Consider the following 61,762-nt stretch of genomic DNA (forward strand, 5'->3'; position numbering starts at 1 on the left):
AACTCAAATTTCATACAGACAAGGACTTGTTTATACTGTTCTATAAACTATACACTGAAATGTAAGTACAATATTAATATTCCAATTGATTTATTTTATAATTAGATGGTCAAAAATAAGAAAGTAAGCATTGTTCAGTAAGAGAGTGCTATGACACTTTTGCAAGCAAGTCGCTTTTAAATGAGGTGAAAGTTAGGGGTACACAAGACAGATCAGACTCCTGAAAGGGGTACAGTAGATTGGGAAGGTTGAGAACCCCTTGTCTAACACAATCCAATAGCTGGAAGTTGAAGCTAGACAAATTCAGACCAGAAATAAGGGTTACATTTTTAACAGTGAGTTTAATTAACCACTGGAACAATTTACCAAGGCTAGTGGTGGATTCTCCATCACTGACCATTTTTAAATCAGGATGGGATGTTTTTCTAAAAGCTCGGCTCTAGGAGTTATTTCGGGGGAGTTTTATGGCTTGTGCTATACAGGAGGTCAGACTAGATGATCACGGTGGCCCTCCTGGCCTTGGAATGTCTGAACTCCGATCTCATCTACATAGGGATGTAGGGCCCAGCAGGCCAGGGGGTGAATCTACAGAGCACTGGCTTGCCGTGCACTAACTGGCCAGGTGGACCTGTGACACCACACGGAAAGGTCCTTCGTGCACTTTGACCCAGTCCCATTTGAAGGACGCTGTGGAACTTTAGGCTATGTCTACGCTGCACACCACTGGCGGCGGCAGCTACACGCCGCAGTGAAAAGCAGCTGTGTCTACACTGCAGTGTGTAGCTAGAGAGGTCAATGAAAGGCTCTGCCAGTGGGGAGTCAGCGGGGAAAGGCTCCAGTAGCGAGGAGACAGCAGGATACTGCACTACTAAAATTAGCAGTGTAGAGGTGGGAGGCACTGCTTGGCCATGTAGGGTACATACTCCAAGGTTCTGGCATGTCTGTCCTCTACTCACCTAAGCAGTAACTCACTGTCTACACCACTATTTATACTGTGCTAGGCGGGCGGGCAATGTCTGTACTCTACATGGTGACGTAAGGCGTGTGCAGTGCAGGCGTCCCCTAAGTGTGCAAGGGCAGGATCCACACAGCCGGTTATTGCGCTGCAAGCTAGTGCACTGGAAATTCACACGTTGGCTTGCCAAGCACTAACTCTCCACGTAGACCAGTCCTCTGTGAGGGGGGTGGGGTGGACCCTCTGCAAGAGTTGTGCCGTGGTACATTGGTGTGTACTGATGGGGCGTATTCTGTCTGAGTCAGATTCTGCCTGACACTGTTCCACCTGCTCACTCAGTCATCCAGAATTTTTCCCAGGGACTCCATCCTCTATGCAGACCCTTATCTTCTTTAGCAAGCCTGGTTCTACCTAAAACAGAATCCAACCATAGATAGACGACATCTCTGTTAACAAGATTCAGCAGCGTGGAGACCCCTAATGGCTACTAGCTTTGCATGCAGGCCGAGTTCTTAGAAACGGAGTGGAGCGCTACACAGAAACCAGAACATCACCGTTTCAGAGGGTTCCCTGTCCCAAATGTCCTGCTCCCTGCTGGGCTGGGAATACTTCATAAAATCTCATGGTGTTACAGCCCTTTCAAATACAGCAAGGATGGCCCCACGCTCCGAGGAGACCTGTACAAAGGACCGGAATCTGTCCTCGCCAGAGTAGTTCTCACACACAAGCCCCTTAATTCTGTGGGGCTGCTGACAGGAGTAAGAACTGTTTGCCTGAGGGAGACCAGCAGGACCTTTATCAAAGTAACATGACTCCTCTCCTTCACCCACCTCTGGCTTCCTGTGGTGCCCTCAAGTGCCAAACCCATCACTTCTGGAAAAGTTCTACGGCCTCTGGAAATTCCCCATCTGGAGTTGAGGCAAAGGTGGTGGAGCAGAAACATACCTTTCCAAGCAGGGAAATGCAGTACATAGGCAGGGTGTTGAGTCGGTGGGCATCAGAGTCACAAGAGACCACGGATGTGGAATCAGATCTAGCTAGCAGGTTGTGTATATATACACACAGGGCTCTAGAATAGCAGGGCCCTCTATGAATGTGATGGCCATTAGTACCTAAGGATACCACTGGGTACCAGTCAGTCCCTGCTTAATCCAGTACAGAGGTGTGAGAAAAATAAAATGAATGGGGAGAAAAAGGTTCACCAAATTTGGTTAAACCTCCTATCAAGACTGGTTGTCCCATCGCCATAATGTGTTTGAGCAGCACTGCCCTCTACTGGATGGAACTGAAACTGCTGCAGTGTGTGTCATAGGCCTTCTGCATCGAATAACTGCATCTTCTCTTTCAGCTCATGTGATACATCGTGTGATTTCAGAACTAGCAAATCTGAGTTCTGAATGGCCAACCTATAAAGTCCCAGGCATACATACACTGTTTAGACATATATAGGAGATGGTGCAATGGTTGAATATGGTTTGGAGATGTGTGGAAAAGTCCAGCAGAATTTGATTAACTCAGAAGTGGGGTGGCTGAACCAGTTGGGAAAAAGCAACGAGCCAGCCCAGTCACTGAGCCTTTATGAAGGTTTAGATTTGATCCCTCCCACTCCTGATCCAAGACCTGTTCTGCCTGGAGTGAGAGATTTCTCATCTGGCATGTTTCAGAGTAGCAGCCGTGTTAGTCTGTATCCACAAAAAGAAGAACAGGAGTACTTGTGGCACCTTAGAGACTAACAAATTTATTAGAGCATAAGCTTTCGTGGGCTACAGCCCACTTCTTCGGATGCATATAGAATGGAACATATATTGAGGAGATATATATACACAATTCTTCTCAAGGTGAGCATGGGTAGCTTGGCATTGCTATAGTCACTGCCCTATGTGTGTTGATGAATAATACTGTTATCTGTTTTTGACCTGAGCGGTTGGCTAAAACTCGGAGTACTGCAGATCATTCTAGATAATAGTCCTGCCTTGAGTGCAGGGGACTGGACTAGATGACCTCTCGAGGTCCCTTCCAGTTCTATGATTCTATGATTTCCATTAGGAGGAAAAACTGATGCTGGAGTAAGATGTTTTCCCTGATGCAATCCTGTTGATTTACAAAGAGTGGACAAAGTTCTGTTTCCCTAAACCCGGGAGGAATCAAACAGTAGGCGGTAGTTTCTTTGCCCAGGTGCCACTTTTGAAAATGGGATTTAGGGTCCTAAGTCACTTGGAGCAAGATATTTAAAGGAATGGGTGTTAGGTGCCTAAATACTTTTAAAAATCTGGCCCTCGGGCATTTTGAAAACATTCCCCACTAGCAGGAGTAAATGAACTCTTACATTGTAGAATAGGGACAACGGTGCCTGCAGCACTCCACAAGTCATTTCAACCGACTCTACCAGCTGCAGCACTCAAGCCAAATTCCCCTTTTATCTCTCGGTGTTAAAATTAGCCATCCAGTGATTTAAGAAATAAAGGTGCTAACTAGCGAGAGCCGCAATCCTATTGTTTATGCAAAAAATAATTATAGCGCAGGAGCTAATTGCCTTTGATCACACGACGGAGTGAAGGAAGAACAGAAATCCTGTGACGGGGGGAAAAGTGCAGCGAAAAGAGAAGCGCAAAAAGAAGAGGTAGGGGAATCAGGAAATGAAAGTGCACATTTCCTAGGGCTGAGTCGACTATCAGTCACATATCAGATTCCAGTCGTGCAGTTAAATATGATGGGTCAGATTCTTGCCTCTGCTCCACTCTCACCCAATAAAAGACTTTTAAGGGGAAATGGCACTGGTGCAGAATCAGCATAGGGATGATGTATACAACTCTGTGCTGCCCTTTCGTGCAGCCCCAGGCGAAGGGGCGTGCCGGGAGCCAGGCTCGGGGATGATAGGGTGAGTGGCCAGTGTTCTCTGCTCTGGCAGTTCTGGGCTGCTGAGAAGCCTATGACAGCTGAGGAAGGCTGCTGCTGGTTTGAGAAGCCGCTAGGATTATGCTAAACTGTGATCCAGAATCCACAGGGACCAAAGGTAGCATAGAGCCACCTGTGTGCTTCTACCTCCAGCCTGTGCTTTGCCTCTCAGGAGGCACAGATAGGTAGATACTGTCTACTGATCCCCACACATGGGTAGATACTGTCTACTGATCCCCACAGATAGGTAGATACTGTCTACTGATCCCCACACAGGCACTGTCTCATAACAGGAACTGGTGCTTCCAAAAGGAAACCACAGCCTGCCTTGGGGAGGCACGGGGCAGCACCCACTAGCTCATCAATGGATGGTCTGGAGCAGGGCGCTGGGGCGGAGCCAACAAAGCCACCACATTGGTGCTGGGAAAGCCAATTTCACTTGGCCTATTGGAAAAGGGAGGCTTCACATCACCAGCCTGTACGATTTCCACTGTATGGTGCGTTCCCCCTGGGTGGAGGGGAAGAGAGCTAGTTTAGACACTAGTCATGTGACCACAATTAACCAATGGAGTTTTAAAGAGATTTGGTCTGAACATTTTCACCATCATGTCATTCAAATCCCCAAAAGGCTGTTTTGTCAAAGCCAAAACGTTTCACAGAGACACGTTGGTTTTGTTGGAGTCACACACACACACAGAGGAAGGGCCGCATCACCAGTGCCAATGCTACTCCTGTCTCCACCACCTGCGCCTGTATCCAGACAGACAACCTAGCCACGGATGCCTCTACCCAGATCCTGGTGTGGATTTGCCGAGACTGTGGCCTGCATTTCCCACTCACAGAAAGCCAGGTGGTGGAACCATACAATGTGTGAGGTGCCTGCTGGTGGAATCTCTCAGGAAGCAGGTGGGAGAGCTACAGGAGGAGGTGGCAAGGCTGAGGAACATCCATCCCATGAGGAATTCCTCGAGCGTATTTTACATGGAGACATCCATGGCTGAGGAGGCTATCGAGCTACAGAGGACTGCTGTCACGCCACCGGGAGAGGAGGATATGGCTCTGTCACAAGGACTGGCAGCTGGTTACTTCTGGCAGCAGGTCGTGCTCCACCCCTCCTCCCAACCCACCCACCACGGTGATGGAAAACCGATATGCTACCCTGGCAACGAGTGATGAGGAGTCACCCCCAGAGGAGGAGGAGAAGCCATGTACCCCCAAGGCTGGGAAGATCGCAGCCACCACTGCCAGAAAGAAATATAGGGTAGTGGTGATTGGTGACTCTCTTCTGAGGGGTGTCGTGGAAAAAGTCACCCACGCATTGATTTTAGTTCCCAGACTCAAGCCTGAGGCCAGTTTATTGCAATACATACCAACGCGTTGGGGTAGCAGTCCGGAAACTACTACACTTTTTCCATCAACCAGCGGTTATCATGTTGCTAAGACCTTTTGCATAGCTTCCTTCCCCTCCCTCCTCTGGTCATGGCCCATGACCGTATTTGGCAGGGGATTGCACATTCCAGTTTAGTTCAGGTTCTGGCCTGTACTGTTTTATGTAAAGGCCGTCTGTGTAGTCAGCTTCTGTCAGAGGGCCTGAATTTGGGCCTTCGGTGTTACTTTGGTTGTCATTAAGAAGGCTACCTAGTTCTTTTTCCCCACAGGGGGATGGAGGCACCCATCTGTCACCCTGACATGGCATCACGGGAGGTATGGTGCCTGCCAGGGGCCCATCTGCCACACATTATGAAGGGATTGTTGAGGATCATCCGGCCCTCTGACTACTACCCCATGCTACTCATCCATGTGGCACTAATGATACTGCGAGGTATGACCCTCAGCAGATCAGAAGTGATCCAGGGATCTGGGAGTAAGGATGAGGGAGTTGGGAGCACAGGTGGTGTTCTCTTCGATTCTTCTAGTCAAGGGTAGGGGCCCAGGCAGAGACAGATACATCCTGGAGGTGAATGCCTGGCTGCGAAAATGGTGTCTCCAGGAGGGCTTTGGCTTGACCACAGGATGCTGTTCCAGGAAGAAGGACTGCTATGGAGAGATGGGGTCCACCTATCGAGGAAGGGGAAGAGCATATTTGAATACAGACTGGCTAACCTCGTGAGGAGGGCTTTAAACTAAGTTTGAAGGGTGCAGGTGACCAAAGCCCACAGGTAAGTCAAAAACATGGAGACCTGGGAGAAGGGTCGGAATGTGGGGGGAGCATGGGCTGTTATAGCAGGGACAAGAGAGAGACAAGACAGAACTGCGGGGGTGGGAATCGAATCAGTATCTTAGATATCTGTTTATTAATGCGAGAAGTATGTGGAATCAGCAGGAAGAACTCGAAATGCTAGTAAACAAACACAACTATGGCATAGTTGGCATCACGCGTTACTGGAATATTGGAATAGAAGGTACAGTTTACTCAAGAAGGACAGGCAGGGAAAAAAGGGAGGAGGTATTGCTTTATATATTAAAAATGTATACACTTAGACTGAGGTTGAGATGGAAATAGGAGACAGACTTGTTGAACGTCTCTGGGTAAGGATAAAAGGGGTAAAAAACAAGGGTGATGTCATGGTAGGGGTCTACTACAGACCACCTAACTGGGAAGAAGAGGTGGATGAGGCTTTTTGTAAGCAGCTAACAAAATCATTCAAAGCACAGGACTTGGTGGTGATGGCGGACTTCAACTATTCAGACATCTGCTGGGAAAATAACATAGCAGGGCACAGATTATCTAACAAGTTCTTGGAATGTATTGGAGACAATTTTTTATTTCAGAAGATGGAGAAAGCTACTAGGGGAGAAGCTGTTCTAGATTTGATTTTGACAAATAGGGAGGAACTGGTTGAGAATTTGAAAGTGGAAGACAGCGTGGGTGAAAGTGGTCATGAAATGGTAGAGTCCATGATTCTAAGGAATGGTAGGAAGAAGAACAGCACAATAAAGACAATGGATTTCAAGAAGGCAACTTTAGCAAACTCAGGGAGTTGGTAGGTAAGATCTCATGGAAGAAAGTCTAAGGGGAAAAACAATTGAAGACAGTTGGCAGTTTTTCAAAGAGACATTATTACGGGCACAAGAGCAAACTATCCCATGACATAAGAAAGATAGGACATATGGCAAGAGACCACCCTGGCTTAACCAGGAGATCTTCAATGATCTAACAATAAAAAAAAAAGTCCTACAAAAAGTGGAAACTAGCTGGAGACATAAAGGGTAACAAGAAAACTTTCTACAAATATATTAAAAGCAAGAGGAAGACCAAGAACAGAGTAGGCCCATTACTCAATAAAAGGGGAAAAAACAATAACAGAAAATGTGGAAATGGCCAGAGGTGCTTAATGACTTCTTTGTTTCGGTTTTCATCAAGAAGGTTGGTGGTGATTGGACGTCTAACATAGTGAATGCCCCTACTTCCCTAAGTAGTCTCTACCTGTGCTGATATATTTAGTTCCAGTATAATTTTTAATTACTCGATGTCACTCTTTGCTGTATGGAGACCCAAGCTGGGTGGGGTCCATGGTAAACAAAAGAGACAAAGCTGGGACTCAAATACTGTGAAAGCCTGTTTGATTGGCTACAATTGTAGCTGTTTTCTACAATAAATGACTCCTCTTTAAGACAGTCTGTAGTACTATATAGAATACTACCCAAGCAAGTAGCCCCGCCGAAAGCAATGAATAGGGATTACTCATGTCATTAAGGGGGCTACAGGATTATTAGGGCTGGGTTACATGGGTATGATGCTGAAGTATGAAATCAGTGGAGTTACATCTGATTTACACCTGTATATCTGAGAGCAGAATTAGCCCTTTAGGTTGCAAGCATCTCAGGACAGGAACCTGACGTACTCTATAGACTTTCCCACACTGGAGCCTTTCCTGGGAGCCTTTCCCCTGACTCCCATTGGTGCTGGATTGACACCAAAGTCCAAGATGTCGATATAAATCTGAGCGGAGAATCTGTCTATATGATTGAACTGCACATTTTTTGGCATTGAACAAATACATAATAGTATAAATAACCCAATAATTACAACCCGTAACACAAAACAGCCAGCCTTTCAAATTTTTGAGCAAACTTTTAATTTTTTCCTCTATCCAAAAACATCTTCTATGGTGACGTTCCTGAACAGGCTTGTGTTATCTGAAAAGCTTTTTACATATTCTCAAGTATAAATATTCTGATAGGAAAAAAAAATAATTCCCAAACCCAACCACTCATGCTCACATTTGGAGGGATGTGTAACGTGGCATGCGTCGCTGAGACTCGATACTCCCTGCTTAACATCATCTGCCACGGAGACTGCGCCTGGGTATGGCACGCAACGTCAGACACCTCTGGACTGTGCTGGTTGTTTGTATGGCCTTGGTCACCACCAGCCGGGAAGGGAAATGGGTCTAAACGTCTGGCACATTGTGATGAGATGCTCAGTATAAGAAAAGCAGAGATGCCTCCAGACATGGGGCTGAAGAGGGAGCTGGTGGCCTGCAGGCAGACAGGGCACCATAACTGCATTTTTTGTGAACGCAGATGGAAGGAACCACAGAGCCAAGCAGTTGGGTAGCGGCTTATCCCATGGGATTGGTGCTGGTAGCACTACCTTGGGTGACATAAAGCCATGTATGGGCGGGTTCATTGTGCAGTTCAGGACTTCACCGTGGAAGGCCAAACATGGGACAGGTGCTGGCTAGCCAAAACACTGCAGGGGTATTAGTTGACTAGAACTGAGCTTACTTTCATCTACTGTACAATAGCTGTGGGTCGTACCTGGCTGCAGGAGTGTCCCATCCTAGCACATCTTCAATGCCACACTCAGCAATCACTGCTTAGTTTCACCTACTTACTGATGAATGCTTTGTGCTTATAATAATACATTGGTTGTCTGTGAGGGCGGGTTTTCACACTCAGGATCTGAGTTGCTTTTAAACAACTTGATTCTTAAATAAAATTACAGTACGCACAGAAACAAAAGATGCAGAAGAACACAGCGAGGATTCACAGAACTCATAATCAAGTACTTAGTAACAACATATATATATATTAAGCTTTAGATTAAAAAATATATTTCTGGGTTTTTATATATGTATACTATAGGATGCAAGGGACATTAACACATTTTGGCACGCAGTGATTCACAGTGCTTTGCCCTTTAATATGATGTCTGCTCTAACATTATAATGTTTCCTTTTTAGAAGAATGCAGCTAGACTAGACTTTTCTTTTTTTTACGTAGAAAGCTGGATGGAGTGCTGCGGTTGAGTTGCTCCTGTGTATGCATGAAGGTCTTCTGGTACAATTCTGTTACGTTAGGAAGGAGAAATATAATAGTGCTCCGGGTGTTTAGATGATCTTGTTTTCCAGGGCTGCGATCCTTTTTGTCACAGCTTCCAGTGAGCAAGAGTTAAGGGAAAAAATGGCAGTGCATTTCAGTGATTCACATGCCAGATCCTCAACTAGCACAACTCAAAGTCAATGGCGATACCCCAATGTATGTCCGCTGAGGATTTGGCCAATTCTGGTAATCTAGTCCATGGTTTCGCCACCTTTTCAGGTTGCTGACCCGGCATTTGAAGTCAAACATTTTTACAACTGCTTTACATTTACTATCAAAAGCAAGAATAAAAACGTTACAATGATCTGTGTGTGTCTTTTGAGATGATGACCTTGAAGGATAAGGTGTTGTGGGGAGCACAAAGGGAGATTTTCTTTATTTTAGATTCTCATAAAATTTTCAATGCCTCGCAACCCTCTGATTGCTTTTTGTGTCCCTTCTTGGGGTTGTGAGCCAGTGATTGAGAAACACTGATATAGTCCAGGGGTAACCAACCTATGGCACGTGTGCCAAAGGTGGCACGTGAGCTGATTTTCAGTGGCATTCACACTGCCCGGGTCCTGGACACTGGTCCGGGGGGCTCTGCATTTTAATTTAATTTTAAATGAAGCTTCTTAAACATTTAAAAAACCTTATTTACTTTACATACAACAATAGTTTAGTTCTATATTATAAACTTATAGAAAGAGACCTTCTAAAAACGTTGAAATGTATTACTGGCACATGAAACCTTAAATTACAGTGAATAAATGAAGACTCGGCACACCACTTCTGAAAGGTTGCCGACCCCGGATATAGTCTGACCTCCTGCATGACATGAGCCCTTGAATTTCACCCAATGATACCTACAGAGGGGGGAATTTATTCTGTAAGTGACACTGTGGGGTCTGGTAACTTGGAGCTGACCTATAACATCGGACTTAGAAAGACATCCAGGCTCAGTGGACAGACACCAAGTGGGGGAGAATCTACCTTATCCCTCCGTGAATTCTCCCAGTGATTTATCAGTTACACTTACTGTTAAAAAGTTGTCACTTATTTCCAGCTGGAATTTCTCCAACTTCTACATCTAGCCACTGGCTCTTGTTCTGCCCTTGTCTGCTAAGTTGAAGGTCTCCCTATGATGCAGTGCAATGCTCCTGTTCTCACTGAAGTGAACTGGAATTCTGCCATTAACTCAGTAGGAACAGGCATCAATTGCTTACTTAAAGCAGTGTCTCCTTGTGATGAAGTGCTGGTAGACTTGTATTTAGCATGCACCTTGCAGCAGGGCCTCTTGTGAGCTCTCTGTTCTGCCCACTCCCCGCCTCTTGCTTTCTTCTGTCTCTTTCCCCCATTCTTGTGTGCTTCTTTACTTACCCACTCTTAGAGAGCCTCTCTTCTCTGACATGGCAGGAGAGGCTAAGGGAACTGGGATTGTTTAGTCTGCAGAAGAGAAGAATGAGGGGGGATTGATAGCTGCTTTCAACTACCTGAAAGGGGGTTCCAAAGAGGATGGATCTAGACTGTTCTCAGTGGTGGCAGATGACAGAACAAGGAGTAATGGTCTCAAGTTGCAGTGGGGAAGGTTTAGGTTGGATATTAGGAAAAACTTTTTCACTAGGAGGGTGGTGAAGCACTGGAATGGGTTACCTAGGGAGGTGGTGGAATCTCCGTCCTTAAAGGTTTTTAAGGTTAGGCTTGACAAAGCCCTGGCTGGGATGACTTAGTTGGGAATTGGTCCTGCTTTGAGCATGGGTTAGACTAGATGACCTTCTGAGGTCCCTTCTACCCTTGAGATTCTATGATTCCTTAGTCCTGCTTCAAGTCCCTCCTCAAACTCCCTTTGACTGTCTAGCTTTCCAGGCTAACTCCCACTCCACTGCCTCCTGTTCCTGTTCTCGGGCTGATGTGAGGCATCAACAAAACATGCCTCTCATGAATGGGAAAAATTCCTCATCAGTATCCCTAAAGGTGCCACCATAACCTCTTTCAAATCCCTCCTTAAAACCTATCTCCGCTATGGTGCTTCCACATCATTATTGGCTGGCATTGGTTCGGCAAGTGTCAATCTATTTGTCTGTCTTGTCCTCCTGTCGTGTCCTGCCTGTCTCAGAGAAGGTGAGCTCTCTGTGGCAGGGACTGCTTTCTTTGTTAATGTATGCACAGAATCTAGGTACAGAATGTGGTGTTTTTGAAAACACTTTTGGAATTGTGTCTCTTTAATTTGTAAAGGGTTTCTTGGTGCAGTTTCCAGTCTAGGGGGCTCTGCAGGAAAGCATGAGATCAGAGTCAGTCTGCAGAAAGCCTAGAGCAAGGTGGGTTAAATTGTGCCACACCCTTTTTAGGGAGCAGCCTGCTTTGTCTCTCTCTGTTTTGCCGTTCTTGTGCTGAATTCTAAGTATTAAAACAGTGTTATGTTGCTGCCTTCCGGCAAGAGTATTTAATGTTTTTATCTAACTTCTCTGTGTGCATGCCATGAATCTGAACACTGAAACCTAGTCTCCTGACTCCTACTCCAATTTCTTGACCACTGCACTAATCTGTCTCCCTGGTTGGAAGGTCTGGCTAATCTGCTCTCTAGAAAATGGAACCTGACATTGTGAAAATGAGCTGCTTGTAAAGGATATGTTTTCGTGTCAATGACTTTATGAGGTCTTCTACTTTTTTCTGGAACTTCACAATGGCTTTACATTCACATGGGTCCTCCTCTGTGGATAAGAGAACAAAGGTGATGATGAATCAGCCATCAGAGAGAGCAAGAATGGAATATATCAAAACCTAAACCATGGTGACAAGTGAAATAAAGCGAAAGCCTTTTCTCCAGCCAGAGGTCTGGAGGAAATCAATACATCATTCAGCCAGATTCTCTGAATGGTTATTGCTGTGTTTAACTTTAAACTAACTAGAGGGTCACACACTTCATTGCTTATGTAGGCCAAGCTCTGTGTGTTATCCAAATTTTTGTATTTCATCAATGATTTACCTAAAACTGATTACCCAGATATGGCTTTTCTGATTTTCAGCAGGGTTCTGTTTATTCATGTCTACGCCATTCCCTGCAATTTTGGAATTGATCAGCTGCAGTGTTTAAAAGTGATTGTGTTACAGACAGACAAACAGAAATGTCGTCAAGTTGAATGTGGTGCCCTGCTTCTCTCAGCCAATTAACAGACCTAAGTCAGATACTTGGCTGTCGTCCAGTCTTTTTGTGCCACTCTGGTTGCAAAAGGGGTGAGAGGGCCAGTTTAACTGGCCAGTGATGGGGTGGTGCAGTTCAGGAAGGCTTGATGTTTTAATGAATTACTGTTTTAGAAGCGTGCTGAGACCTTTGGCTGAAAAACACTACGGCAGAAGTGCAAAATGCTATAATTTGGGCAGACTGACATTTTTTCAATCAAAGAATTACGACCAAAAAAAAAAAAAAAAGAGAGAGAGAGAGAGAGAGTCCACCAAAACCACACACCTACACAGAAACAAAAAATAACAACAACCCAACACCTGTGAGTGGAAACCTCGAGGTGTACTTTTGCCCCTTGCTTCAGGAGTCAAGTGTTTTCCACCTGCCCTCTGCCCCACTCACCGACACAGATTTTCGTCGGCAGTTCCTTCGCAATCTTGTTGATGGTACTGAAATCAGCAGTATAAAAGTAGTGTGCTGCCACTGGCTCTGAGGCAATTTCCCTTAATTCATCTTCAACGGCATTGCCCACTCCCACAGCGAACATCTCAAAGCCTGCAAGCAATGAGGAGTGTCAGTCCTACTGCAACCATCTCATTGGAACAGCAAAAGAACCCAGCCAGCTTGTAAATCCTTCTTTGCATTTACGTGATGTGCTGCGTACAAACGAGGACGCCCCCACTGTACGGAGCCATGGACCAAACGCTCAAAGATGGACACCCAAGAACACCCACATCATTTGCACATGGAGTCATTGTGCTTTCAAATCCCTCAGCTGTAGGGTCTTGTGGAATGGATGCGATTATGGTCATTGAATGCAGCGCGTGCATCCTGAGAATAGGCCACCTAAACTACAAGCGCACGTATTGAGCCATCGCAGAACCCCAAGGGAGAATTTATATGTTTATGTATTACAGGGACAAACTCAAACCAAAATCCCTGCAAATCTGGGAAAACGCAGCTCGGGATTTGTATCCAAGCTTCTCGCTGCAGTGGGGCCATGCCGAAACTGCGGATCAAACTGCTGAACTCTGGGAAAGGCTGAAGCTAGATCTGAATTTTATTTGGATCCACCTCTAGGCTGTTCATAGGGCAGAGGTAGGTGGGTAAGTATATTTGCCTTTCATCTCCCAAGGCGGGTGTATTTAATATCCACTGGCAAAGGTTCTAAAGCGAGATTATATATATATATGGGTTGGGTGAAAAGATAAGGAAAAAAAGTCAAGAACCCTTTTAAACTGTTATCACCCCAAAATGACTCTGAAATGTTTGTCAAGGCAACTGTGACAATCAGAGTCCAGACACTCGAGGAGGAGGACGGGGGGTCTGAATGCCAAAGAATAAGCAATTGAATCAACTGACTTTATTCAATATTTATTGCACTATAAAAGAGCATTAAGGTCTTTTATGAAAGCTGGTGACCCTCTGGTCATTAATATTATTGCATGATGTGTGTATGGCTAGTGTATAAAGAGGTACATGTGCATGCTGGAAATATATTACTAAAATATGTTTGGGGATCAGACTTGCTAAACGTTTATTCTAGACAAAGGAAGGTTGTTTTGCCCGTTTGCCTGGGTCTCCAGTGTAAATTGAGCAAGGTGATGCCAGAGACAATGGAAGTTACATTTACATACGAATCAACAGGGGGGTTGGTAAATCAAGAGGAAGAGACAAACAGCGGGGGAGAAGAATGCATTTCAAAGGTTTACTTTACTGGGTTATAAAAAGAAGGGGAGCGAACCCCTTAGTTCTCCATCACTGAGGGGACAAAAGGGCCAGCACCTTTTGATTCTGTGAAAGTTGGCTCCCCTTTCCTGGCGTGTTGGAGATGCTAGTAGCTTGATGTAAGTAAGAAACTGTTTTAGGCAAAGACATAACTGGTTCAAATTAAGTTTGAGGCACTAACAAGTGTGTGATTTTTGTTTTGTTTGTAACCCCGTTTTCTCTCTTTTATTCTTGCTTAGCATCACAAATCTGTGTTCTTTATTAATACACGTATCCCTGTTTTATTTCAAAGCTATCTCAGTGCTGTATATTAAACTAAAATGTGGGACCTCAGCAAAACTAACAGACTGGTGGGTGCACTGTCTCCTTGGAAACAGCAGACTTAATAATTTCTGTGAGTGTCCAGTGAGAGGGACTGGACTCTACAGAGAGACATCTCTGGGGGAACTTGGGAACTGGGGTTCATGGAATATTATCTGTAGGGCAAAGTTTAGACTGGCAAAGTCTCGAGGAGTTTGCTGGTAAGGCAGACAGACTGTTGCATGAGGGAGCTGACACACAGTTTAAATTCCAGCAAAAAAAAAAAAAAAAAAAAAAAAGTTAAAAATCCAGCTCTCTCTTGCTGAGACAGAGGGGTGACACAGTGGCTTATGATTCTGGGCACCTCAAGCATAGCATCACAGGAAAGTTGTCTCAGCCTTTGTTCAACCTTTTCTAGAAGGGAAGATGTCATAATTCCTTTCAATCCTGTTCATTGCCCCCACAGAGGTCATGACCCCCTGGCTGAGAACCTGTGGTTTAATAGGTACCCAAGAGGAAGATAGGGGAAGTTTTCAAAATGGGGCCCAAAGCAACTCACCATGTTCTCAGTACTTATATCCGGAAGACAAAGTCACCCACTGAAAAGCAGACCAAATGCTGGAATAGGGGAGTAACAGGAGCTGGTCAGGAATTTTTAGATGAAATATCAGAAATGTCAGAAAATGGCAATTCATAAAAAATGAAACTTTTCCTAGGAAAAGGTTGATTTCAATCAATTTTTCAACTCACAAACAAAATTGAAGAAAAAAAAGGTTTGAAATTGTTGAAATGTTCCATTTAAACTTTTTCAAAATGAAAAATTCATGTTTTCCAGTTCAAAATGACTTTTGGTTTTGAAATTTAAACTAATGATGTAAAAAGAAATTGTCAAGTATAAAAAAAGGCTGAAATAGAAACAAAATGTTTTGATTGACCCAAATTGATTTTTTTTTTTGTTCACAAAAAAGTTCAACTTTTTAAAACTTTTCTGTCCCAGTTTTGGATGGGACATTGTTTTTGAAATCTCAAAATGTTTTGCAGGCTGAAAAAACCATTTCCTGACCAGCTGTAGTAGTAACAAACTGCTGAGTCTCCTTCCCAGGAAGACCTGTCACTCACTAGGGACAGGAGATCCTGTTGTGAGGGAAGAGCAGTTGTGCAGGTACTTGGGTGGTCGGCGGGGTCTCATATAAACAGTTTGAAGCCACATCTTGGGTGAAATCCTGGCCCCATTGAAAGTAATGGGAGTTTTGCCATTGACTTCAACAGGGCCAAGATTTATCCCCTGAACTACAAGATGCTTGTGTGAACTCTGACCCTATTTAGATTCAAACATCGCTAACTTTTTCCCAACAGCATTGCCTTAGTTCCTGTGGATCAAAACAAGCACAATATTTGAATTTTCAATGAGGCTTCTAAATTCCAGCTCCTGGAACATTTTCAGAGTGCAATATCGAGCAGCTGTTATTTTTTCCCCTGTAAGGAACACGATCACTGAACAGCTGGTAATAGAAAAAACCAACCAACCAACCATAATCAAACAGAATTCAAGGCCTGTTACCATTATGTAAGATAAATTGTGTTGGGGAGTTACATCAAGATTTATATATACCAGCCAAACACACGCTGTACACGGCATCCCACGTGCCCTGGCAACATGCTTCTCAAATGTCAATTATTCTTGCCCTCATGTTTGATCTTCATTATTGGGCACCAGCCCTCAGTCAGGTCCAGCGGTCAAGACCAAAGATTAAAAGAGGTGAAGCATTTAGCAACTCATGAGCATATCCCCAAGGGCCATGTTCATTTAACGCAGTAAAAAACAGGATACAAGGAACTTGGGCAGCAGTTGTTCAGCAAAAGGGGGCGGCTCGCGAAATATTTATGTTTCAAGGTCTTTAAAGTATCTTTTTCTTTTCTGGTTTTATTAATCCACTGGAAGCTGGCAGCAGAAATGTGTCTCCCGCTCAGTCCCCATCCCCCTTACATGTGCCTAATGGGTTATTAGTGTACGGTCCCTAATGAGTGCCGGCATGGTGCATACTTGGACGAAGTTCATCCATGTGTGAAGGGCAGGAGCACTGCCAGCTTTTCTGCTGCCTTAGGCGGCGGAAGGTCCCGCCCCGAAAGGCCCCCCCCCCCCCCCCCCCACACACACACACACACAGAGGCGGTGGAAGGTCCCACCGCCGAAATACCACCGTGGTCACCGCCCCCCAAATTGTAGCGCCCTAGGCGACTGCCTAGGTCACCAAATGGGTTGTGCCGGCATTGGTGAAGGAACAACATAAGGCCCATGCCTTAAGTGCCATTTAAGGCCTATTTTGAGGGCTGAAGTGGAATTAAAGTGGTGCTTGTTCCTTGTGCAGGTGTGATTTTTACCCATTGCTTCGTAATTGGACAGCTGGGCCTTGTGAGGGGACTTCATGGGTAGGAAGACCTTCCCTAGGTCTTACTCCTCCTTTGTGCATGCAGGAAGCAGTACAATCTGCTACTTAATCTGTAGTACTTGTGGCACTTAGAGACGAACAAATGTATTTGAGCATAAGCTTTCGTGGGCTAAAACCCACTTCATCGGATGCATGCAGTGGAAAATACAGTAGGAAGATATATATATATATATACGCAGAGAACATGAAAAAATGGGTGTTGCCATACCAACTGTAATGAGAGTGATCAATTAAGGTGAGCAATTATCAGCAGGAGGAAAAAAAACTTTTGTAGTGATAATCAGGATGGCCCATTTCCAACAGTTGACAAGAAGGTGCGAGTAACAGTAGGGGGGAAAATAGCATGGGGAAACAGGTTTTACTTTGTGTAATGACCCATCCACTCCCAGTCTTTATTCTTAAGCCTAACTTAATGGTGTCCAGTTTGCAAATTAATTCCAATTCTGCAGTTTCTCGTTGGAGAAAAAAAACCTTCAAAAACAGACTCCAACGTGGGAACTGACCATGTGAGGAAGTGCAACTGTCATGTGAGACAGCAAGAAACCAAACGAAGAAGTCAAAACCCAGCAGTGCTCTCATGACTAGTGATGTGGTGTCCCTGGAGTAAAGACTGAGCCACAGAACTTCCATCCTTCCCGTGGAATGGGGGTCAGAAATCTCTGAAGCAAATTCCTTCCACAACAAAGGCACCGAACCACACCCTGCTCTCAGTCACACCAACATGGGCCCCCAGTACGTCCCCTGAAGTTATCACAGTTACTCTGGTCTTACACTGAGGAAGGGTGTAGCCTGCAGAGCTTAGTTTAACTTTGCACTAGGACTGAGCACTGATAGCCAGAGAGGGGAGAGTTCACCGTTTAAAAAGGCTCAGAGGAACATAACCTCTATCATACAGGTGCTAACTGGCTCCTTTGCTGGTAGCTTCAGAAAGAGGCCCATGACTGACACAGAATAGAGACAGAAGATGGCCTTCTAAAGGGACTATGAGAATTAGCTGCCCAGCTCCCATTGAAAGCCAAAGCCCCTTTGAAAATCTGCCTTGTCCACATCAGAGGCCCTCTAAGTCAGCACTGAAGCACGTGGGCAGGGGTAGAGGCAACGTAGGCCAAAGTTTTGCTCTACGGATGCCCATGTTCTATGGTGAATGGAGGACATCGGTTTCTGGGACTGCCAATCAGCATCATACATAGACCAGTACTTGACCCAAAGGAAAACCAATGCCACTGAATTCTGGAGGCCTACCTGAATCCTTGGCTTTCTTGGCAGCATCGCTGATGTAATCTTGTGACCGTCCATCTGTGAAGACAATGCCCACCTTGGGGACGCCAGGTCTCGCTCCACTGGAGGGATCAAAGGATTTTTCAGTGAGGTGCCTCAGTGCTAGGCCTGTCATGGTTCCTTTCTCCATGTAGGACATCCTTTTCACTGCTGCCTTGATGTCCTTCTTGTTGTTGTACCGTTCCAGCGGGAACTCCTGCCTGACAGAGCTGGAGTACTGGACCAAGCCCACGCGAGCATTTTTATCGGAGACATCCAATGAATCCACAATCTGGTTGATGAACTTCTTCACAAGCTCAAAGTTCTCAGGCCGCACGCTCTTGGAGCCATCAATCAGGAACACAAGGTCAATGGCAGATCCACCACTGCAGGCTGCGGAGAAACAAGAGAACAGGGCAAAGGGAGAAATTCAGCTCCCAATTAACCAGAGAGCGAGAAAAAACAAAAACCAGTATGGCTTTATTAATAATAATAACTCAACATCATAGTAAATCTCAAAAGCATGTCACTTCCCAGCAGATATAGCACCGCTGACATAAATCTTGACCTAGGTCCTTAAGTTGGTCTGGCTAGATATTCAGTTTACACCATTGCTAGTGATTTTATCTCGCCGCCAAAGCTTTTGGTGACCATGTGGTGTCTGGCCGTGTAGCAGCATTCCTTGGTAATCATATAATAATAATTAATAATAGCTGTTTGAAAAAGGACAATTATTTTTCACACAACTGTTTAATATTATTTCAAAATTTCCCATGAACATTTTTATTTAAAAACCAAAAACCATTTTTTCCCCAGTTTTTGAAAACTGTTTTCAGTTAAAATTTTGGGTTTTAGTTAAAAAAAAAAATCAGTTTTCAAAACTCAAAATCCAAATTATTTTACTGGAATCCAAAAACTTGTACAGAAAAATTTTGGGTTTTTTGGTTTCCGTTTTTAACAACAAAAATTGATAAAAAGAGAATTTTTGTTCATTTTGGACAAAATTCATATTTCCCTAAATCAACCAGTATGACCAAAAAATTCAAACTGACTCTAATAATTAATAGTAATAACACTAATAATAATAAAGCTTTTCACTGGCAGGTACACAGTGCCTTTCGTCTTGGGATCTCCATGCACAGTGAAGCCAATACTTGGTTGAGCCTCTGCGGTAGGCTAGAGAATGCGATTGGCTGAACCTCAAGACCCATTGCAAAGTCTATTTGTTCTCCCAGGCTTTCCATGAGGGGGATGTATTGGGCATGGGGGAAGAGATGAGGTAGGAGAATTTAATCTGTGTGCACTGGGGAGTTTTAACGATGGGCATTGGTCTCATCTGGGAATTGGTGTCATGGGACCCTCCCAAATCGCATCCTTGGTGAAGGAGTGATTAGAGCACAGGAGTCCGGAGGAGGCATAATTCCTGGGGCCACATTGTGTCCCCTTGGGGGGGGTGTCCAGAAAAGATTAGCCAATCAGAATGGCGTGAATGTTTCCAAGGGCAGATTTCAGCTCTGCCACTAACAAACTCCTTATTTTGCAGACTCAGTGTGTCTCTTGTTCAAACTGGCAGTGACCGTCTGAGGAGTAAAAGGGAGCATTGAATGGAGCACACACCAAAAGGTTTTGCTCTGCCGGAAATCTCAGAGCCATGAAGTCACTGGGCCCTGACACAGTGACTGATGGTAAATCCTCTTTATTGCCTCGAATCATGCCCCACGCTCAGTGCACAGCGCGGCTGCCGGCTAACTTCAGAGATGGCAACCGAGCCCCTACCGAAGCATCCACCTCCTGCCCCTCCCAGCGCTCCACTCTTCTACCAGGGAGGGGGTCCCACATGGGTCTATGGCTTCCTTTGGGCCTTGGGGCTCTGCGTGCTGGAGCTCAGACCCACAGATCAATGGGGGCCATGATTAATCTGCTCCTGCATGGAGGGTGTTGGGTGCCTTCCAGGGAATATCTCTGCTAAGAGTGTAAATCCGTCCAAGAGCCTGTCAATGGAGAGACCCCTATTGATGCCAGCTCTTCCTAGGAGAGCTACTTGGTTAAATTCTCAGTGGTGAGCAACCCAGGGGATTGGGGTGAAGGTACCGTTCTTTTACCCTGCTTTCATCCTCTTGCTTTTCTGAGGCAGTGCCTCGGATATCTCAACAACCCCCTGACATATCACCGCACTGCCACGTTCATATCAGGGATGCACAATGGGATTTACCACTGCAGGTTTTCCCATCGCTGTTCAATGTGAAGCCCTCTTTGCAAGCACAGGTGTATGACCCGGGTGTGCTGACACAGATCTGCTGACAGTCATGGTCTCCAGAGGCACAGAGGTCGGATAGATCTGTAAGGAAAGATACAGAATAAAAATATATTGACCCTGAAGGGAAAAGTGTCAAGGCCGCTTTGACCAAAGACAGCACGAGACTTGTGTTCCTCTATCTGCCTGCATAGCAAGTGCTTTAATGTTCTCCCCTTCTATGAACTCTAAGTCCTTATTTAATAACACATTGCTCATAGCAGGATGGATCACTCGATGATTGCCTGTTCTGTTCATTCCTTCTGAAGGATCTGGCATTGGCCACTGTCGGAAGACAGGATACTGGGCTAGATGCATGATTGGTCTGACCAAGTATGGCTGTTTTAACGTTCTTTTCTGCTGCAGATCTCAAAGCACCAAGGGAAGTAAGAGTTATTATCTTGATTTTTCAGATGGGGAAACTGAGGTACATAGAGACAGTGACTTGCTCAAGGTCCCTCTGGGGCACCTGGCATTGGCCACTGTCAGAAGACAGGATACTGGGCTAGATGGATCTTTGGTCTGCTCCAGTATGGCCGTTCTTATGTCATGCAACTCGGCGACAGAGCCAGGAATAGAGCCCATGTCTCCACAGTTCGAGTGCAATACCCTATCTACTGGGCAACTCTTTCTCCAACACCCACAGCAGCAGATCACAATTTACTTCACCATTCAATGTTGTTCAATGAGAATTTTGCAATTTTTGTTATTCTTTGAATTGATCACGAATAACTGTGAATAGCCAACGTTCACTCTTCCGGCCCTATGGGTTAGTTGTGATTAGTCCGATAAATCACATGGGATCATTGCTGCTCTCTGGTTAGATTAGTGCGCAAGCAAAGTTAAAGTTCATTTTACAGTAATACTTGCACATTCAGCTTTTCATTGCTGTCTGCGAACACAAGCGCCAGTAGAACTCAACCTGGGCCTGAGCAAACAAAACTGGAATTGAAGTCAATGGGCACATCCAGTGCTCAGCTCTGAAAATCAGGCCCCAGGGCATCAATGTTGGTCGAAAGGAAACACAGAGGTGAAACAAATCTGGTGGAAGCCAATTCATTTATAAATCAGGTGAGTATTTGCAGGAAATAGTGTATGCCAGTATTTACCTGGCTCTACCACAACCACAGTGCCTGATTCAAAGTCCATTAAATTCAAATGGGAGACTTTTCATCTGGTCCATATATATGGGGTGGGGAGAGAGACGGGGATAGGAGGAGGAGGAGGAGGAGGACAAATACAAGAATGCTCAAGCCTTCTGATTGTTCTAAACAAAGCAATGTTAACCCCTAGCATTTATAAGCAAACACCATAATGAGTGGGTTAGCATATCTGCAATGTAGAAAAGGGGAAATTCAACCCTGGGCAGAGGATATAGACAAGAACTATGCACCATTTAAGTCCCACTTAAGTGCTCAAAATAAGCCTTAAGTTGCCTAGGCCTTGAGCTGTCCTGGTGCACCAGGGAGAATCCCCTTGTGGATGTCTAAGACCTTCACGAAGGGAGATAAGTATCATCATCTCTGTGTTGGGGAAAATAAAGCACAGCGAGGTGAAGTGATTCTCCCAAGGTCCTGGGAACAGAACTCAGGTCTTTTGCCTTCCAGCCCCTGTTCTATGTACTAGCTTCTGCTGGCTTAGCTGCACATTAGCTCCATTTTATAGCTGGGGAAACTGAGGCAGCCACAGTCTCCATAACAAGTCAGAGACATTTGACTTTGGGTAAGTTGGTTCCCATGTCTGTTCCTAGACTTTGTTTGTGTAGTTAGATTGTAAGCTCTTTGGGCCAGGGACTGTCTTCTTGTGTTTGGATGGTGCCTCTTGGAGCTACTGTACTACGTATTATCAGAGTATGAATCTCCTGCAAACGCCAATTCACACCTACAAGTAACACTTGTGGTAGTTTGGGACTGTGCCATTAAGGGCTGAGCTTCCCAGGCCGAGAGTCTGGGGAAGGTGTTGTGAAGCTCTTGTTGTCATGCAGAGGTGTTGCGTCTAGACACAAAATAAAGGAGATCTCTGGCAAGCACTGAGGCCCAGACCCTGAAAGGTATTTAGGCTCCAAAATCCCATTGATTTCACTGGAAGTTAGAAGCCTTCAAGGATTTGGTCTGAAGTGATCACCAAACACAACACCGAACCCCATGGGAGGGCATTGCTACTTCAAACAAAACCTGCAAGACTGTAGAAGGGAGCTGCAAAAATACTCATTTACCGTGTCAACTGAACAGGCCCAAGAGTTTCACACACCCTTCCTGCCAAGCACAGATGTGTGGCAACAGTTTGGGAAAGGTGTGACACAATAAAGAGCTGAAGGAGACACACACGGGTAGAGACAGAACTGTGAGATGCTCTGAGACTGACGTGTAACAGGTCATGATTCAATCTTTCTGCTGAAAATGTGTAGGGTAACTAAGAGCAGCCTGGTGCCCAGTTTGTGTGGGACGGTGTCAATGTTGACTCTAACGTCAGCCAGGGGTCTTTTAATCAGATGCAGTTGTGCAAACAGTATTGAAAACCAGGTGTTCAGATACTAAGTTCTGGTCTACACTGGGGAGGGGGGTTGACCTAAGATACGCAACTTCAGCTACGAGAATAGCGTATCTGAAGTCGACGTATTTAGGTCGACTTACCGTGGCATCTTCACGGCACTGAGTCGACTGCTGCCACTCCCCCGTCGACTCCGCTTGCGCCAGCGGCGGCTCCAGGCACCAGCGCATCAAGCGTGTGCCTGGGGCGGCAAGCCGCGGGGGGCAGCCTGCCGGTCCCTGCGAGGCGGCAGGCAGGCTGCCTTCGGCAGCATGCCCGTGGGAGGTCCCTGGTCCCGCGGATTTGGCGGCATGCCTGCAGGCAGTCAACTGGTCCCATGGATTCGGCGGCAATTGGAGGGCGGGTATGCCAAAGCCGCAGGACCGGCAGACCTCCCGCAGGCATGCCGCCGAATCTGCGGGACTGGGGACCTCCCGCAGGCAAGCCGCCGAAGGCAGCCTGCCTGCCATGCTGGGGCAGCAAAAAAGCTAGAGCCACCCCTGACTTGCGCCTCTCGCAGCGGTGCACTACCGGAGTCGACAGGAGAGCGCTCGGGGATTGATTTATCGCGTCTAGACTAGACACGATAAATCGACACCTGATAGATCGATAATTACCCACCGATCCAGCGGGTAGTGTAGACCTGCCCTAAGGGAATGGACACCCAGATAAAACCTTGAGGGTGAAATCCTGGCCCCACTCAAGTCAATGGAAGTTTCTGAAGCAACTGAAGATTTCATCCTAAGATTAGAGATTTTTGAAATTTCCCCAACAGTTGAAATTTGAAAAAAAAAAAATGGGCAGGGGGCTACATTTTCACAACATTGTGACATTTCTCCCCCCTCCCTCCTTTTTTTGGATTGGTTCTACTGCCTGACCGGCAGAAGTTTTCAAATTTGGAATTTTTCTAATTTGGGGGGAAAGAAAAGAGGGAAAGGTCAATGTTTCTCTTTTCATTTTTTTCAGCCAGCTAAGAGCGAGAGAGCTCAGAATACTTGTACTGAGAGAACACAAAACGAACCTGTGGAGCTAACTGCCAATAGGCACCATTGAAACCAAGACCTCCGAAGGATTTTTTAAAAACGATTGCAGAGGAAATAGAACACCCGCCATTATATTAGATACTATTTAAAATTGGAAGGGATATGAAGCTTCCTGATTCCTAAACCTCATAGCTGGGGGTTAGGAGGAGATTTCCCTTATGAGGGGATTATTCCATTATCCCCTCAAGAATGTCCTCCACCTTCCTCTGAAACAGTTGATAATGGCCACTATTGGATACAACACTGGGCTACACGGATTCCTGTTCAGATTCAGTCTGGTTGCTGTGTTCCTTTGTTCCTGTCTGTTCACCAAGGAAGGTCTGCCCCCCACCTCAGATCCTCTTGCTGCTCCTTTAGGACTTACCACAGAAGGCCTCTTGAAATTTCGTGGCCAGCTTCTCAATGACACTGTAGCTCTCTACATAGTCCACGTGCTCGTCCAACGGCTCGCTCGCCATTTGCCGAAGAATGTTCTTGTCCACTCGGCCCACCCCGATGGCAAACAGCTCAATGCCAAGGGATCTTGCCCTCGCTGATACATCCTTCACGCCATCCTGGGGGCGTCCGTCTGTCACAATGATCGCCACCTGAGGAGAAGAGGGAGGAAAACAGAAAGAAGAGATGATGGACTGTCCCCCTGCAATCCAGCATGGTAGTTTTTCTACAACATGGATGTGAGCATAGTGTTTGCTCAGGAAGGAATCTGGCTCAATAATTAACTTCTTCATATCCATGAAGTTAAAGCGCTGTACAAAATGGAACCATGATTTCCCTTCCCCACAACACCAGAACGTCAGCATAGTCTATTTTGTCTGCCCCCATGGTTTGTTCATTTCTGGGCTGCAGGGGTTAAATTGACATTGTCTTAAACATCTTAAATAGGGGATGGCTGGATGATACCAGATTTAAGGAAAACAGAGTAAAGGCAGCCTTCTTAACACACAGCATTAACACTGGATCAAATGCAGCAGTCGTTGCTTACCCAAAACTCCTGCTGAAGTCAATGGGAGTTCTGACTAAGTAATGGCTGGAGGAGGGAGTTCACCCAATAACAGTGCCTTTAATTCCATCTGAGGATATCAAAGCACTTGGCAAACATTAAGTGATTAAGCTTTATCTCCGTTTTACAGATGGGAAAACTGAGGCATAGAGAGCAGAAATGGCTTGCTTAAGGTTAGTGACAGAGTCAACATTTTTGACTCTTAGGTCCCCGCTATAAACAGCAGGGGTAAGATACAGGCCCATTTAAGTCAATGGCAAAATTAGCATTGGCTTCAATGGGGCCAAGTGAACTGCTAAGCCAAATCAAATCTGTTTCATAGGCAAATGCCCTTGGTAATAGAGAAGATAAAGAAACGTGAGTAGAAAAATGCAAGAAATAGCTAATTGAACCGCAGCAGTAGAATTCTCAGTGACCCATCAACACACAGGTCCTTAAGGTTAAGCTTATGTATTATTCACCTTCACATTTACACAATAGAAATCACAAGTAGAGCAGGGGAATGTTTTTGGCAAAGAGTAAATTCACCAAAAAATGCCATTTTTCGGGGTATCAAAACTATTCGTGAATTTGGGTAAAATCCAGCAAATACTTTCCGACAAAACAAATGAAAACAAGAAATGTTGAAATGGTTCATTTTAAAAAAATGAAAAAAGAGACATTCTGAAATAAAATGTGGAATCCAAATGACATTTTCTGAATGAAAAATGTCAAACATGTTTGAGGTGACATGTCATTTCCTTTTGACCTAAGCTAAATGTTTTCAGTTTTTCATTTTGGCGAGAAAAATAGAATTAAATGTTTTCAGTTTCAGTTCAAAACAAGCCAATGTTTATTCATATCTTCGCTTCGGCCATTGAACCAAACAATCTATTATTCACTCAGGGCTAATCAGAGAGAATTTGGATGGAGGACTCACCAGTGGCCTAGTTAGGAGTAGCTTTAGCTTTAAGGCTGCCCTCCATTGCTGTGGGGGGCAATATCATCTCATGCCAGGAGCTGGCCCTTAGTTTATATCAAAGATGAGCAAGCCTCAAAAGACTTGGGCCTTCTATTCTGATAAGTGCCCATAAATTCATGTGCTTAGTGGAATGACCTTAACCTTTTGGGAGCTGTAACATCTCAACACCATTTGGGGAGGTGGTTTTACTGCGTCTCCGTAACAGGGCTTTTAAATCAGCTGGAGACAACTTTGAGTGTAGACACGTGCACAAATAGGTCAACATAACATGTTGACCAGACATTAGTGTTAGCAACCTGCAGTTTACGGACAGCGATGATTTCCTGCTCCTTTCACAAGTCTGCCTCAAAGTTAAGAACAGCAAGGCAAACGAGTAGGCACAAAACAAAGAAAACACCAAAATCTGATCAGATAAGAGTACGGTCTCAGCAAGGGGCCATGGTAACAGAACAGCATTCCATCGGCCACCACTAGAACCTAATCAATAGAATTTTAGCCGCAGATACAGTAGGATGTTACAGCCAATTGGAACATTTTTGGTTGAAATGAAATTTTGCTAAAAGCACGTTATTTCATCACTCCTCTTTGCAATGACATAGATATTGCTTTTTTCATCAGAGACAGAATGTCTCACGCTCAACAGCTTGGTGGTTATAGCATTAAGCAAGGATGTGGGAGACCTTCAAGTCCCTGCTCTGCCTTATTCAGAGCAGAGTTTATCATCCCAGATCCTTCTAAGGGCAGGTCTACACTTACAACGCGGCATTGACACGGCTACACCCAAGTAGCTACACCACATTGCTGCTAAATGGTATTGTGGTCTTCTGGACAGCTCTATTTGAAACCTAACAAGAGCACAAGATCTCTGGCGTTTGCTGTTTCCAATGGTGGCAGAAATATTCCAAGCACAGTCTCTCGTGGTTCAACGCTTCTGCTTCTGGCCAGACTCTGGAAATGTGGGTGTGAAAAAGATCTGTGAAAATCATCACTGCACGCTGCAAGATGAGTCTCTACCAGGAGAGAAATAATGTTCCATTGCCATGTAACTTTCTTCCTTCCTTTATTGACTTGCAGCTTTAATAGAAATATCAGCCAAAGTCAAGCAGGGCTCCCCTCCCTCCTGTTTCTGCAGAAATCACCCATGCAATCCATTCTTTTTGCCAGAAGAGAGAGCCATTGATTCAGCAACCCTGCGTGAAAAATACCACTCAGCAAATGGCAGCATAAACATGCTTTCATGCGCTGGGGCTCTGAGATGTGTGCTACTGATTACAGCTTATCAACATAAGTCATTATTAGCTAGCTTTAGCGAGGGACACCACACAATGAACAGGGTTCTGTCAGTGCTTAAGTGTCTCTCTAACAGGATCTATCACTAGCGGTTGGATGCATTCCTTGCATTTTCTTTGTCTGAGGCAGATAAGTGAAGTGAAGTGAAGCTCCCAGGCTAATCAGTAATTCCACTTCCTTAAGCCCACTGACAACCTGCACAGATCGGCCTGAACCAAAACCACAGACCCGATCCCTGGGGGTGTCTGATATCCAACCAGAAGCCTGGATCCAATGGAAATTAGGGCTCAAGCGCCGAGCAGTTGTGGACCCCAAATTCACATCAGTTCCTGACAGGGCCGGCTCCAGCTTTTTTGCCGCCCCAAGCGGCGAAGAAAAAAAAAAGAAAAACCCTCTTGAGCTGCCACCGAAGAGGAAGAGAAGGAGTGAAGGACTCTCCCCTCCGCCGAATTACCGCCGAAGACTGAAGCGGAGCGATTTGAGTTGCCGACAGCGAAGAGGAAGAGAAGGACCCACGGCCGAATGGTTGCCGCAGACCCGGACGTGCCGCCCCCTTCCATTGGCCGCCCCAGGCACCTGCTTCCTTTGCTGGTGCCTGGAGCCAGCCCTGGTTCCTGAGCTTTGCCACTTGAGCCTGTGCTTAGGGCAGGTCACGTTTTAGGACCGTGTGGCACGCTGGGGATGCAGCATGGCGCGGTGGCTAGAACTCAGGCTGGGCATCAGGATGCCTGTGTTCTCGTCCCAGTTTTGCCACTGACCTGCTCTGTGACTATGGGCCAATCAGTGTGTCTCTTTCTCCTTCCCCCCACCCCAGCGTTTCTCTGGCAAGGTGGAACAGTCTGTGGCTATCTCTACATCTGGAGCTACGGGGCCCCAGCTCATGTAGACATACCCATGCTAGCTCTTATGGGCCAGCATGCTACAAAACAGCATCGGTGGAGCGGTGGCATTCCAGTGGGTTTGTACGCAGGACAGATAACCCCTGCCCCAGCTACGCTGCTATTTTTAGGGGACTAGCTCAATGGGAGCTAGGGTGCATAGGTCTACACAAGCTGGGAATCACACCTCCGGCTCCACATGCAGGTGTATCCTCCCACTCTGCATCTCCAGTGCCTGGCGCAATGGAGCCCTGGCCTCAGTTGGGGCCTCTAGTTTATAGGACTAGGATAATAACCCTTTGAATATATTTCCTGAGTTCTCTAGCTGTGCTCACTGTATGTGATGTGGTAGAAAAATGGTCAGAAGCCAACAAGAGCAGCAATTCATATGTAACTAGGCCCTTGTGTTTGTGTCTATTTGGGATTCATCTGAGTCTAGCAACCTGTTGCAAAAAGGAAGCATTCGGAGGAGGCACCAGGAAGTTAGTCTGTGTGCACATGGCTGGAACACTGGCTGGAGTTGCAGCATCTCTGTCATTAGTTCTCTCAATAAGGAGCCAGTTTTGTTTTACAAATGGGGAGTTGCTCGTGTTGTTGCCCAGCATGCGATACATGAAACACTGAGCCTGTGTGGTTTCTTCGCAGTGGTTTTCTTGGGTAAAGAGACAAAAACACACCAGGGCCACTAGGTGATGCTGCGCTAATAGTAACATGGCAGCCTTGCTGAGTGGGCCGAGAAGAGGGTCTGTAGTAGGGGAGCCTATGACAAGTTCAGAGGGTCATAATCAGAGAAGTATTAGGGATGGATAAACTGGTTTGATTGTTAACATAGCTGAGCTGAATCGCCACCCTAGCTCCCGACTGACTCTGAACTGAACCTGTGTGCTGTAGTGACATGATCTAGGTCTAGTGAACTAGGATAAATCCCTATTTGCAGCAATTCCTAGGTATTCCCCGCATTAGTATAGGGACATGGAGGCAATCCTGTGGATTCTGAGGCAGGCGTATCTAATGATTGAAGGCATAGCTGGATGTTTTCAAGGGCTCTCACTGTAGCAATCAATGCAGTCCCCACACCTTGGGAGGGGAATGGATATGTGAATACCCTCCTCACTTTTGCAATGATCTTTGCAATATGATGATCCTATTCTTGCTGTTCCTAAAGGAAGACAGTAATACGCCAAAGTCCCTGCAGCCTTTGCTGGTGGAGTAGCCAGACCTTTGCTTTGGGCTACAGGAAAGATGTAAAACAAATATATTTACTGTGGTCCTTTTGTGCCCCTTTCCTCTGGGAGCATAGCTGGGCCAATGCTCTTGGGGTCCTCCTAGCACATGTGCTAGATATCTGGAAACAGTAGTGTGGATTTTCAAAAGCATGAGGTTTTGGCCTTGTTCTGCTCCCGCTGCAGTCAATGGCAGTTTTTCTATTGACTTTAACAGAAGCAGGATTGGCCCAGCACTTTCCATGTTTAGATTTCTAACTGGTCAGACCCACTGACTACAGTGGGTTTAGCCAGGAGCGGAATTTGGCTCACAAGATGGGAAACCGTGGCCTTCAGGCTAGAAAGATGATGTTAAAAAGAACAAAGCACTTAAAAAAGGAAGTAAAAAGTCTGTTGTCTATAAAGTCCCTCCCACAACAGGCTTGGAAGCTCAGTAACAGTGGAGAATGAAAAAGAAATGGACAGACCTGCAATGAATAAAGAGCTGGTTGAGAGATCGGAAGATAAAGGTAGGGGGAAATGGCGGCATGCTCAGGAATCAGGACGAGGAATTGGGTAGTTGACTTAAGGGGCTGGGTCCTCAGCTGATGTAAGTTGCTGTAGCTCAATGGGATGAACTGTGCATTAGCCTGATTTGCTGAGGTGTGACATTGTTTAGGCTAGTAAAACTGAAAGGGAATTGTGAAGAACTTCAGAAGAGCCTGGGTGATATGGATGGCAGCGCAGACCAGAGCGGGGCAATACTGCACATTGGAAAGAATTCTTTTAAACTACTTGGAATGGATTAGTGGGATAAAGATCCTGACATTTTCATGGCCAGCTCAAGAAAGCTGTCTCTTCAGGGTGCACAATGGTCAAAGCAGCATATAAATGTCAGACTGTATTAAGCAAAGGAACAGAGAAGGATACGGAAAATATTATAATGGCATTATATAAATCAATGGTACAACCTCACCTTGACCCAGCCTTCGTCTCCTTGTCTTAAAATAGAGAGCTGAATTAGAAAAGGGCTGAAGAAGCTAGAGAAAAATGGAGAGAGGTCTGTGGGGCAAAGTCAGATTGAGTGATGGGTGTGTTTCATATGAGAAGGAATTTAAAAGCCTGTAGCTATTTATTTAATTTGAAAAGATGTAGAGGAAGAGAAGATAAAGTGGAGGTATATATAATAATGGTATAGAGAAGGCCAGTCAGATACTCCAATTTATCCTCTCATAGGCACCCAGTGCAATTACACATCAGTAAAACAAAGGCACAGATTTTGGTGGGAAAGGGGATATTTTTTGATCAAGGAACCAGCCAAGGTCAAAGGAAGCCGGCTAGAGCAGAGAGAGCGAGCAGACAACAAGCTCTAGTGGAGAAGCCATGCGAAGAGAGGTCCAGGAGAGAGGATTTGGAATCCAGAAAGGACACTGCCCCAAATCCTGAAGAATGCTCCAGAGAGGTGAGGAAAGGGCATACAGGTGTTTTATGGTTTAGTCTGGATCTGTATATTTCTTGTGCTGTCTGCAGTAGAGAGTGACTGGTTTGGGAACCCATTTGCAAAGCCTGTGTGTTATGTGCTTCCTCGGAGAGGTCAACTGTAAATCAGAGTGCCCGTGAGGTTGGAGCTCGGGGAAAGGGTGCGCTTGAGGCTACTGGGGAGTCTGGAGGAGCCAGCAGTAGGTAGCTAGATGGTGGGGGTCTTAGCTCTCAGAATAGGGTGCTCCCCAGAGGATCTGCCCCCCAAAAGTGTTCCTAGACTCTGCTCAGACTCAAGAAAGCTTAAAAACACATGGGATCCAGCACATGGGATTCAAGCACAGAATCCTAGTGCGTATTGAGAAGGGGGAGCTGAACAAGGGCTTTGACACCGTCCGACAGCTGTTTTGTGGCCTGCATAAGGTGAGTTTGATGGGTTCCAGCTGACATGAACCCAAGTCTCAAAAACCACTACCACAATTTGGCACTAACTGGCACTCTTGCTGGCACTGTCAGCAAAGACGCCAAGAGCCAAATGGTCCATAGAGATTCAAGTGCTCCTGCCCCAATCCTGGATTAACCAGGAGACCTTTAATGACCTGAAACTCAAATATATGTAAGCAGGGGAATAGTCCTGCTATTGTGGGGGATTCTTCTGGCTTATAAACTACCCGGTGAAGGGGACTAGCAAAAGGATTTGAGTTTTCGCTTCTACTCCCTTTACCCAGAGGCCTGCCTGACCTCGAGGGCTCCCCTTCCACTCTCCTGTGTGGCAGAGTCTTCGTAACCCCAATAAGCCTGGGCCCAGGATTCCTGGGGGGCTCAACCCCCAACCTTGTCGTGGTCACTTAGGGCAGGGGTTAGGGTGTCCCCACTCCGGGGGGCTCTCTCTGCACAGGATGCTTCCCTGACCCACTGATCATTGCATACAGCTCAAAGCAAATACTGCTCCGGCCCCAGCTCCAGCCTCAGCTCCACCTGCCCCAGCGTTGCCGCTGCTCGGCCTCCAGCCCCCTGGGCTGCTTCTCTGGCCCCACTGGCTCTGTGGCTGCAGCTCTGCTCCCAGCACTGTCCTGCTCCCTGGGCTGCTTCTCTGGCTCTGTGGATCTGGCTCGGCCCTGCTCCCCGGCTCAGCTCGGGCCCCTGCTCTCCCCTTAGCTCGGCCCCTCTCTGTTCCAGGCAATTCCAGCTCACATGCAGGACGGGACCCACCCTGGCCTCCTGACTCCCTCATTGGCCTGCCACCCTGTCAATCAGGCGACCTGGAGCATTGGCCTCTCCCCATTGTTCCTGGGGACTGTCAGCCTCAGGGTCCTGATTTCCCACCAACCCTCCCCCTTCCTTTTGGTACTGGGAACTAGCAACCAACCCTCTCCCCCACACTGAATGTTAGTAAGGGGACAACAGTCCCCTTTACATATAATCATACAAAAAAATGGAAGCTAGGTCAAATGAGGGTGACCAGATGACAAAGATGAAATATCGGGATACTACCAGAAAACACAGCAATGACCAAAGTGCCTTTTTTTGTTTCAGTTTCCACCAAAAAGGTTAGCCGTGATCGAAAGACTAACATAGTAAACATCTGTGTAAATGGGGTAGGACCTGAGGCTAAAATAGAGAAAGAAAAAATTAAGTATTACTTAATTGGATGTCTCCAAGTCTCAGAGCCTGACAAAATGCATCCTAGAATACATACTTAAGGAACTGGCTGAAAAAATCTCTGACCCATTAGTGATTATCTTGAGATCTCATGGAGGATGGGAGAGATCCCAGAGGACTGGAAAAGGGGAAATATAGTGTCAATCTATAAAAAGGGGAATAAGGACAACCCAGGGAATTCCAGACCAATCAGCTTAACTTCAGTACCTGGAAAGATAATGAAGCAAATAATCAAAAAATCAATTTGTAAGCCCCTAGAATAGAATAGTGATAAATAACAATCAACATGGGTTTGTCAAGAACAAATCATGTCAAACCAAACTCATATCCTTCTTTGACAGGATAACTGTCATAGAATCATAGAATCATAGAATATCAGGGTTGGAAGGGACCTCAGGAGGTATCTAGTCCAACCCCCTGCTCAAAGCAGGACCAATTCCCAACTAAATCATCCCAGCCAGGGCTTTGTCAAGCCTGACCTTAAAAACCTTGTGGATGGGGATATATCTTGACTTTAGGAAGGCTTTTGATACTGTCTCACATGACTTTCTCATAAGTGAACTAGAGAAACATAGGCTAGACAAACCTGCTATAAAAGGGGTGCACAGCCGGTTGAAAAACTGTACTCAGAGAGCAATTATCAATGGTTCACAGTCAAGCTGGAAGGGCATATCAGGTAGGGTCCCACAGGGATCTCTCATGGGTTTTATTTAGTAGCTTCATAAATGATTTAGCTAATGGCAAAGAGAGCACACTTATAAAGTTTCCGGACAATACCAAGCTGGGAGGGGTGGCAAGCGCTTTGGAGGACATGATTAGTGTGATGTTGCACCCCACAATGCTTTATAGAAATATGCTTATGAGTAAACATGACATAACCGGAATATGTTTTATGCTAGATATGTCATGTAACATATCTTTGCAAAGGTTATGTTCTTCTGCATGTATTCATCCTATTTGTAGGCATGTATCATTTTTATATCTGAAGTTATGAGCATTGGCTCTATGCTTGTATTTAAAGTGGTTGCTGTAGAAAGCACCTAAGGCAGATTTGATCAACATTGTGTGAAGGGAACCTCGATAGACGCCAGTCCACATCTGAGCTTTCCTGGGAACATCCTGTAGAAAACTGAGTCATGCATGGTCATATGACTTGCCCATGTGACTCCAAAACTCCATTTTGTAGCTGGATTCTACACAGGGGGAAGAGGGGTTTCCACTCACAAGAGAGAAACTATATAAGTCCCTGGAAAACCCCTCCATCTTGTCTTCATCTGGCTCAAGAGATAGCCTCTCCACCCCAAAGAAATGCCTAAAAGAAACTGGAACAAAGGACAGTAACTACTGGGGTGGGAGTGATTGCGGGACCCAGATTAGAAGGAGGATAGTCTGTAAAAGAAGCTTATTGGAACATCTCTGAGGATGAGATTTCATCTGTAATCACTTTCGTACTGTATTAGGCTTAGATTTGCATGTTTTATTTTATTTTGTTTGGTCATTTACTTTGTTCTGTCTGTTATTACTTGGAAGCACTTAAATCCTACTTTTTGTATTTCATAAAATCACTTTTTATTTATTAATTAACTCAGAGTATGTATTAATACCTGGGGGGTGGGGAACAGCTGTGCATATCTCTCTATCAGTCTTATAGAGGGCAAACAATTTATGAGTTTACTCTGTATACACTTTATACAGGGTAAAACAGATTTATTTGGGGTTTGGACCCCATTGGGAGTTGGGTATCTGAGTGTTGGAGACAGGAACACTTCTTAAGCTGTTTTCAATTAAGCTTGCAGCTTTTGGGGGATGTAGTTCAGACCTGGGTCTGTGTTTGTAGCAGGCTAGCATGTCTGGCACAACCAGGCAGGGCACTGAAGTCCCAAGCTGGCAAGGAAAACAGGCTCAGAGGTAGTCTCGGCATATCAGGGGCAGTCCCAACGTGGGTTTCTGTGATCCAACCCGTCACAATTAGAATTCAAAATTATCTTAACAAACTGGAGAAATGGTCTGAAATAAATAGGATGAAATTCAATAAGGACAAATGCAAAGTACTCCAGTTAGGAAGGAACAATCAATTGCACAAATACAAAATGGGAAATGACTGCCTAGGAAGGAGTACTGCTGTAGAGATCAAAAACTAAATATGAGTCCACAATATAATACTGTGGCAAAAAAGAGAACATCATTCTGGGATGTATTACCAGGAGTGTTGTAAGCGAGACACAAGAAGTAATTCTTCCACTCTACCCAGCACTGATAAGGCCTCAAATGGAGTACTGTGTCTGGGCACCACACTTCAGGAAAGATGTGGATAAATTGGAAGAAATCCAGAAGAGAGCAAGAAATAATTTAAGATCTAGAAAACATGACCTATGAGGGAAGATTGGGAAAAAAGGGGGGGTTGTTTAGTCTGGAGAAGAGAAGAGTGAGGGTGGACATGATAAATCTTCAAGTAGTTAGAAGGTTGTTATAAAGAGGAAGGTGATAAATTGTCCTTTTTATCCACTGAGGACAGGACCAGAACTAATGGGCTTACATTGCAGCAAGGGAGATTTAGGTTAGACATTAGGAAAAGCTTCGTAACTGTCAGGGTGGTTAAGCACTGAAACAAATTATCTAGGGGGGTTGTGGAATCTTCATCATTAGAGGTTTTTAAGAACAAGTTAGACAGACACATGCCAGGGAAGGTCTAGATCAGTGGCGAGCAACCTGCGTCCTGGGGATTGCATGCGGCCCGTCAGGGTAATCCGCTGACGGGCCACGAGACAGTTTGTTTACATTGACCATCCGCAGGCACAGCCACCCGCAGCTCCCAGTGGCTGCGGTTCGCAGTTAGCTCTGCAAACATGAGGAATGAAAATCCAGTCTCTTTCCAAGGTCCCTAAATATGACTGTAGGTGCCTAATTTTAGGCAGCCTAGTTTGAACGAGTTGGGCTTACTTATTCTGTTTTTCAGCTCCCTTCAGCTTTTAAATTAGAAAAATGGTCCGTAATAATCACTGGGGTAACTGTGGAGGTTGGTGGAGTTGCGCTAGGGTTGACTTTGGCTGTGAGGCAAATTTATAAATATTTGCAAAGGGCCCAGGGATCCCTAGATGGCAGGTGCCAGAGAAAATACAAAGTCCAGATTAGAATTGAAAATGACTTTAACAAATTAGAGAATTGATCTGAAATCCACAAGATGAAATTCAACCAAGACAAGTGCAAAGTACTTCACATATTGAGTGACCCGTGGTTCTTGTGTTATGTGAAGGAGTAAATAACTCTTCCTTATTCACTTTCTCCATGCCATTCATTTTAAGAATGGCCAGGCTTAGGAAGGAAAAATCAAATGCAACTACAAAATGGGGAATAACTGGTGAGGTGGTAGCAGTGACAAGGACCTGGGAGCATTAGTGGAGCACAAATTCAATGTGAGTCAATAATGTGATGCAGTTGCAAAAAAGGGTTTTTTTTAACAGGAGTGTTGTTTGGAAGACACAGGAGTGACTGTCCTGCTCTTCTCAGCCCTGGTGTGGCCCCAGCTGGAGAACTGTGTCTAATTCTGGGTTCTGCCCTTTAGGCAAGATGGTGATAAATTGGAGCGAGTCCAGAAGAGAGCCACAGAAACCATCAAAGGTTTAGACAACCTGACCTATGAGAAAAGATTTTAAAAACTGGACATGATTAGTCTTGAGAAATAAAACGGAGGGACCTGAATACGTTAAAGGCTGTTATAAAGAGGACTGTGATCAATTGAACTGTAAGCCACTGACGGCAGGATGAGAAGTAATGGGCTTAATTTGCAGCCAGAGAGATTTAGGTTAGCTGTTAGGAAAACCTTTCTAACCAGAAGGGGAGTTAAACTCTGGAATAGGCTGACAATTGTGGAATCCCCGTCACTGGAGGTTTTTAAGACCTGGCTGGACATATACCTGTCAGGGCTGGTCTAGGTTTATTTGGTCCTGCCTCAGCATAGGGGTCTGGACTTGATGATCTCTAAAGGTCCCTTCCAACCTGACGTTTCCATGATTCTATGAAATCCCACTGCTCGTCCTTTGTCATCCTATTCCTTGTGGCAGATTGCCACGCTCCCTCTGTCACCCTCTAACTCAGAACCTGGCCTCAGAACATAGCGGGGTTAAATTAATTCAGTAGCACTTGAAAACTGAAAGTGAGTTCAGCTTAGTCAGTGCCTCTGAAATCTGTCTGTGGGAATAATTCCTTTTGGTTAATACTGTCCTACATTGGCAGGAGAAAGACAGGACTGGGGAAGAGATGGGTTGCGGTGACATTGGCTTGAATGGTTTACTTGCGGAGGACACACACAAGTGAATTGCAAGGCAGCTGAAGTTTCTGCCCATCTGCAATGATGCAGCAATAGCCCAAATCTAAATCCCGGTTTCTGTTTCAAAGACAAGAACTAGGGAATTAAATAAGAGTCCCTGACTTCTATATATCAGTCTGTATTGTGTGTGTGTGTGTGTGTGTGTGTGTGTGTGTGTGTGTGTGTGTGTACACACTTATACAACACACACTCAGATCCTTCAGCTGAATTCTGATTATGGTTGGAAAAGCGACTGTAAAACAGGACCTTTTTGCATGTCATGGACCAAACTGATCCTTGGCATAACACCTTTAACTTCAGCAGAGTGAAACCAGAGATGAATCTGCTCTCCATCCTGTGAGTCACAACTGCTGATCTCATTTGCAAAAGCAAGTGTTACTCCCAATAGTCCAGCAGGAGTTGATACAGCTCTGGGAGCTGGGTTCTGTACTCCCTCACCCTGCCCATTCAGTTCCACCGGCAGCTTCCTGGTTATCAATAGAGGTGTAAGAAGCAAGACAAGTCAAGCTGGATTGTTCAGCTCAGTGGGGTTTGTGGAGCTTTTGGTTTCAAATCAGGGCACTTGTGATCTGGATTCATTGAGTGAGACTTGATCCTCCATACAGCAGAGAAAGCAATGCTAATGTTTTGGGTGGTGATGTTTAACTGTTGGTTTTTCTAGATATTTCCCAAACTTTTTTGTTCATTTCTTTTTCAATGAATAACCAAATCCAAAAACTGAAATACTGGGGGGAGGGGGACTGGAGTTTTGAAATCCAAACATTTGATATATTTTTTTCTCCCAGAAGACAAAAAAAATCGAAACATGTTTGGTTTACATTCTCTCATTAAGATGACCAAACTGAAAACGTTCAACCAGTGAAAATGTATTAATTTTTAAAAACCACAAATTAATTTATTTTCCCAAAATGTAAAAATGTTCAGTTAAAAATGAGCATGCTCTTTTAGTACTAATAAACAGGCACATTTTGACTAAAATGAAAATTTTCCACAAAAATGTTTCTTTGGACAGAAAAAACATTTCTCTTTTTAAAAAAAAATGTTTAAGTAAAAATATTTTGACCCCATTTTAGTCTTGTATCATCATTATTACAGAATGGCTTCTCAGAGAAGGGGGGGGGAGAATAATTTGTGATAGAGCCAAAAATAACTAACTAGGTAGTTGCTAACTTTTTTCCTTATCACAAAAATGGGACCAAATCCATCCCTGGTATAGAGACATGGAGCATCTCCCATTGACTTACACCAGGAAGGAATCTAGTCCATTGTTTTCTGCTCTGCTTTGGGTTTTTGCAATGGCTGTTCCTAAGACCAGACAAAAATACTGTAGTAGGTGGTTGCTGGGTTTTCATTTTTTTTATTATTTTATTGTTACACTGTGAATTATCCATTGTAGACAGGCTAGGAGGAATGTCAGTATCTGCTTGGCATTCTCTCCCCAAAGGCCAGTATCAGACAATAGAGTGCACTGTTCTTTAGCACATAATAAAGTAAAATCATATTACACTGAGCACAAAGCTACCTAAGAGTTCAGAACATGCCCAGCCATCTCTCAGTGAAGTAACTGTGTTTGCTAGGGAGACCCAGCTGAAAGGAGGCCCTGTCTTTGTCCCTATTTCACTGAGTTTTCACAGTCGAGTTTGCCACCTCCAAGCTGCGCTGGGCTACTAGCTAACTGACAGGAGAGCTTTGTGGGAAACGTTAATATCCTTCCCTCGTGTCCCCTGCTCCCACTGCTGCTACTGTCTCTCCCTGGAAAGGTCTTGCTGGGGATAAACTTTTTCATGCGAGAAGCAGAACTGCTCTTTAGGGGGTGAGCTGTAGGTCAGGTTCAGAGAGGAGGGAGGCTTAAACCTGTCCTAGGAAATGTTTCCTCTGAAGCTATTCCCAGTTCCACAGGACCACTGCCAATTCATTCAGGCTGCCTCCTTCAGGGAATAAAGCTCTGGGAGGGGGAGAAGAGTTCCCTAGCAGATTAAAGCAGGAATTTTGATGCCCCAGGCTCTGCATTCAGAAGGAGCCTTCAAGTGTGGGATGAAGGAGCAGTGGGCTCTAAGGAGCTGCTCTCTGCGATGCAGGAGTTTCCTTATCACCCCTGTTGGGCTTGGAAGCTGGCAATGCTAGACATGTAGCGGCCAGTCAGAGGATATGTGTGCACAGCACTGCATTCAGTGACAAGGGCCCGCATGCCCCATCCGCAGGCATGGAGTGCATATCGAACATTTGACATGGATTTTCTTAGATAAAATAGGGCCATTTTCAATCACTGGAAATCAAATTTACATTTTTAAACTGAAGAATTTGAGGGTTTTGATTGTTTGGATAAAAACGTGAAAAATGTTGGCCAATCTGGGGGAAAAAAATCATTTTTGTCAAAAGTGTCCACCGGGATGAGGATTGGAGAAATGATGGGCTTCTAAAAGCTCACGGGGTGGAAAATTCCGTACATGGAGGGAAAGCAGAGATGATGAGGTGGGAGATGCAATCAATGGGTTTTGTGCATTTCCAGACTGCTGGTGGATCTGTGCCTTATTTCATTTTAATCTGGCCATGGGGGGCAAGGGAGAAGACTCTAAAATCTCCTCTTTTAACCCAGTGATGGACAAGCTCCAAAAGGCCCGAAGGACAGTTGAGTCTGAAAGAGCCCAGATGAGTTTGAAGCCATTTGGGACTTGGGCTGCAAATACCATTGAATCTGACACCTAGATACTATGTTTCAGCGAACGGGATAAACACTATTGTATTGTATAAACACAATACATTAGATAGCTGTCCTGTTTCTAACAGGGATAGATACATCACCCCAAGTTGCCTCTCTTGAGTAATTTACCATTTCTGTTTCCATGAATAACACCTGAAAGCAGTGAAAGACAAAATATACCTGTGGGACAGAATGAACAATTCTGAATCTCCAAAAAAGATTAAAGTTGAGTCCATTCTTACTCTATTTGCACGAACTTGGCCAGAATCACAACCAGGATCATCCCAGGATTTCAAAGCACTTTACAAACATTAATTATTATTAATAATAATAACAGTAATAATAATAATAATACCAAGGTATTATGCACTGCCTTATATCCATTGGTGAGGTGAGTGTCATTACATTAGGCATGAAGTATTATTAAAATTAGGCTTGGTAACACCCTCTGTGGGAGAAAAAGGTTATTACACGTTACACCATTTTACACCTGGCCACATTTCGTCCCTAAGTGACTTGCCCAAAGTCACACACTCAGTCAGTGGCAAAAGTGAGAACAGAAGCCAGGAATCCTGGCTTCCAGGCCCCTGCTTTCACTTCTACAGGAAGGATGTTTTTGTGATTATGGCACCGGACTGAGCTTCAGAAGATATAGTTCAATACCTAACTCTGCCACAGACTTACTGTGTGACTTTGGGAAAGTTAGATTTTCAAAAGTGCTCAATTTTGGCACAAATGTGCTCCCACTGAGTCAGTAAGACTTAGACCAAAATACTGAGTGCTTCTGAAAATCCTGCCTTCAATGTCTGTGCCTCAGTTTCCCCTCTGTGAACTTGGGGATAAAAGAGTGATGTGAGGTAAATCCATTCGTATTTGTTAGGTGTGTCAATGCTAGAGGTATGTGGAGAGATCTGATCCCCAACCATTGGCATCATTGTTCAGTAGTGTCTGGTTAATTTCTAGCTATCACAGCCTTTAAAACAGGCTGTTGATTTGTTTTTTCAGGTGTGGTCACATTTTTACTAGAGTGCATTTCTTGCATTTAGGCTTTGCGGGTTGTTGGGTTTTTTGTTTGTTTGTTTTTGCTGCCTTTGGCTTCTTTACCCTCTCCTTTTTGCACTACTCCACATTGCTGGCTTCCCCATTGCTGCTAGCAGCAGAGGAGAAAGGAAAGAAACTGACATTCCAGAAATTTTAGAGTTGGGGGAAAAAAACCTTCTTCAAACAGCTGGTTTCCTGATTGGTTGGGACGGAAGCTCTGGTTGCCCATGTTAAGCCCTGGCTTATTTTTCTGCTCCTGTCTTGCTAGCAGAGAGCATGGGGAGCCAGCATGCGGGCCTAGGCCGCGTCATGACTAATGTTTAGTTAAAACGCAAGCTGTTAATGAAACGAGCTTTCTGCATGCACAGAAGGGAGAGGTTTCCCCCGGCTGTCACTGAGCTGAGGCAGGTGTAGCCAAATTCAGAGGTGACGAGTCCGGGGAAGGCAGATGCTGTTGTTGTTATATGGAAGGGCTTCAAAAAAGAATTAGGTAAGTTCGTGGAGGATAGGTCCATCAGTGGCTATTAGCCAGGATGGGCAGGGATGGTGTCCCTAGCCAGAAGCTGGGAATGGGTGACAGGGGATGGATGGATTACTTGATGATTACCTGTTCTGTTCATTCAGAAGACAGGATACTGGGCTAAAGGGACCTTTGGTCTGATCCGGTATGACTGTTCTTATGTTCTTATGTTAAATACCAACCTAGACCATGATCTCACTGCCCCACATTCACTACATGCACAGAGAAAGAGGTGGTCTCTGCCCCAAAGAGCTTGAATCTCAATAGTCAAGACAGACAAGGAGTGGGCTGGAGGGTGGGGGAATTAAGGTTTCCAGGGCAACCTTAATTGTGACATTTCCTACCTTGTGAGTTCGAAGTGGGGGTTTTTCAAAGGCACAAAGAGGAGTGAGGCACCAAGTAACTCACATCGTCAAAGTGAGTTAGGTGCCTAATTCCCATTGAAATAAATGGGAATTAGGCGCCTACATTCCTTTGAGGATCCGAGACAAAGATCCCACTAACTTTCAATGAGAATTGAGTCCTCAATTGCGCTGTCTGTCTTAGAAAACCAGCCTCCTTGCCACTGCAAAATTAAAGGTCCTTTAGTGTAGTTTCCTTGGATGGGATATTAGTAAAGACGGCCATTGCCACAGAGATAACAATTACTTTCCCCCCGTCCAGAATATTTTGTGTGGGGCTTTGGCCATTTTCTTCAACGTTTCCAGTCTCTGATTAGACAGAAGGAAGGGGGATGGGTGGGAGGGGTGTCGCTGTCAGCGAGAGTAACACCGACTTCTTCCAGTGCAGCAGCTCAGCAGATAATTCACTTACCTTGTTAATCTCAGGAGACCTCACTCGGGCCCCTTCTGAGTCGCTGAACGCCCTATTGATGGCAAACTGGATCGCCAAGCCCGTCATGGTGCCCGTGGAGAGCGGCTTGATCTTGCGGACTGCTTGCAGCAGGCTGGCTTTGGTCCAGTGGGTCTTGAGGGAGAACTCGTTCTTGACTGTGCTGGCATAATTGATCACCCCCACCCGAGTGGCATTGGGGCCCACATCGAGGGACTCGATGACCTGGGACAAGAAGACTTTGACCTGCTCAAATTCATGGGGGCGCACGCTGCGGGAGCTGTCTATGATGAACACCAGGTCGGTGGGTCTCGTCCTACACAGAGCACCTGCACGAGAAAAGTGGGAGGAGAAAGAGGAAGAAATAAGGCTCCGGGAACAAATAGTGAAGTTCGGCGGTCAGAGCAGGATGCTGGGGATTCAAGACTTCCTGGTTCTTGTGGGGAGACAGGGTTCTACTGGGTTATGGCAGAGACCTGGGTGTCAGGACACCTAGGTCCTATTTGTAGCTCCAGAGAGCTTACAACCGAAACAGATCAGACAGATCCAAGGTGGGGAAAGGGTAGAACACACCAGCAGAGTGAACAATGGGGCAGCAGCAAATGGCACCTTAGGGGCTGGTTTTAGTTAGGAGGGAATCCACTGAATAGAAAGAAATGTGAAGGGAGAGGGGACACTGGAGAGAAGGCAAGTGAGGGGGTAGGAAATTGGGGAGAAGAGGGTAAGCGGGACAGATGCAGGTTACAACAGAGGATTCTGAATCAGGGCTCCGAGCTCCTATGCATGGGTCTTTGTAGGTGACAGGGAGTGAGGTCTCATGGGTCAAAGCTGGGTCATTGCTCTGCATGACACTGGGCAAGTCATCTCACCGCCCTGTGACTCAGTTTCCCCATTTGTAAAACCAATGGGATGATGATAAATATTTACTTATCTCATGGGGCAAAGTGGGAACTAATTAATCAATGTTTATAAATGTTCTTTTACTTTGTGTACAAGAAAAATATTTTTATTGGTTAAAAAACATAACACCATGTACAAATACGCGTACTTATAATGCACAGAAATAAGGAGATAATAATATTTGGCATTTGTGGGGCTCGATTCAGCACTCCAGTTTTATGCTGTTATGCTGATGAAACTCAGTGCAGTCACACTGGAGTAAAACAGCAGTGGAGCAGACCAATTGTTCGAAGCACCTTTCTCAGATGCCCTTCAAACACTTTGCAAAAATTAAAACATAAATTCCCACAACAAGTCTGTGCAATAGGTATTGTTATTCCCATTTCAGAGATAGATAAATAGAGGCACACCTAGCCATTAAATAACTACCTCAAAGCTCCAGGGGGTCAGTAGAGGTGGAAACAGAACCCATACAACCCCCTGGTATAACACTTAAAGCAGTGGTTCTCAACTAGGAGTGCATGTATTCCTGGGAGTACACAGAGGTCTTTCAGGGGGTACATCAATTCATCTAGATATTTGCCTGGTTTTATAACAGGCTACATAAAAGCACTAGCGAAGTCAGTACAAACTAAAATTTCATACAATGACTTGTTTGTACTGCTCTATATACTGTACAATGAAATGTAAATACAATGTTTATGACCGAGTTGATTTATTTTATAATTATATGGTAAAAATGAGAAAGTCAGCAATTTTTCAATAACAGTGTGCTGTGAAACTTTCGTATGTTTATGTCTATGTAAGTAAATAGTTTTTAGTGAGGTGTAACTTGGGGGTACGCAAGACAAATCAGACGCCTGAAAGGGGTACAGTAATCTGGAAAGGTTGAGAGCCACTGCATTAAAGCACAGCTTTTCCTATTGGTATCACTAAGACTAAATATTTCCCATGTAACTTCTATGTTTCCTTGGTAAGATCAGTAATAAACACGATGGAGAAAACTATTGGTGGTCAAGATGCTCTGGAGTGCAGCTGGATGGAATTTCTCAAAAACTAACCATTTTGATGACATTTTTCATCATTTCAAACTGTGACCAAAAAAAATAAAATAAACTAAAAAGGGTTGATATTTTTATGAACATTTCCCCAAATTGCCCCATTTAACCTGCCTCTGTGAGGTTCTGTTCTCATGTGCTCTTTTCACACAGGGGGAGGATACAGGTTCTGTGATACAGGGGGAAAGTTCTGTCAGACTTGTTGGCAGATTGTTACATGCAAGCTTTTTGACCAGCAAGTCTGTCTAAAATTAAGACATAGATTTAGAAGTTGGTCATCAGTGTGAAATGTAACTGATCTCTCACGCTATTAGACATATGAAAACAAATATCCCGCTGTACATCCATGAAGACACCTCATCAGGTGAGTTTCCTGAAAGATGCTAGGGCTGAATGTGTCACTGGCTTCAGAATAATGTATCTCTAAACAACGCAATGTGCAGAAGGGATTCAAGGAGGAGTTAGTCAGTGGGACACAGTGGTTGCCATTGAAAAGTAACCATTTACCTCAGGGGGTTGGTTTCACTTCACTGCCATATTTCATTGCAGGAAATAGAAAACATCTGTTTATAATCAGGCTTACATAGTGCTTTAATTCTTAGACCAAAAAAGAACTTTATGAAGTGTCATTATACCCATTTTACAGGTAGGGAAACTGAGGCACCGAGCTTTGCCCAAGGTCATGCAGTATGTCCCTGGTGGATCAAGGAATGGACAATAGGTCTCCTGATTCCCACTCCAGTGATCTAACCACCATTTTTTTTTAATTGTTAACTGCTGCCAAGAAAGAAGTGTGGTACCAAATCATTGAAGTGTGGGATAAGGAAAGACTGAGCAATAAAAGATTTTGGAATCAACTTTTTCGCAAAGCACTTTTGTATTTTTGTCCCAAGCAACTTTTTTTTTAATCTCTTTTTATGAAATTAAAATGTATTTATGGGGAAATAAAGAGAGAGTATTGGAAAATCAAAAGCAAGTCTAGCTAATTGTGTCCAGTCCCAGAAGGCTCCCTAGTCTTAGGGCTTGTCTACACATGGAGCTATTCCAGAACAATTAGTCCTGAATAACTCCACATATGGACACTTTCATTCTGGCATAAGAGTGCCTTTTTCCAAAATAGCTTAATTGATTTTGGAAGTGGATTAAATTAAACCAAAAACAACACTTATATTTTGGAATAAGAATGTCCACATGTGGACTTATTCCAAAGTAGATACTCCACTTTAAATCCACTGTCTACTTTATTCTGTAATAACTTTTATAATAGTCAAGCCCTTATGGCAATGAAACAGAGTTTGGGGAAGCATGGTGCTGTATTCATTAGAAGAAACAGAAAACTCTTGATAACTCAGAATTAAAACATGTTTATGTTGCAAGCAGCATTCAGTCATACTAGAAATATAGTGGATTGGACGAATGGTCCATCTGTCATTTCCTGACTCTGGTAATATCTTGTACTGGATGGTTCAGGTATAGAGATACCTTCTCTTCACAAAGCTGATCAGTTAGGCAGCCTGGAAAGAACGTTCCTCTCTCTAAGTGGCTACCTTATGCCCTACAGCATATAGTCACATCACCCTGATCATTGCTGTGAGATGCACAGGTATAAATGTTTTAAAATGTCCTAAAATCACTCAACCCTTTTACAAATCCAGCCCCAATATTTGTCTTGACCACCTCCTGCAGCCATGAGTTCCGCAGGTTGGCTGAACATTAATTGTCGTCTGTAATTTCATCCAGTCCCTACCGGATCAGTTAATGGACTGATTTCTTTACCATTTTTACAAATCTTTTTCACTGTTTGCTTTTCCTTTTGAATTCAACACTCATTCATTTGTTATATATTATTTGTAATACCACAGTGCCTAAGAGCCCCCAACATGGGTCAGAACCTCACTGAACTAGGTGTTTTACAAACACAGAACAAGCCGACAGCCCCGCCTCAAAGACCAGAGATAACAGGTGCAGATGGACAGACTGGAAGTACAAGGAAACAATATGACAGTATTGTTCAGCATGATAGGCACTGAACTCAGCACACTGGCTGCCTACCATTGTCAAGTATTTTGTAGCTGGAAAATGGGGATTTGCAGACATTAAAATTAACCGTCCTTCTTTGAGGATGCTCACGGGGTATCTCTTGGGCAGCTTGTCTCTAAGGCAAATCCTGTCATCCCAATTCAGGCAAAATCTACCATTGACTTCAACAAACTGAAGGGAATTCACTGGAAGTTTGCTTGAAAAAGGACTACATTCATTAAAACCTTAATAAGGACCAACCTCAAAACCAATCCATTCCACTTTACTGGGAAAGGTGAACCAGAGCTAGGAATGTCTGATCAATCCAGGCCAATTCGCTCCTTGAATTCCCCAAACAAAACCAGCGTTTTGAGGAATGCTTTGAGAGAAGAAGCGAGTTCTGTTCAGGAGATAAAGAGGACACAGGACAGCCCCTTTAATGGCAGTGCCTCCTCCAGCTAAAAGGAACTGGACCTGATACTACGCTGAAGACACACTGAAGCAGCTTTCTGTTAACAGTGTCTGTGCCATTCACACAGCTATTATTCCTAAGGGCAGGTCTTCACTACGGGGGGGGGTCGATTTAAGATACGCAAATTCAGCTATGCGAATAGCGTAGTTGAATTCGACCTATCGGAGCCGACTTACCCCGCTGTGAGGACGGCGGCAAAATCGACCTCCGCGGCTCCCCGTCGACGGCGCTTACACCCACCTCCACTGGTGGAGTAAGAGAGTCGATTCGGGGATCGATTGTCGTGTCCCGACGAGACGCGATAATTCGATCCCCGAGAGATCGATTTCTACCCGCCAATTCAGGCGGGTAGCGTAGACCTAGCCTTAGTAACGAAGCAAGCAGGAGAACGCAGCACAGACATCAGGATTTTGCTGCCTTGGTCAACTATTTGCAAAAGATTCTTTGCACAGCCCTGCAATGTTTGGTGTCGTTTTTCTCCTTTTCTCCCCCCCTGTGTTCGCATCTGCCCTAGCAGGATGGCTTCGGGTGACGAGAAGGTACCACAACCAAACTGACCTCTTCACTTACCGCTGGGCTGAGGGGGAGCCCCGTAAACGCCATGATCCTGGAAGAGAAGAAGCGCAGAGAGCAAGAAGCCAGAGAAAATCCTGTCCATGGTTGCTCAGAAGCTGGAGACAGAGTGACAGGCAAGAGGCTTGGGCCAGAGGTATTAACATGCCACTCCTCAGAGAGGCAGCAGGCCAGCCTCTGACATACCTGGGGGGAGGGCAAGGTTGGAGGCGGGGAGGGAGAAAAAGAAGAAAACTTTGAATGACACGAAGGGTCGCCTGGCTTTGCCCCGCCCCTGGGGCTTTCCACAAGGGGTTCATTGCTTGGCTAGGGGATGGGAAGTAAGAAAGAGGACCCGCTACTGCCTGGAATGTGGAGAATCTGAGACCTTGACAGTGGGGCCAGTGAAACCAGGTTGGAGAAAGGGGTTAACCTGTCATTCACTGGCTTTAATCTGCACAGCCTGATGTTTGCTCCACTCAGTAAACGGTCTGCGGTGTATGGGGCTAGCATCCTTCCTGAGCCTGAGACTGGAGGGGGTGGGAGCGTGGGACACGAAAAAGGTCACACAAACCATCCCTTAGACATCCAGCTCGGCACATGAAACACAGATCTCAGGCTTTAGGAAACATCTGCCTTGTGGTGGGCCCCCCCTCCCCTGCCACACACACTTCTTTTTAATAATCTGCAGGCCAAAATATCAATCTGCTAAAGTAGGAGTGGGGGAGCAGAGGGGAATGAAAGGATTGGAATCACAGCATAGTGAGACACAGTCCAGGTAATGTGAAACAGAATGAGTTAATTTCAGGGGGAAATTGTTACATCCATTATAAAATTGTACTCTTTGGGATATCGAAAAGAGAGAGAAGTAAACCAGGAGATATCAATAGCAAAGGATAGATAGATAGATAGATTAGTAAACCTAGATAAATAAATACATTAGAATACTGTATGATTTATTGTTTTTAGCAGGGGGCACGGTTCTGCCCAAACCTAGACAAAGATACCGTGCCTGCCACAAGCAGCTACGATCTAAATAGACAAATAAAATAGACAAATAGATGCGCTGGGTGAATAGGAATCAGATGTCTTCAGTATCCATAAAGCACTATGCAGATTTAGCGGGCTACATTAATAGTAAACGGATGGATTCATCACAAAGTAGTGCAGTATATTTTTTAACTATAATAATACTTCCATGCTGGTTGATAAATGCCTTTAGGCTGCAAGTGATCTGCCAGTCTCATCTCTCCAGCCATCCATTCGTGTCCTTAAGCATTGATTCATTTCACCTGCGCTGTATGACCCCGAGACTCAGCAAACCACCTTCACGTCCAGAGGAGGCCAATTCCGCCACCCTTATGCTGAGTAGCAATTTACTCCACAAATGCGCTCCCCCCCCCACACACACACACTGAAATCAATGGGACATCACACAGAACAAGGCGCTACTCAAGTGAGTCGTGAGTAAGGAAAGCACAGTCTGGCCTTAGAAGAGCTGGCCAGGACATTCCAAAGCCATCCATGTCTTGATAAGAAATGGATAAACTCAACAACCAAACTTTGCAGGAGGGAGCCCGGGCTCTGAGATCGTCCCATCTCGGCAGGTTTTAGCCCCAGCCTGAAAATCTACACTGCTATTTTTAGCCACATCGCAAGATCCCCGTGAGCCCGAGTCAGTTGGCCCATGCTCCAAAACTTGCTGCTGTGGGCTTTTTCTTTTCAGTGTCGCCATACCCCGGGGCCCCAAATCTGCTGCTCTTGCTCATGGGGAGTAGCATCTTATTTCACAGGTCGCGCCATTGAGATAAATGAGGCTGATTCACAGAGGAATCGCTATTTAAGGTGAAGAAGAGGGGGAGAATTTGGCTGCAGGTTATCATGGGAAAACACACACATATATGTATGCATGCACACACAAAGCTCTATATAAGAGCTAGGTATTATTATAATATCTACATTGGCACACACAAATATACATCCACACAATGCATTTGTACACTCATATATACATTCACACACATACACCCACACACTTGCAGACACACACATATAAACCCCCCCCCCCACACACACACACACATATAACTACAAATAGTATCAGGGAACAACATGGAATTAAAAGACGTGTTTTTTGCTTCCACCCCCATTTTTATATAAATAAAATATATATTTTTTTTCCTTTTGCTCTGCTCGGCACACAAAGAACTATTGGTGCAGACAGTATTGCTGGCCATGAATGGGGATCATTCAGATCCCTCCATAAATGAAGTCTCTATGGCCGTTCTTGCCGAAGAAAATATAAAGTTTCTCTGTGTCATTTTTCTGCTAATTAGCGAAGAAAGATAAATACATTTCAGGTGAAACTTTTCACTACGGAGGTTGGGGCACACACACACGACATTAAAGCTTTGAAAACAGGGTGAGGGCAGAGGCATTCTGGATACTCTACGTCTGCATTTATAGATCTTTAAAATAAATGTTTATTTTTAAAATATGAACTATAATTTTTGCCTGGGCCTCAGAAAACTAAAACACTGGATCCAATATTTCCAGAGGAAAATACGCATTTAGGGCTCTTCCCAAGGCCACTCACAACACAAACAGACAAACCATTAAAGGATTAAGCTGGCCCCATTCTGTAGTGCAGCTATTGTAGGCTTCATGATTCCAGAAGCATAGAAGATTGTTCTCTCTCCCTCTCAAACACACACACACCTCTTTACTGAAGACGCACTTGTTTCAAATACTAGCTCCGTCTCATTCCTTCTATTTCTAAGGAGCTTTGAATCAAGGTACTACATCAGGACCAAGCCTGCCCTCATTGAAGTCAACTGTTTAGAGCTAATAGCAAAGTTCGTATGCATTAGCCCCTCTTTACCAAGGAAAGCAGAGTGTGAAGGTGGTGGGAAATGGCAAAGAGAAATACATTGCCCAGTGTTTTAGTCTTAGGGGTCCCTGTAGATCTTAGTCTGCAGAAGAGAAGAGTGAGGGGCGATTTGATAGCTGCTTTCAACTACCTGAAAGGGGGTTCCAATGAGGATGGATCTAGATTGTTCTCAGTGGTAGCAGATGACAGAACAAGGAGTAATGGTCTCAAGTTGCAGTGGGGGAGGTTTAGGTTGGATATTAGGAAAATCTTTTTCACTAGGAGGCTGGTGAAGCACTGGAATGGGTTCCCTAGGGAGGTGTTGGAATCTCCTTCCTTAGAGATTTTTAAGGTCAGGCTTGACAAAGCCCTGGCTGGGATGATTTAGTTGGGGATTGGTCTTGCTTTGAGCAGGGGGTTGGACGAGATGACCTCCTGAGGTCCCTTCCAACCCTGATATTCTATGATTCTATATTCTATGATTTTACTCAAGAGTTCAGTTCAGGAGCAAAGTTCAGTGTCACGTTCCCCAAGGAACCAGGCAAGAGGGGATCAGCAGCTTTGATGCATGTTTCCAACCTCCCTAAGAGTTCACAGACTATACCTGGGCTCCTTGGAGAAGGCACAATAGCAAAAGCAATGAGCTGGGCACATTGTGACACGGACCTTTTACATCTCCTGAAGAACGTTTTCTACAGAGGGGCCAACGTCTCTGTTCCAAAGAGAGCTCAAACTGCTTTTGCCTAAAGACACTAACTTTGCAGCTGACCCATGGGAAATCCTGGTTACACCACATGAGTGACGTCAGCCTCTATTGTCCACTTGTTAAATTTTGCAACAAGCATATTCGTGCTTTCTCCCCTGCTGCCCCTCACGCTTGCAGGGGGGAGCTCCCCATAAACACCTTCAAGGCCACCTCATTCTCCACCTTCCAGTCCCTCCCTAAAACTCAACGTTGCCGCGATACCTACAAAAACTTGTCAACGGTTAGGCCTGTGGTGTGCTGAGCTAACAGCCTACCATGCAGACTCTTGTTTCGTTGTACTTCACTGCCTGTTTGCATCCGTTGTCTCTTCCCTTATACTTAGATGGTCAGTTCTCTGGGGCAGGGACTGTCTTTTTGGTCTGTGCTTAAACAGTGCCTAGCACAGTGTAGTTCTGGTCCATGACTAAGACTCCTAGGTGCTGCGGTAATAAAAATAATAATAATAATGAAAAGTTCCTATTAAGGCTGTGGACCCCCAGGCATGTCCCTAGCCAGCCATCCCACACTGCATAATCATTGCCCCGATTTCTTCTCACCAGTGAATGGGAGACAGAATTAGAATGAGCTTCCCGGGACAGAGTGGCTCAAAGCATAGGGCATTAGCTTAGGACGGGGAGGTCAAGAAATCTGGATTTTATTCACTCATTCATTGCCTCAGTTTTCCCATCTGCGCCATGGAAATAACAATACTTCCCCTTCCTTGGTAAAGCACTTGGAGATTTGTGGCTGGAAAACGCGGCACAAGAGCTTCGTAAGTATGATCATTATGAGTTCATTTACACAGTTCTGTTTCTGATCTGCTCCTTCAGCCGTCCAATTCCCTTGAAACGTGCCAATGAATCCACTTTTTCCAGTCATCTAAATCTGCTGTGCTGTAGTTTGAACCCGTTGCCTCTTGTCCTGCCCTCTGTGGCAAGAGAGAACAACATTCCTCCATCTTTTTTATGGCAGCCTTTCAAGTATTTGAAGACTGCTATCATGTCCCCTTTTAATCTGCTCTATTCCAAATTAAACATACCCACTTCCTTCAGCCTTTGCTCATATCTGACTGGCATTCCATCCCTTTGATCATCTTTGTCGCTCGCCTCTGGATCCTTTCCCGTTTCTCTACATCCTTTCTACACTTTGGTGACCAAAATTGGACACAGTTCTCCAGCTGAGGCCTAACCAGCACCGAGTGGTACTTTCACCTCCTCTGACTTTCATGCTATGCCATTCCACCACAACTCCCAGACCCTCCTTAGCAGTGCTTCTGCCAAGCCAGTTTTCCCCCCCATTCTGTATTTGTGCATTTGGATTTTCTTCCCTCAGAGTAGCACCTCACATTTGCCTTTGCCGAATTTCATTTTGTTGTCTGTAGCCCAGTTCTCCAATTTATCGAGATCCATCTGAATTTTAGCTCTGTCCTCCAAAGTGTTGGCAAACCCTCCTCCCCCGCAGCTTTGTGTCATCTGCAAACTTGATCAGTGTGCTTTCTATTCCTTCATCCAGGTCACTAATAAAGACGTTAAACAACACCAGACCCAGAACGGATCCTTGTGGAACCCCCCTTGAGACCTCCCTCCAATCTGACATCATTCTATTAATAGTTACTCTTTGTTTGCAGTTGTTTAACCAATTATGTATCCATTAATGGCAGTTCTGCTAAGCCTGCATTTCTCCAGTTTACTCATCAGAATGTCATGTGACACTGTGTCAAAAGCCTTGCTGAAGTCCAGGTATATTATGCCCACCACATTCCCCCACCCACAAACCAGCTACCCTGTCACAGAAGGAAATCAAGCTGGTTTGGCATTATTTGTTCTGGGTAAATCCATACTGGGTGCTACGGATCACCCCTTTATCCTTCAGGTATGTGCAAATGGAATATTTTATACAGTGATCCAGTAGCTTCCTAGATATCAAAGTCAGCCTGACTGGTTTATAGTTTCCTGACTCCTCCTTTTTACCCTTTTTAAGGATGGGCCCTACGTTAGCCCTTCTCCAGTCTTCCGGGACCTCTCCTCTCATCCATGAGTTTGCCAATATTATTGCCAGTGGCTCTGAGATGTCTTCAGCGAATTCCTTCTGTACCCGCAGGTGAATCACATCAGGCCCCACTGATTTGAAAATGACGACGTCAAAACTAAACATTTTTACCTTATTGAAATGAAACATTCAGACATTACTGCAATAAGATGATTTAACATCATTGATGTGAAACATTTTGACATCGTTGAAACACAATGTTTTGATGGTCTCAAATCAATTCTTTTTTTCGATGTCTATTTAGCTGGAAATTAAGAAAATTTAGCTTTTCATTCTGGTTCAGACCAAATATCTGTTTTCACAAAGCTGGAATTTTCCATAAAATGAACATTTCTGATTTCCATCCCACTCGAGCTGTGAGGCATTGAACATTTTATTACACTTTTAAGCAAAGAAAATCTTGTTTTCTCATCTCCACAGACCCTGACTCTTCACGATTAAGACTTCTCGGTCACCTTTTTGAAATGCACACACAAATACATGATGTAGGCTTAGCACTGTTATCATTTATGTTATTTTTCTTTTACAGTAAATGTAAAAGCACCATGAATTTTTTTTTTTTTACTTCAAATAAGGGGTCACCATCAAGCTGAAAAAGTTGAGAAGTGCTGGCTTCAGCTGTAGGTTTTTGGATCCAAACTTCCCCAACACTTAGGGAACTGTCCCCTCAGAGTTAGATTTTACACATGGCTGCCTGTGTTCTAAGTCCTCAAACATAAATACTTTCTAGGAGGAATCCGGAGATGTGGCTAAAGTCATGTTAATTGGCCACCTAAGTCGTGGAGTAAAGGAGAAGGCTCCGGTTGGGAAAGCCAGCCAAACACTGAGTAGTTTACTGTTGATTTTTATTTTAGTCAAAATAAATATGGTTCCTCTGGTAAACATAACTTTCTTCCCCGCAAGCCACCAGAAAAACGTGACGGTTTTAGCAAAATACCTTAGCACTCTTTTAACAGTTAAATAAAAAAAAAAAAAAGACTTCCTTTGATGTTTACAGAGCTTGACTCAGCCTCAAAAATACACGGGGAAATTTTGTGTCTGAGGCTTCCATTTACCCAAAGTCAAATTCCAATGTTTTCTCCCCACAATGATTCTGTTTCACTGCTGGTTTAAAGGGAGTGGAGGAGCCACTTTTAGTCCAGTTGTTTATCAGGGAGAATGTTTATTGTCAAACCACTTTCCTGAGGAAATTAATACTGTTTTTGGCAGGGTGGGCTCTGTAAGTCTTAAACAAACAATGGGAAAGACAGGAAGCTGGGGAGAAATGTATGGCCTTAAATATAGACCTTTTGAATAACTTTTACAACCAAAACAGTGAGTGGACGTTTATCCTTTATGCTTTAAATAGCTGGTAAATGTTACTTCGCTCTGATGCTATAAATGGGAAATGCTTTTTACAACTAACAACTGTTTATGTATTTTATAGGTCACTCTCATTTCAAAGGGATCAATTTTTAATTACCAAAATTGCTGTACATCCTCCGTTTAACCACATCCCCACCAGGGGGTTAGGAATCAACAGGACACCTGAGTTCTATTCCTAGCGGTGCCACTGACCTACTATATGATCTTGGGAGGTCACTTCCTCTCTTTGGGCCTCAGTTTCCCCATCTGTGAATTGGCAATGGCAACACTTGCCTGTCTATCTTAAGAGGTTAATTAAGGCCACCACCTGCTCTGTAGGTGCACAGACGACCTTGGATTTTGTGAACTCGGTACAGGTTCATTGCATAGCGAAGGCAGGATTGAGGACAGTTGTGCCGGATGGTCATACCCTCTCTGCACCATGGAGCATGACTGCCCAGAGCGGGTCTGGGGAGGAATGGGGCTGGCTTCCGGGGGTGGACCCATGACTATACAGATCCATAGGTCACCTCCCCCCAATGGAGGGGATGGTCTGCACGGGGTACTGCCACAGAGAGGCTCTGCTGTTGCTGGATAGCCTGTGTTGAGGATGCTGCCTCCTTCGCCCCCAAGAAGCTTGGATGACAGGAGCTATATAAGAACAAAGAAGTTGACATAATTCATGAGAGTTAACATGATGCCACAGACATGGTGACTCACCTCCAAACCGAGTGCAGGAAAATGCCCCATTGTATTTATGCCCTTTAACCTGCATTGGGATATTATTATTATTTGAATTAATTAATTAATTATATGCTCTCTTTCCTTATGACACATGTGGCAGCCCAGGCCCACCTCCATCTGTCTAATATGCCACGTTTCTTGCTCCGTTAGAGTCTGTTTCCAGGCCAGCAGCATGCGTCTCAGTGGTTTTCTTATATGTCATCTGTTGTCTCCCTCTCTTCTGTTTTCCACTAGTTGGCATCCCATCCAGGGCTTGTCTAGGAAGACAGTTTTCTGACATCCGAACAACATGTCCAAACACACCAGCCTTCTTTATCAAATCTTTGTCTCTACGGTCTACTGGCCAGTCCTTTGTAACACATTGGCACTAGGTACTTTATCCCACCAGCAGACACAACGTTTTCTTCGCAAGCATCTCCTATGAAATCTATTGTTTCCTTCAGTGGGTTCCTAATACACCTCTACCCCGATATAACGCTGTCCTCGGGAGCCAAAAAATCATACTGCATTATAGGTGAAACCGCATTATATCGAACTTGCTTTGATCTGCCGGAGCGCTGCTTTACCACGTTATATCCGAGTTTGTGTTATATCGGGTCGTGTTATATCGGGGTAGAGGTGTATTTGCCAAGACTCAGAAGCATATAACAATGTGAGTATCAGAATGGTATTGTCTGACTTTATCTTGGTTCTTGTGTGCATGTCCTACATTTCCAGATATTCGCCAGTCCCAAGAAGGTTCCACTCGCCTCCCAATTCTTGCTTCCACCTTCTTTTTGAGTTGGTCATTGGCACTAATTGTGCTTCCATGATACACAAACGCTTTAGCCATGCCATATTCTTCACTGGCAATCACATATGCACCTTCATTGCTGATTCCTCTTTCAACAGTCATGACCTTCATTTTCTTCTGGCTGATTCTTAACTCTAGTTTTGCGCCCTCATGTTTGACCTTGATAATGGTCTTTTTCATAGCTTGATCATCTGTGTCCAACAGAACAATGTCATCTGCACAGTTGATAACTCAATGTTTTCTTCTAGTCCATATAATTCCTTTATCTTCCTTTGTTGTTGCTTTTTGCATCACAAAATCTATCTCAGTTCAGAAAAGAAGAGGTGATAAAATGCATCCTTGTCACACTCCAGTGACAATATCAAATCTGTCGGTCTCTCCACTTTCTGTCATTACACAGCATTTTGAACCTTCATACAGCATCTTAGTTAGCGACACTGTCTTTTTAGGAAGCCCCTGTTGTCACAGGATCTTCCCTAGAGCCTCTCTGTGAATGCAGTTGAAAGCTTTGGTAAAATCTATAAAGTTCAAGACAAAGTTTCACTGATAAGCAAGCCCTTTCTCAGTCATTCATCTCAGTGTAAAGAGGTGATCTATATACAGTCTTTTCAAACTTCAGGCTGCTTGCTCGGTATGTTGTTTTTCATCTATAACCAGTTTGATTCTGTTCAGTAGTACACTGCAGAACACTTTTGTGGGTATGGAAAAGTGAAGTTATTCCTTGACATTGTCACACACGAGCTGGTTTCCTTACTTTGCTAATTTACACTCCTCTGGGCTGAATTCCTTCTCCCAGACTATATTACAAAGTTTACATATTTCATGTACTATGACCTCTTCCCCGGCATTAAGCCTTTCAGCAGTGATCTTATCTTGACAAGGCACTTGGCTATTTTTAACTGCTTAATTGCTTCCTCTATTTCTGCTTCTGAAATGCCGATCAGTGAGATATGTACTTCTTCACCTTCTTCACATCCATCGACTGGAACTGTTGGCTCTGGTTGGTTGTGGATGTTCAGGCCCTCGCTCCTTGTTCTGCTTCCATTGTTAACAATCTTCCATCTTTAGTTTTTATGATACCACTGTGACTCTGCGATGACAATTGCTTACACACCCTGGAACAGCTTCTTCGAGTCACTCCTCACTTCTTTGACTTCTCTCACATTTTTTGTCAAGCCAGGGGCTGTTATTTTTCGAACACAACTTTGTTACTTTTTTATCTTCCTCTGCATACTCCTGTAGCAGAATGCATTGTTCTTCTTGTCTCACCTGGGCTTGCCTCCTTTTTAAGGCTTTTCTTTCTTCAATCAATTTCCATGTGTGTGGTTATATCCACTCTTGTTTCCTTGGTCCTGTTGGTTCTAGTGAAGATGCAGCAGTTTCTCAGCAGACATCGCTAAAGTGAGCCCATTGTTCCTCTACGTCATCATTCATTACCCACTAGCAGAAATTGTTGCAACATTTGTGTCTAGACACATTCTGGCAATGGGGACCAAAGAAATACCATAGATGGCTACATATGAGGTCTGCAAAGACAGGGGCCAGGTTATCCCTTCCCCACCTCTCCTCCCCTGCAGCTATAAGCAGCTCCCGTCCCTTCCCTCCCACAGTGCTGCTGGCCACATTCTGGTGTGAACCCTGGCGGAAATATGGGGAGGGAGGGCATGTGACCCTTTGTCCCCCACATCCCATGTGTTGCCTTGGAAAGACGCGACACCAGGTACAAGGAGAGGTGGGTCCATCCCGGGGTCCCAGCCAGGCATAGAGGGCAGAGAGCGCCGGGCAGGGCAGGTCAGGTCAGTTGGTCACACACGCTTCCCTTGAGAGAGAGGTGCACGGGAGTATGTGCGTGTCACCTCTCCCCGTGGGGTTGGTGGGTAGGGGTGTGTGTGTCACTCCTCCCCGTGTGAACCCTAAAGCCTTAAAGATAAGAAGGGAAATAAAAATAATCCAACTATGCAGTCTTTCTTTTTAACAGGGACTCAGTCAACTTGACGTTAATTTGAATGTTTGTACGGCATAGTTCAGATTGATTGCCACTGAACTTGTATCGAGTAATTTTACCCGGTGGCATGTGTTCAGCAGAGGGAAATATGGTCCCCCTAACTACTGGGGCTGACTGCAGGGTGAAGGTAGAACTCTTATTTGTATTGATTTAGGTGTAACTAATAATAAAGGCTCCAAGTGCCCCGACACATCATTAATATCACACTAAAACCCCAGCAACATTAGCTCATGATGTCAGCAGGAATCAGAAGCCAGAAATGCCACCCTTTCATCATCTGGGAAACCCACCATCAGCCTTCTTCAAAGCCAGGTGAACAGATGGGTTTATGACAACTCAGTCCTTCTCACAGAGCAGACGCTATTGCTTGGGGTTTTAAAAAATGCTTGATTTCCTGTTTTATTTAGTGTTATTATTACTATTACTATTATTACCATGGTTATATCAGTTCTATTGTGAAGCAGTTCTCACTCCACTGGCCATGCATCCTATCCCTCAAGCCCTGGCAGGCCAGTGCTCCGTGACATTTACAAGCCCGTGTTTTCCCCTCTCCTCCCTGTCTGTTACAGATGAACGACAGCACTTCCACCATCGTTTGGGCCCTCCGTGCACGTGGGGGTAGCCTAAGATGACCAGGATAAAGGTTTAGAAGCCTGATCCTGTAAGGTGCTGAGCCCCTCTCACCCCAGCCGCAGAGTGATCCAGCCGTCAAGGGAAGATGGGCAGAGGAGCCCCCATCTCCTGTGTCAGGCCCGATCCGGTAGGCGTGCTCAGAGGATGCCTAACTCCACACAATGCTGAGCAGTAGGGAGGATGCAGTAGCTTGCCTTACAACCTTTAGCCCAGTGGTTGGGGTACCCATGCAAGCTAGGAAAGCCCCCCCCCCCAAGTTCAAGTCAGTCCAGGGGTGTTGGAACCGTTTTTATAGTGGGGGGGCTGAGAGCCATTGAACCAAACTATAAACCCTGTTTATAACAGAATCCACTTCAAGCCAGGGGGTGCGGCAGCACCCCCAGCACCCCTCACTCCACCACGTATGCAAGTCACCCCTCTTCCTGAGGGGAAGAAAGGATTTCAGTGGCGATCTGCCACTTCTCAAGAGAGTGTCTCTCACCTTTTCTCTGGCCTAATTACCATTCAATTAAAGTGTAACAGCTTCAACCAGAGCGAGCTGGGTCGGACTCACTCATAGCTCAGGGGTTAGCACACTCGCCAGAGAGAGTAGAGCTTTGTTCAAATCCTACCGCCCTCTCAAACAGACAGGGGGTTAGAACTGGGGGGGGGTCCCCCCTCACCCCAGGTGGGTGCCCTGACCCCAGGGCTAAAAATTACCAGGGAGGCCTCTGATGCCTTCTCGTGACTGTGTGTGAAGCTGGGCAGGTGCCTAGCTCCGTTTGGCAAGACTTAGCCGTCTAAGCCACCTGACTCTAAGAGTGGGGTTCCCGTTTGCAGGTCTCATGCAAAGATAGGTGCCGGCCTGCAGGCTGGATTTTGGTGCTGAACTCTATGAGAGGGGCGGGGCTTCTCACACACCCCTGTCATCAGCATCTCCTGTTGGCTAGGGAGGGATAATGATACTTCATTTCACCCAGGCTTCATCTCTCCTGTCTCTCTTTCTTTATATTAGAGAAAGCCCCTCCTCCAAAGAGGTTATTGTACATACAGTCCTATGGTACGGAGCCAAGCTCCACCCCTTTCTTCTTTCCCGTTTTGGAAGTGGGAGTTCCCCCTGAGACACAGACTCCGTTGTGCTAAAGCAGCAGGTTCCCAACCTGCAGTCCCGTGAGCAAAGTGTTGCTTTTGTTGAACCGAGCCGTCTCTTTACAAAAATCCCCATTGTGCAGGTGGAGAACTGAGACCCAGGGCGATTAAATGATTTGCTGCAAGTCATACAGAGAGACTGTGGGAGCATCAGGCACTGACTGGACTTAGATCTCCCAAGCTGCAGTCTAGCCTGCTTATGAAATTGATTGGTTTTCCTTTGTTTAACAAAAGAATCTCAGTGTCCCATCAGCTAAACCACCCTCTGCCCTGGAGCACTGCGGTGCGTTCTTCTTTTCTTTCGGAAGCAAAATGTGTGAAGGTCCCAGGTTAAGAGCTAAGTGCTTTTCTCTGTGAGCTGCATTCTCGCTGCCTGTTGAAGGCAGTGAGTTCAGAAATACATCAGTAGCAAACAACAGAAGCACGTTAAAAAGACCCTTTTATCAGACTCAAATACAGCACTGAGGGCACCATAGTGTGATTCATTAACAGCCTGACGGCAGCTCACATTCAGTTTGTGTTGGCCAAATCATCTAACATTTCACAAAACCCAAAATCACTTCCTGTCTAGCACCCAGCCTCTGCCCTGACTGGAAATGCACAAGAAATCTATGCATTTTATCAGATTTTAAGGCAGGCTCTCATAAGGGACTATTTTCAGTTCTGGATATAAATTACTATTCAAAGCAGAGCCACCGTCTGGCTTCCTAAAACCCACCAAACATCAGGTCCATTTATAAAGTCAGGTGCTCTGGTCTGGGCCTGAACATTTCAATCCTCTTAGGCTGTGCAACTAGATCCATCTCTGCGTGTGTGATAGGACCAGCAGATTTGAATAGCTTTATTGTGGCAGATAATTAAGCCAAGAGGTTTAGGAACTCTTAACCTTCTTTCAGTAAGTGAATAGTCGAGAGCACAATTAGTGGTGATTTAATTTAAGGTAGGAGATTGCACCATTTAAATTTTGGACCCCTGAGAACATGCTCCTGTGGGATGATGATTAATAGATTCTAAGGCCAGAAGGGACCATCGTGATGATCTGGTCTGACCCCCTGAATAGCACAGGCCAGAGGCCTGCCCCAGAATAATTCCAAGCAGGGCACATCTCTTAGAAAAACATCCCGTGGCGAAGATGCTCCACACTCGGACTGCTGTGATGCATCGTCTAACCATGTACTTGGTGCCGGGCGGGATATGATGATGGTGGTCTCTTTAGGGCTAGATTGCGCCTTTAGGTGCAGCCCGGAGCCCGGGACAGCGTATAAGCTGCATCACCCTCAGAGTAATCCTGGGAGGCATTGTGCTTCAGAGACACCGCTGTGGGTCACAGCTCCTCCCCAGTGGCCTATATCAGCGGTAAATGACTACTCGCCCCACACCAGCTCAGCATGTTAGGAAGGCACATCGCACAGTTAAGGCACAAAGATTGCCACATGCCTGGGGCCCACAAGGGGGAAGGAAGGTCCTTAGCATATGCGCCAAGTTACACTTAGAGATTAGCTTGACGTATTAGATAGACTGTAAGACCTTCAACTCCTAATAGCCTCCGTTTAGCTAGTCCGAAGTCCCAACCAGGGCCCTTTTCCCAAAGTATTCACTGAGTCTCAGTGTTTTGAGCCTGTCCCATCCCTGCCCCGTGTCAGTCCATTGCACAAAGACCCCTTGAGTCCTGGCTGCTACAGAAGAGTGTCTTATTTCTCAGCTGCCCTGATGGTGGCTCCAGACTGGGGGACTGTTTACCTTCCTGGTGATTATTTGCCTTCCTGGCATGGGAGTGGCTGCCAGCTTTGCTTGTTATTGTGCTGGTTTGTCTTTAATTGCAGGAAAAACAAACGATTAAACTGGGAAACCTGATATTTCTTGCCGGCTTTAGCCACAGGGTGTGAGTGCGAGAGGACCCGCTAATCGCAAAAAGGGGTACGATCAGCTGGCATGGAGGGGAACATACATTTAGATGGGGAATTCTATTATTTGTCTTACTTTAACCACTAGATTCCTGACCTCAGACCAGGGTGCCATTGTGCTAGGAGCTGTACAAACATATGGTAGGAGACAATCCCTGCCCTAAAGCATTTATAATCTGAACAGGCCAAAGAAGTATTATTAGCTCCATTGAACAGATTGGAATGATGCATAGGGAGATCGTTTCACCTCAATCTATACTAGAACTGGGACATATACTCCAGTTTCTAGCTTCTGGCCCAGGCTAGGGACTTAACCATACACCCATCCTTCCTCATAAGTACTGCACTGGTGAAAACATAGAGGACCAAAACTTACTAGCTGTACTCCACTTTTCCTTTGGCAGAGCTCCAGTTGTAGCCAATGGGAGTTTGTGCCTGTGCAAGGCCAGAGTAAAATATGAGCATGGACTTCAGGACGCAGCCCATGTGCTGTAGACGATAGCGGGATGATTATTACAGGATCAATTACGTGACAGCCGCCGAGCAGGCAATTCCCCGGCAAGAAATGAAAGGGACATCCAGAAGCTTCATGGAACGGTGACAACCTCCACTGGGGGCATGGCCTCGCAACGGGTCATGTCATTACCGTAGTTATGGGTCTCCAGGCGAGGTGCACAGAGCACTCTGGGTAATGTTCTCAAAAGCCCTTAAGTGACT

General features: G+C 45.1%; 1 protein-coding gene across 1 annotated transcript; it reads right to left on the reverse strand.

Annotated features, from left to right (window-relative positions):
- Positions 1-11,737: 11,737 nt before the first annotated feature.
- Positions 11,738-46,993, reverse strand: MATN1 (matrilin 1). Its single transcript, XM_034754320.1, has 7 exons — positions 46,850-46,993; positions 41,813-42,159; positions 24,303-24,525; positions 20,286-20,411; positions 18,059-18,466; positions 12,741-12,893; positions 11,738-11,868 (listed from the first exon to the last, which is right to left on the reverse strand). The coding sequence occupies exons 1-7, from the start codon at positions 46,935-46,937 to the stop codon at positions 11,738-11,740; spliced, it is 1,476 nt and encodes a 491-aa protein (XP_034610211.1). The 5' UTR covers positions 46,938-46,993.
- Positions 46,994-61,762: the final 14,769 nt, after the last annotated feature.

Source organism: Trachemys scripta, chromosome 20 (genome assembly GCF_013100865.1).
Source record: "Trachemys scripta elegans isolate TJP31775 chromosome 20, CAS_Tse_1.0, whole genome shotgun sequence".
NCBI classification, from domain to species: domain Eukaryota; kingdom Metazoa; phylum Chordata; order Testudines; family Emydidae; genus Trachemys; species Trachemys scripta.

What these genes read in the sequence shown, in the direction of transcription:
- MATN1 (XM_034754320.1), bottom strand. Translation starts at nt 46,937, where the DNA reads ATGGACAGGATTTTCTCTGGCTTCTTGCTCTCTGCGCTTCTTCTCTTC. An exon ending in GGTCTCCTGAGATTAACAAG is followed by an intron (nt 24,526 to 41,812) that starts GTAAGTGAATTA and finishes TCTTCTCCTCAG; the next exon opens with GTGGCGATCATTGTGACAGA. An exon ending in GCCGACGAAAATCTGTGTCG is followed by an intron (nt 11,869 to 12,740) that starts GTGAGTGGGGCA and finishes TCTTATCCACAG; the next exon opens with AGGAGGACCCATGTGAATGT.